Source organism: Narcine bancroftii, chromosome 1 (assembly GCF_036971445.1).
Source record: "Narcine bancroftii isolate sNarBan1 chromosome 1, sNarBan1.hap1, whole genome shotgun sequence".
NCBI lineage: Eukaryota > Metazoa > Chordata > Chondrichthyes > Torpediniformes > Narcinidae > Narcine > Narcine bancroftii.
Window position 1 is genome coordinate 488,579,793 of NC_091469.1, and position 63,709 is coordinate 488,643,501.

At 47.6% G+C, this 63,709-nt stretch overlaps 1 protein-coding gene across 5 annotated transcripts; it reads left to right on the top strand.

Moving 5' to 3' along the window:
* The first annotated feature begins 11,431 nt into the window (after nt 1-11,431).
* slc52a3-2a (solute carrier family 52 member 3-2a) lies at nt 11,432-60,597 on the top strand. 5 transcript variants are annotated; one of them, XR_011350299.1, is made up of 6 exons: nt 15,683-15,868; nt 24,008-24,129; nt 41,706-42,713; nt 55,383-55,506; nt 56,137-56,346; nt 57,787-57,868. XR_011350299.1 is itself a non-coding variant. In XM_069915089.1 (6 exons), exons 4-6 carry the CDS (start codon nt 41,752-41,754, stop codon nt 57,997-57,999), a joined length of 1,299 nt encoding a protein of 432 aa, XP_069771190.1. In that variant the 5' UTR covers nt 15,694-15,868; nt 24,008-24,129; nt 38,685-38,754; nt 41,706-41,751; the 3' UTR covers nt 58,000-60,597. The 5 variants fall into 5 exon arrangements, 4 of the variants coding, with proteins under 4 accessions (XP_069771189.1, XP_069771190.1, XP_069771187.1 ...); XM_069915089.1 differs by lacking the exon at nt 56,137-56,346 and adding an exon at nt 38,685-38,754 and having other exon boundaries at nt 15,694-15,868; nt 57,787-60,597; XM_069915088.1 differs by lacking the exons at nt 15,683-15,868; nt 56,137-56,346 and adding an exon at nt 11,432-11,451 and having other exon boundaries at nt 57,787-60,597.
* Nucleotides 60,598-63,709: the final 3,112 nt, after the last annotated feature.

Here is a 63,709-nt window from a genome sequence, read left to right on the forward strand (position 1 = left end):
GATAACAATTCTTGTGTCTCTAATTTTTTTGTCACTTTCTTCAAATTTTCCTCTTAAGTCGTTTACTTCCATTTCTACAGCTGTTTCCCACTCTTCCACATTCTCTACTCTTTTCCCTATTTCTGTCATGACCAGTTTTAAACTTTGCATTTTATCTTCTGCTCTTTTCATTTTTCTTTTAATTGCACTAAATTCTAATGACGACCATTCTTTTAATGATCTTATTTTTTCTTCAAAAAAAGCTTTATCTATATTTTGTCCATCTGTTTCACCTTCTATTTCTCCGTGAAGATCTTGGTCTTCTTCCTCTTCTTCTGTGTCTGTACCTGTGTTTTTTTTTCTTCTTCTCTTCTTTGTATCTATCTCTTCTGATTTTCCTGATGAGTTGCTTGTATCACTTTGTCGGGCCTCTTTTTGCTGGGCCTCTTGCTGTTGGTCCTTCCTTTCTGGGCTGCTCATCTGTCGGGCCTCCTGCTGCTCCTCTTGCCATTCACCCCGTCGACTTTCTTTCTCACCTGGTACCTCACTCCCTCTCCTGCCGCCTTCCTCATCTTCCAGCTGAGAGCCCTGGTGTCAGGCGGCCCTCAGCTGGTCGCTCCGTGGTTGTCCGCTCCTCGGCTGAGGAGCATCTTGTCGATGTTTTACCTTTGATTGCGCAGTTGCACACTTTTGTTTGGCTCAGAGAACCATTATTGCAGTCCCAGTCGGGGGGTCGCAACTCCACAGGGCCAGCACCAACCTCGGAGAATGGCCGTTCTTCACCACCACAGCTCCCTGTTCCTTCGTGCAGGTAAGGCCTTCTTTCTTTTCCAATTACTTTTCTTTTTTTCCCATTGTTTTTACTTTTTCCTTTTGGGTGCCATCTTCTTTCTCTTCTCTGCAACTTTATCTTCTATTTCTCACATTTTATATTTGTTGAACTTTGTCTTTTCTTGACTTTTTTTCTGGAGAGGGCTGGTTTTACCTGACCGGCCACTACTCCATCACATGGTGGTCCTTGATTAGGGTTGCCCACCATTTGACAAGTGTGACAGGTTCTACAAAAGTTCACAACATCTTTTCTTAATTTCGGCCAATAAAACTGTTTCCTTTTCTTTTCTCCGTCTTCTTCACTCCAAGATGACCTCCTAAAGGTGTACTATGAGCCAACTTTAATATTTCATTCCTGTAAGTTTTAGGAATTACAACTTGCCTTATTACCGTCCAGTTTTCACTGGCAGGTATCACTTGTGGTCTCCACTTTCTCATCAATATTCCATCTTGAACTTAGCAGAGCATGTACCGAAAATGGTAAATTTAGACCAAACTGGATTTATCAAAAAAAGACGCACAACAGACAATATTTGTAAATTTATTAACTTAATTCATGCAGTAGAAGGAAATAAAGCACCGGCAGTAGCAGTTGCTTTAGACGCAGAGAAGGCCTTCGACAGAGTAGAATGGAATTACTTGTTCAAAGTATTGCAAAAATTCAGTTTACCGGAGAAGTATATTAATTGGATTAAAGCATTATATGAGGGACCGTTAGCGAAAGTGACAGTAAATGGACATGTATCAAAGCAATTTAACTTAAGCAGGTCAACGCGGCAGGGATGCCCACTATCACCATTATTGTTTGCGCTAGCTATAGAACCACTAGCAGAATCGATAAGAATAGATAATAATATAAAAGGAATAAAAATAAAAGACAAGGAATATAAAATCAGTCTATTTGCGGATGATGTTATAGTGTACTTAACAGAACCAGAACTATCAATAAAAGAATTATATAAGAAATTGAAGGAATATGGAGAAGTGTCGGGTTACAAGATAAACGTAAATAAAAGTGAAGCAATGCCTATGAATAATGCGGATTTCTCAAAATTTAAGAAGGAATCTCCATTTAGATGCCAATGCGGCAATAAGATACCTAGGTGTACAAATAAACAAAAATCTCGGCCAACTATATAAACTCAATTATTATCCACTAATGAAAAAATTACAGGACGATTTAGAGCATTGGAAAGATTTGCCACTAACACTAATAGGAAGGATAAACTGTATTAAAATGAACATTTTTCCAAGGATATTATACTTATTTCAGGCATTGCCAATACAACTGACAGAAAAATTCTTCAAGGAGTTGAAGAAAATAATAAGGAAATTTTTATGGAGAGGGGGGAAACCGAGGATAGCACTAGATAAATTAACAGAATGGTATAAACAAGGAGGCTTACAACTGCCAAACTTTAAAAATTATTATAGAGCCGCACAATTAAGATACCTATCAGATTTTTATCAAACAAGGGAAAAACCAGACTGGACGAGATTAGAATTAGATAAAATAGGGGAAAAGATACCTGAACACATATTATATAAATGGGATGAAAAATTGGTACAACATAGAGGTTCTCCAGTATTACATCATCTCCTCAATATTTGGAAGAAGATTCATGTAGAAAGAAATAAAAAAAATTATCAATTACCAAAACTAATATTGACGCAAAACAAGTTACTCCCTTTTACAATAGATAACCTTTCCTTTAGAGAATGGGAAAAAAAGGGATTAAAAGAATAGAAAATTGTTTTTCAGGAAATAGATTCTTATCCTTTGAACAAATGAAAGATAAGTACAATATAACTCAAGATACAGCGCTGGCATATTACCAACTGAGATCCTACTTGAAGGATAAATTAGGAAGCAGTTTGAGTTTGCCAGAGGCAAGTAACCTTGAATATGTGATTACAGATACAATGATAATCAAAAGATTTATAACAAATATGTATATTAAACTGCAAGAAAAGGAGAATGAGGAAACAAATGGTAAAACTAAACAAAAATGGGAACAAGATCTAAATATAAAGATAAAAAAGGAAACATGGGAGAAATTATGTTCTGGAACGATGAGAAATACAATAAATACGAGGCTACGTATGATACAATATAACTGGATACACAGACTATACATTACACCTCAAAAGTTAAATAAATGGGACCCAACAGTATCTGATAGATGTTTTCGATGTAAAAAAGAAATGGGAACAACAATTCATGCAATCTGGACATGTGAGAAAGTAGAAAAATTTTGGGAAGATCTCAATCAGATATTAAATAAAATAACAGAAAACAAATTACCAAAGAATCCAGAGATCTTTCTCCTAAGTAACATAAAAAACAAAGAATTTGGAATTGATTTGGAGGATGCACAAAAAAGATTTGTTAAGATAGCTCTAGCCGTAGCAAAAAAATGTATTATGTCAACCTGGAAATTGGAAGATAATTTGAAAATACAACAATGGTATATAGAAATGAATAAATGTATTCCATTAGAAAAAATAACATATAGTTTAAGAAATAATATTGAAATATTCGAACAAATATGGGAGCCTTACATTAAATACAATAGCGAAAACCTACCGGGGACAATCATTACCTAAGTTGATGGAAGGAGAAGGAAAGAAAAGAATGGACTCAGTAGAATTTCTGGTGTATTTTTGTTGAGTAACAACATTGTCTGACTGGTTTAATGTATCCTAGATTGTATACCTTAAATGGATGGGAGGGGGGGTGGGGGGGGTGGGTTGGGAGGAGGGAGGTGGGGGGGAGAAAATGTCACTGTATATGTGTGAAAAGAAAAAAGTGTGTATCATGGCTAATGTGATTTATGGTGTGAAAAATAAAAAAATTAAAAAAATATATTCCATCTTGAACAAAGTTACTTACTGGCACAGTTTCAATTTCCTGGTTAGACAGAATCTTATCTCTTATCCCAGCAAGATCAGAATCATTCTTTTGACTAGCTATTAATTCTTCTCTTGACAACAGCAAAGCTGGATCCTTAGGTTTGTCCTCATTGCTTTCCTCCACTACAGAATCATCACAGACTTTCTCTACCTCTACCTTTTTTCTAGATATGGCTTTAGTAATGGCACACATGGGGTAGATTTCCAAATCCTTTTTGGACTCATAAACCAAAGGCTTACTTGTGAGTTTCACCGCAGGTATGACTTTACCCTCTGCTAAATCATTTTCTAACAAAAGAGAAATTCCATCCACTGGCAGACTTGATCTTATCCCTATCGTAACTGGGCCATTAACTAATCACTATTCTATGCAAAGGTATAGACTCTGCTTAACTACCAATTCCTTTAATTAAATTCACATCTCCAGTATCGGTCTTCTCACCAAAATTCAAAACATTGCTTAAATCAAGCAATTTGTCTGCTCCAGTATCCTGCAGGATTTTAACTGGCTCCTGATTGGATCCTTCTTTAACCGAAATGAAGCCTTCAGTTATGAATGGTTTAAAAATATCCCTAACTTTCTCACTCTGAACACAGGCAGTTGGTCTCCTTTCTCTTTCTTCCTTTTCAGTACAGGACAATTTGCTATTATGTGCCCTGGCATCTTACAATAGTGGCAAATGACATGGGAAAATTTTTTCTTCATCCATTTCTCTTCCTCTCTTCCTTAACCTCACTTCTAGATTTTCTTTTTACTCTACTTGGATTATCAGCAGTATTCCTTTGAAAGGTTTTCCCTGGTGTCCACTTAGACTCATGGGTTAAAGCATATTCCTCTGTGAATTTAACCAATTCTTGCCAAGTATTTATATTTTTTTCTGCCAAGTACACTCGAATATCGTTAGGAACACAATTTTTAATCTCCTCAATCAGAATGATTTCCCTCAATAAATCAAAGTTATTTTCTGCTTTCATTGCGGCACACCACCGATCAAAACACACAATCTTCCTATAAGCAAAATCCAGGTAAGATTGGATTGCTGCCTTTTTTAAACTCCTGAACTTTTGTCTATAAGCCTCTGGGACTAGCTCATAAGATCAGAGTATAGCCTGCTTTACGAATTCGTGATCAGTTGCTTGTTGTACAGTGAGACACAAAAACACCTGTTGGGCTTTCCCTTTAAGAACACTTTGCAGCAGAAGTGACCACTGGTCTGGTGACCATTTTAAATTTACAGCTACTTTCTCAAAATGCTGAAAATACTGTTCTATTTCAGCTTCCTCAAATGGAGGAACTAACCTCTACTGACCAGAAACCTCTCCTCCTGACCAGCATGTGGGTTTTGGGCTTCTCCCTCTCCTTGATTTAGGGTCTGCTTCAATTTAGCTAGTTCTAGCTCATGTTTCCATTCTTTCTCTCTCTCCTCCCTTGCGCTGCCCTTTCCTCCATTTTTGCCTGCCTTACTGCTTCCCGTTCGGCTTTCCTTTCTGCCTCTCTTTTTCCTCTAACTCCAGTTTTCTCAAAGCCAACTTCCTCTAAAGTTTTCTCCTTGGGAAACTGTTCTAATGCAGCTTCTTCAAATACCCCCTTTCCTACATTGTGCTTAACAATCTTTTGAGCAATTTCCTTTTTTTTCATCCCAGTTCTTACTGTAAGAAGTTTCAACTTGCCAACTATAGCCATCAGTTCTGACTTTTTAGCCATTTTTAAATTAACCACTGAAGGGTTCGCTATGAACTGGTCAATAAGCTGGAGCTTGAGTCAAACTCAGACGACTGATAACTAAGCACAAGGCCATCGCCCCTAAAGCTTCCAAATTGGTTTGATCCCAGACGATTCCCCCCAAATTATGTTACAAGATCAAAACGGAGGAAAGGGGGAGATTCAAACTAGAGGACATGGTTTAAGATTGAAGGGGGAAAATTATAAGGGGAACATGAGGGGAAATTTCTTTACTCAGAGGGTGGTGGGGATGTGGAATGAGCTTCCGGCAGACATGGTCGAGGCGGGATCATTGGTTACATTTAAGGAAAGACTGGATCGTTACATGGATATGAGGGGACTAGAGGGATATGGACCGGGTGCTGGTCAGTGGGAGTAGGAGGGTGGGGATTTGCTACGGCATGGACTAGTAGGGCCGAACTGGCCTGTTCTGTCCTGTAAGTGGTTATATGGTTAAACCAGCCACCACAAAGAAGGCAGATCACACAGGGGTAAAGATGAACAATTACTTTATTAACAAAAATTCACCTTCAAACTTTAATTCAAAATCCCTCCCCCTTTATGACAATGGGTACTGGTTAATATACATATTTCTATAACAGTGTAAAACTAATAAATTCCCCAGCCTAAATATAACATATGTAATCAAAGTCTAAGTTATATTTCCAACCAGCCCACAGAAAAACTTAAGACACAAAACATGTAAGACGCACAAAACTTTGATTTCAATTGAAGTAAAGATCGTAAACAAAATTCAGTTTGTTTGATAGACTGAAACCAAAAGATCTTTGAGAGAAAGAGAGCACAAATTTCGAAGTGGTTTTCTTGTGTTGCTTGCCGAGAGAGGAACAAAGGCATGGTCCGGATCCTTCTGGTTGCCTTCGGAATGTTCCTCCCTTCTAAAAAGCCACATTCTCAACTGCCTCCCAGAAAATGACTCTGCTTGGGCCTCCTTCCACTTCACAGCCACAGCCAGTGGTGGTTTGTCTTCCAAGTCCAGAAATTTCTAGATCATCTTCTGCACATGCCCAGTCCGTCTCCCACTCTCTCAGCAGTCCACTTTCACCTTGGCTCTTAAAGTCAAACTGTCACTTTCCAACATAAAACCACACAACACGTAGGCCAATACATAACATAGAACTCTGTAACACCTGTATTTCTTCTGTCATTTCCTTACAGACAGAGTGGGATTTGAACCACGGTCCTGACTGGTGGCAGTGTTACAGCATTGCAATGACCTCTATGCTAACCGTACCCTCCCATTAAAATCAATGGAACAAGTAAAAGTGCACAGTAAATGCTGGAGGAACTCAGCCTATCTTGCAGCATATGAAGGTAAAGATTTATTACCAATATTTCAGGCCTGAGACCACCTTCAAGGTATCAACAAAAAGCAGGCAGGCATCTGAATAAAGACTGAAGTATGGGAGGGGGAGGAGTGCAGACCAACAAAAGGTGTGAATTGGATATGATAAGAGGAGAGGTGAGAATTGATTTTTAGCTCCGTGAAAGGAGATGGAGGGGAATTGGAAGATGAGAGAGACAGAGCTGGGGAAAAGGCAACAGGAGAAGAAGAGGGTGGGGTTTGGGTTTAACAGAAACAGAAGAAGTCAATGTTAATACCATCCCTTAGGAGGGGGCCCAGAAGGAAGATGAGATGTTGTTCCTCCAACTTGTGGGTGGTCTCAGTCTGGCAGTGCATGAGACCATGGACAGACATGTCACCAAGGGAATGGGATGGGTGGCCACTGGGAGATCCACACTATTGTGATGGATAGAGCTGGAATGCTCAACAAAGCAATCTCCCAGTCTGCGTCCAGTCTCTCCAATGCAGAGGAGACTACAATGGGAGCATCAGATGCAGTGGATGACCCCTGCAAATTCACAAGTGAAATATTGCTTCACCTGGAAGGACTGTTTAGGACCCCGAATGGTGCTGAGAGAGGAGGTGTAGGTGGAGCATCTCCTACAGTCACAGGGGTAGATGCCAAGGGGGCTATTGGAGGGGAGTGAGGAGTGCAAAAAGGAGTCATAGAGGAATTGGTCCCTGTTGAAGGTGGAGATGGGAGGAGGGGAATATGTGTCTAGTGGTGGGATCACCTAGTAGGTGGTGGAAATGGTGGAGGAGGATGTGTTGGATGCGGAAGCTGGTGGGCTGGTAGGTGAAGATGAGTAATCCTGTCCTTGTGGGGTTGAGGGGGCCAGGGCAGATGTGTGGGTAATGGCAGATATACAAGATGATGGTGGTAGAGAATGGTGCACTCCCCAGAAGCAATTGAGAGACACATTCATTTAACACAATTTATTAATGAACTAACAATAATAGAATTAACACAATAAACTTAACACCTAAACATAAGCCTTAATGGCAACTCTCTACGAACAACAATTATATTGCGTATGTGGAAATAAATCCAAACCATTACAGTCCAAGCTCACATGCCCCCAAAAATCTATCAAAATTCCCAAAACAAACCTACCCCCAGCAGTCACATTACGTCAGAAGAAACAGCTCACAGATCTGGTTTCCAGGCTTGGGATTATTTGTTTCCTTGCCCACTGATCTTTTAGTTTGAGGTTGTATCCAAATGGCCGTGGTCCCTATAGACTCACAACCCTGTCAGGGAACACGAGACTTGCATGAGTTTCAAATGTGGCCACAACCACCTTTACTTCCTTCACCCCAGAATTTTCACCACACAAGATTCACGCCTCTGAAGCCCTCCTTAGGGTTACCAAGTTAAGTTTATCTGCTTCTTCCGGGTTAATCACTAACGCCTCCAGTGAGGGTTTTATCTCATTAGGAGGCCCCTGCTCGAAATATGGCTTGATCATATTTATGTGACAGACTTGACTCTACCATTTGTGATCTGGTGCTTTAATTACATATATAACCTCACTAATCTTAGACTGAATCTCATATAGTCCAGACAATCTAGCCATAAGTGGATTTGATTGGGTAGGGAACAGTACTAAAACTCTGTCACCAGGCTTGAAACTCCTTACCTTTGCCTTATGATCATACCAAACTTTCATTCTCTGTTGAATGGATTTCACATTTTTTTTGGCATTTCACAGGCTTTCTGTAATTGTTCTTTAAATTTAGAGATGTAATGTTCTTTTAGTAACATTAAAGGATCTCTCACCCTATGTTCGAAAACTAGTTCAAATGGTCTAAAACCAAGTGATTCCTGGACTGATTGTCTTACGGCAAATAAAAGTAAGTGAACCCCTTCATCCCAATCTTTATCATGTTCAAAGCAATAAGATCTCATCATATTCTTTAAGGTTGAATGGAACCTTCCTAATGCTCCCTGACTCTGGGTGGTCAGCTGACAACACGATCTGTTTAACCCTCAACTTATAAATTACTTGTTGAATAAACCTGACATGAAATTGCTCCCCTGGTCTGACTGTATCTCCCTGGGAAGGCCCACTAGAGTGAAAAACCTTAACAAAGTCTTGTCTTCAAAACTCCTGAGGAATGGCCTCTGGAAACCTCGTAGTGGCTCACATAATTGTCAGTAAGATATTGATTTCCAGCCCTTGTTCAAGGAAATGGGACCACACAGTCCACAATTAGCTTGGAAAATGGTTCACTAAAAGCTGAGATTGGCTGTAAGGGTGTCACTGGCTTTGCCAACCATCTGACAGATGTTTCAGACCCTACAAAAATGCTCAATATCTTTCTTTACAGTCAGTGAATAAAATTGATGTTTTCATTAACAGTTTTATTTGCCCCAAGGTGACCTCTAAAAGGGATGCTATGAGCTGAGATCATGATTTTGTTTCTGTAAGCTCTAGGTACCACAACCTGCTGCACCACTGCCCAGTCTTCACTGGCAGGAATATCAGGTGGCCTCCATTTTTTCATGAGCACGCCATCCTTCACATAGTATCCTACCGGCACCTTTTCCAGTTCTTCCTTGTAGAGGGTCTTCTCCTTTACCTCCCCAAGTTCAGGATCATCCTTTTGTTGTATAATCAATTCTTGTCGAGACGATGACAATTCCGGACCCTTCACACTACTATCGGGACTGGGATTGGCTAATGACAATTTCTCAGTTTGAACCAGGTCAGTTTTATTCGATACCGATTCTAAACCACTATCAATTTTGTTTTGGTCCACATTCTTTTCCACCACTTTATCGAGATTCACTACTTTAGACATCCCCAGACAGGGTAAATATCCAAGTCTTTCTCAGACACCTCACTTACTGGTTTAGCAGGCAATTGTGCTGCAGGAACAACCTTTCCTTCTGCCAAGTCATTCCCCAGTAATAGTCTACCGGTAAGGTTGCCCTAACCTCGATGATAACAGGTCCATTACTAAGTCTGCTCCCAGTACCTCGAATTAAGTTGATCTCCCCGTATCAGTTTTTGAGCTGCCGCCAAATCTCTTAAAATCTTCATGGGCACTGGATTTGACCCTTCTCGGATTGACACCGAACTTTTGGCCACAAACAGTTTAAAAATTTCCTTCACTCCGTTAATTAATTAGGTTTTCCCCCGGTCGTTAGATCTCCTTTCACTTTGAATGCAAGCATTTGGGGCCATTTCCTTCTCTCTCTTCAACACAGGGTAACTGGCGATCACATGATGTAGTAGTAACTCAGAGGATCCAAAGGCTTCTATCGATCACCTTCCCTTCACCTTTGGGTCTACTACTGTTCTCATGTTCACTTGCTGCCTTGTTTGGTCTGTCCCTCTGACTTTTGGGAAAGCTTCCACCTAAACGTATGAGTTAAGTCATATTCATCTGCTCTCTTAGCAGCGTCCTGCCAAGTCGTGGTGTCTTTTTCATCGAGATAGACTTTGATGTCATCAGGGACACAACTCTTAATTTCTTCCATTATTATTAATTCCCTTAACTGATTGTAGTCATTATTTATGTTTCTAGAAGTACACAACCTTCTCATATTGCAAAGTCAATATATGATTGAGTTGGGGCCTTCCTTTGTCGGTAGGCCTCCGGAACGAATTCATAGGCCTATAGGTTGATCTCTTTCACCACATCATAATCTACAGCTTGTGCAATTGTCAGGGCAGAGTAAGCCTGTTGAGCTTTTCCCCTAATCACACTCTGCAGCGTAAGGGACCACTGACTTTTTGCCCAGTTCAAATCTGTAGCTCACCTTTTCAAAATGTTGGAAATATTTGTCTATTCCAGCTTCATCGAAAGGTGGAACTAACCCTCCACCAAACCTGCAGATGGGATTTGTGGTGTTCCTTCTCCATTCTAAGCTTCTCCAACTTGTGTAGCCCAGCACTCTCCTCTGCTTCCATCTCTCATTTTTTACGTTCTATTTCCGCATCCAATCTGTTCACTTCCCACTGAATTTTCTCAGCAAAATGTTTCAGGATATCTTCTTCAAAGTGTCCTTCTGCTTGGCAATCTTTCTCCCAATTTCCACCTTTTTCATTGATGGTTTTACTGAAGTAATTTCTAGTTTTTGGGCAATAGCTTTCTAGCCCTCCACAACTCCTCCAGCGACAGGGACTCTACATTTCTGCACATCCATTGCTGTTGATTTTTCCACGTACACAAACCTTTTAATGAGCTTGCACAAGGAATTTAGCCAAGCACTCAAAATTTAGTCGGTCACAAAGTTCCAAATTCTGTGCTCTTTACACAAGTAAGTTCCCAAATTTGGTTACTATCCCGGACAAATCCCCAATTTATGTTAGGCTCCCCAGCATAAATTCAGAGAGACATCAACAAATTGGTTAAATTTAACACAAAATTTATTAACAAACTTAACAATAATAGAATTAACCCAATAAACTTAAACACCTGAACATAAACTTTAATGGCAGCTCTATACGAACAACATGATTAAATGGCGTATGTGGGGGAGAAAACCCAGACCATTACAGACCAAGCTCAAATGTTCCCAAAAAAATCACCAACGTTTCCAAAACATTGACAGGGTCCATAACAAGGGAAAGCCATGATGTTTGAAAAAGGAGGAGATCGTTGATCATTTGGCATGGAAGTCTTCATCGTGAGTACAGATGCGACAGAGGGATTCAGAGAAGGGAATGAAATCCTTACAGGGGACAGGATGGAAAGACTCGAACCACCAGGTTCAGGTACAGCCGCTACATCTCCATCATCAGACAACTCAACGACAAACTCAATCAAGGACTCTTGTAAACACTTTTAGTTTTGTACTTTATACATTTCTTCTCTCTGTATAGCAGTCAATTTCTTTACGTTTCTTCACCTTACATGGAGATTGAGTCTGTTTTTTTTTACATGTCATGCATATACACTGACAGTAAATCTATAATCTTTGCAACTTTATTACTCACCCAATCCCATGGAACAATAACGATATCCCCCACACCCAGACCCTGAGAACAGTCATGTCATCCCCACACCCAGTCCCACAGAACAGTCATGTCATCCCCTCACCCAGACCCTGAGAACAGTCATGTCATCCCCTCACCCAGTCCCACAGAACAGTCATGTCATCCCCCACACCCAGTCCCACAGAACAGTCATGTCATCCCCTCACCCAGTCCCACAGAACAGTCATGTCATCCCCTCACCCAGACCCTGAGAACAGTCATGTCATCCCCACACCCAGACCCTGAGAACAGTCATGTCATCCCCTCACCCAGTCCCACAGAACAGTCATGTCATCCCCTCACCCAGTCCCACAGAACAGTCATGTCATCCCCTCACCCAGTCCCACAGAACAGTCATGTCATCCCCTCACCCAGTCCCACAGAACAGTCACATCTTCCCCCCCCCACCCAGTCCCACAGAACAGTCACATTATCCCCCCACCCAGTCCCCGAGAATAGTAACCTTATCCCCTCACCCAGTCCCCGAGAACAGTCACATCTTCCCCCCCCACCCAGTCCCACAGAACAGTCACATTATCCCCCCACCCAGTCCCCGAGAACAGTCACATTATCCCCCCACCCTTCTCTTCAGTGCAGTTACACCATCTCTCAACATGCAGCATCACTGGCTATTGGTATTTTTGAAATTAATTTTGATTGAGAAATAGGACCAACCAACCCAATATCTCATATCCTCAAACATATTTCACACTTCTTTCACAAGCTTACTGGAAGAAAGGGCCTGGATCTTCTTTGGTAGTTTTAAACACGCCCTCAATGGTGTGATCTGAACACGAATGTCGTCTCTATGAATGATGGTGAAACTTCTGTTACCCCTGCCAGCACTCCATGGTTACAACCAGCAGCTAAAGATTAATCTTTATTAATCCCGGAAGGAATCTGTGTTGATTTTTTACTGAACTTTGGCAATATTGTTGATGGAACAAACAGAGGTTGCTAAATGCAAGGTCTGTTGTGGCAAGATTGCGCAGTTGGTGGTGGGCAGCGTGATCCGTGCCAAGTATAGAGCAGCAGCCCTGTGCAAATATTGGAGGAAGGGGGATAAATCTCGAACTCTTCATAGCGTTTCCTTCCAGACTGTATTTAAAACCCATTCCCAGCCTGAATACGTTCAAAGTTCTACATACATGTCATTACATGCAACCCTGAGAGGAAGGCAGAATTTTGACTCATCAGTAGTACAAAAACCTACTGAAGAAAAAGAGTAGTATTCGTACAGTGTACAAATCGGAGAAATGCAAAGAAAGAAACCTGAAAGAAAGAAAGAATGAAAAAAAGATGTACGATACAGAAAAAAAATCTAACAAATAAAGTGCAAAATTAAGAGTCCTTAACTGAGTCCCTGATTGAGTTTGTTGAGGAGTCTGATGGCGGAGGGGGACCACCTGTTCCTGAACCTAGTGGTGCGAGTCTGGTGGCCCCTACACCTCTTTCCTGATGGCAGCAGTGAGAACAGAGCTTGTGCTGGGTGCTGTGGGTCCTTGATGATCGCTGATGCCTTCCGACGGCAGCGTTCCCCGGAGATGTTCTCGATGGAGGCGAGAGTGATGGCTGGTTGCATCACTGTCTGGCGCAGAGGTGCCAATGCACAGGACAGGAAAAGGCTACAGGGTGTTGTGAGCTCGGCCAGCGCCTCCATGGTCTTCAGCTTCCCCATCATCGAGGACATCCACAAGAGGCGGTGTCTCAAGAAAGTGGCCTCTATCCTCAAGGACCCTCACCAACCAGGCCATGCCCTCTTCTCACTGCTACCATCAGGAAGGGGGTACAGGAGCCTGAAGATGAACACCCTACAGTACAGAAACAGTCACTTCCCCTCCACCATGGGATTTCTGAGCGGATAATGAACCACAAAAACTGCCTCACTTTCTCTCTTCTTTTGCAGTTTGTTTATTTATTTTAGCAATTTTGTACTTGCTGCAAAACACGTGACATGTTCATGACAATAAATTCTGATTCTATATTTCTTGCACGTGTACCTTCTAAATGCCTCCAGCCCCAGCCCTAGCAATGCATTTCCAGGCACCCACCACTCTCAATGTGGGGAAAAACCTTGCCCCTGACATCTTCACTAAACTTTATTCCCCTTACGTTATACAGATGTCCTCTCTCAGATTATTAATACTGTGTAATAGTCAGTTTGGGTCCAGCACTGATCCCTGACGTTTACAGGCTTTTTAACTCAACAACTCGCAAAAAAGATCATAAGACATAGGAACAGAAATAAGCCATTCAGCTCTTCGAGTCTTCCCTGCCATTCAATCATGAGCTGATCCATTTTCCCACAGCCCCACTGCCTGGCCTTCTCCCCTAAAATTCACCCAGAGAGTGGTGGGGGTGTGGAACGAGCTGCCCACTGAGGTGGTGAATGTGGGCTCAATTTTAATATTTGAGGAATTTGGATGGGAGAGGTTTTGGGGGGCAGGTCAGTGGGACTTGGCACAGACTGGAAGGGCTGAAGGGGCTTGTTTCTGTGCTGTGGTATTCTATAGCTCCACTAAAAATGTTTATGAATTATTATTTCGCTGCCTGCTTATTACATTTTGTTACATAAGATATAGGAGCAGGAGTGGCCGTCAATCCTGCTCCGCCAATCAATGAGATCATGGCTCATCCTCCCTGCTTCTTCCCAATATTCCCTAATTCCCCTACAATGTAGAAATCTATCCAACCTTGTTTTAGATATATTTACTGAGGTCACCTCCACTGCTTCACTGGGCAGTGAATTCCAGAGATTCACCACCCTCTGGGAAAAGCACTTCCTCCTCCTCAACTCCGTCCTAAATCTACTAGCCTGAATCTTGAGGCCATGTCCCCCTGGTTCTGGTCTCCCCCACCAATGTGGAACAACTTAACTACCTCTACCTTATCTCTGCCTTACACATGACAATAAAATAATTCAAGTCAATTTAGCACATCCCGCCCCTGCAGACCATGCCAAAACACCTTTTCTGCTTTTTGTGTTCTAATTAGTATAAGGTTATGTACTGCATATAAATCGCTTGTATGTGTGCTACATACATCTGTAGATGTGTTTGCATGGTTTTACACTGACGACTGCAGAGCGCTGTTTCGTCCAGTTGTCTTTTACAATAGTTTGATAAGAACCAACTTGAACTTGTGGCTATTAAAACTTTCATTGTGAAATTTCATTGTGAAACAAAAACATTATGGATGGATTTCAAGTAAACAGATGTATTGATTTGTAGAATGAAGTGCAACAGTTCCATTTTATTTCCTCTGAGAACTTCAAGGAAACTTCAAAGAAACTTCAAGATTCCTTGAATGTCATGTAATAAAGACAGTTCAATATTACAGAATGAGGGGAGATTTGATCGAGGTATTTAAAATGATAAGGGGTCCAGACAGAGTAAATGTAGATTTTTCCACTGAGGGTGGGTGAGATACAAACCAGAGGACATGGGTTAAGGGTGACAGGAGAGAGCGGTGGGAGTGCGGGACGAGCTGCAGCTGAAGTAGTAAAATGCACAGGACATTTCATGTTTTTTTTAACCTTTAAGAAAAATTTGTGCAAGAACATGGATGGGAAGGATATGGTTGAGGTCCCCCCCCCCACCCCCACCCCGGGGGTCACCGAGTGTCTGTGGATTCGCCTCCAGAGTCCAGTCCAGCCCGAGCTCCAGATACGGGCAGGAACCGGTCCGATACCGGGTACCCTTTCAGCCCGTCTCCAGTCTATTTTACAAAAAATCGCATGACAATAATAGAATTTTGAAGGGCCGAACGGCTTCCTCCTGAAAGATTCACGTGTTGCAGGTGGCAGTGAGAGAGGAAAGCTTAAAGTTAATTATAGAGCCCGAAATGTTGTAATACCAGAATGGGCATGAGTATTCACTTCCATCACCCACTGGGGCTCCAACAGAAACGGGCTGAGTCATTCGGGGGTGGGGGAGGTTCCTTTTCAATGTGTTGAGGCCGGCTCCCTGACGGCGGGGAATGTCCCTTTAAATCCGGCCACCTCGCTGAGTCACTGGCGGCTGGGGCGAGCTGCTCGGTCCTTCCTTCTGCCGGAGGCTCAAGGCTGCGGTGAGTGGAGCAAAGAGGGCGAAAGGGAGACGCGAGGGCGTGTTAGAGGAGAGGGCTGGGGAGGAGGAGGGGGCTGGGGAGGAGGGGGCTGGGGAGGAGGGGGCTGGGGAGGGGGGGGCTGGGGAGGGGGGGGCTGGGGAGGGGGGGGCAGGGGAGGGGGGGGCAGGGGAGGGGGGGCAGGGGAGGAGAGGGCTGGGGAGGGGAGGTTAGAAAGGACAGCTCGCATGAGAGGGGCGCACAAGGCTGGGGAAAGTCAGGAGTTCAAAATGAGGAAGGGCTCAAGCCCCACGCGTTGATTATGTGTCTTCATCTTTGCTCCATCAAGTGACCTGCTGAGTTACTCCAGCCTCGTGTTTTTATTTCAACCTCTCTGCAGACTTTCCTGCACGAAAGGCTTTCTAAAACGACCCTGGAGTGAATCCAGTAAGTCTGCAGACGCCGTGCCGGACCTGAGGTCTCGCAGGGCACTTTCACCAGGACTTTTTTTGTAAAACCAACCGGCGGAAATGGAATCGGCCCCTTGTTTGCTTTCAAACTGTTAATTCTAACAGCTGCGTTGTTGGGCCGGTAGGGCGTGGCCGGGCCGAACGGCCTGTTTCTATCTGGGGAGACCTGATTTTTTAAAAAATGTATCAAAAGTGCAAGCGGCAGGTCGCGCAACACTCGTGGGAAGGAGAATCCGCGGGAACGTTCATGTATCCATCGGCAGCGAGGATTCTCGTGGCGGAGGGAGGGAGGGAGGGAGGGAGGGAGGGACTCGGCGGGCTCGCAGCGACCGCAGGAGGTCACGGTGCGTAGCCGACGTCGCAGCTCGTCGCAATGTATGAGCAACACGTTGGGAGGCGTCTGCATAAATAGGGAGGGGGAGGGGGAAGGAGAAAAGAGAAGGGATGGGAGAGGGGGAAGGAGAAAAGAGAAGGGATGGGAGAGGGGGAAGGAGAAAAGAGAAGGGATGGGAGAGGGGGAAGGAGAAAAGAGAAGGGATGGGAGAGGGGGAAGGAGAAAAGAGAAGGGATGGGAGAGGGGGAAGGAGAAAAGAGAAGGGATGGGAGAGGGGGAAGGAGAAAAGAGAAGGGATGGGAGAGGGGGAAGGAGAAAAGAGAAGGGATGGGAGAGGGGGAAGGAGAAAAGAGAAGGGATGGGAGAGGGGGAAGGAGAAAAGAGAAGGGATGGGAGAGGGGGAAGGAGAAAAGAGAAGGGATGGGAGAGGGGGAAGGAGAAAAGAGAAGGGATGGGAGAGGGGGAAGGAGAAAAGAGAAGGGATGGGAGAGGGGGAAGGAGAAAAGAGAAGGGATGGGAGAGGGGGAAGGAGAAAAGAGAAGGGATGGGAGAGGGGGAAGGAGAAAAGAGAAGGGATGGGAGAGGGGGAAGGAGAAAAGAGAAGGGATGGGGAGGGGGAGAAAAGAGAAGGGATGGGGGAGGGGGAGAAAAGAGAAGGGATGGGGGAGGGGGAAGGAGAAAAGAGAAGGGATGGGAGAGGGGGAAGGAGAAAAGAGAAGGGATGGGAGGGGGGAGAAAAGAGAAGGGATGGGAGAGGGGGAGAAAAGAGAAGGGATGGGGAGGGGGAAGGAGAAAATAGAAGGGATGGGAGAGGGGGAGGGGGAAGGAGAAAAGAGAAGGGATGGGAGAGGGGGAAGGAGAAAAGAGAAGGGATGGGAGGGGGGAGAAAAGAAGGGATGGGAGAGGAGGAGAAAAGAGAAGGGATGGGAGAGGGGGAGGGAGGAGGAGAAAAGAGAAGGGATGGGAGAGGGGGAGAAAAGAGAAGGGATGGGGAGGGGGAGGGAGGAGGAGAAAAGTGAAGGGATGGGAGAGGGGGAGAAAAGAGAAGGGATGGGGAGGGGGAAGGAGAAAATAGAAGGGATGGGAGAGGGGGAGGGGGAAGGAGAAAAGAGAAGGGATGGGAGAGGGGGAGGGAGGAGGAGAAAAGAGAAGGGATGGGAGGGGGGAGAAAAGAAGGGATGGGAGAGGGGGAGGGAGGAGGAGAAAAGAGAAGGGATGGGAGAGGGGGAGGGAGGAGGAGAAAAGAGAAGGGATGGGAGAGGGGAGAAAAGAGAAGGGATGGGGGAGGGGGAAGGAGAAAAGAGAAGGGATGGGAGAGGGGGAAGTAGAAAAGAGAAGGGATGGGAGAGGGGGAAGTAGAAAAGAGAAGGGATGGGAGAGGGGGAGAAAAGAGAAGGGATGGGGGAGGGGGAAGGAGAAAAGAGAAGGGATGGGAGAGGGAGAAAAGAGAAGGGATGGGAGAGGGGGAGAAAAGAAAGAGAAGGGATGGGAGAGGGGGAGAAAAGAAAGAAGGGATGGGAGAGGGGGAGAAAAGAAAGAGAAGGGATGGGAGAGGGGGAGAAAAGAAAGAGAAGGGATGGGAGAGGGGGAGAAAAGAAAGAGAAGGGATGGGAGAGGGGGAGAAAAGAAAGAGAAGGGATGGGAGAGGGGGAGAAAAGAAAGAGAAGGGATGGGAGAGGGGGAGAAAAGAAAGAGAAGGGATGGGAGAGGGGGAGAAAAGAGAAGGGATGGGAGAGGGGGAGAAAAGAGAGAGAAGGGATGGGAGAGGGGGAGAAAAGAAAGAGAAGGGATGGGAGAGGGGGAGAAAAGAAAGAGAAGGGATGGGAGAGGGGGAGAAAAGAAAGAGAAGGGATGGGAGAGGGGAGAAAAGAAAGAGAAGGGATGGGAGAGGGGGAGAAAAGAAAGAGAAGGGATGGGAGAGGGGGAGAAAAGAAAGAGAAGGGATGGGAGAGGGGGAGAAAAGAAAGAGAAGGGATGGGAGAGGGGGAGAAAAGAAAGAGAAGGGATGGGAGAACAGGCCAAAAGACCTGATGTGGATGAGAGGACAGGAGAGAAAATCTGTAAATTGATTGGGGTGTGGGGTATCTCTGAATGAAAGGAGACCCGAGTTGAGAGAGAGATGGGAAGTTCGGCAGTCTAACGGAAACTAGATATTGATGTTAATGCCCTCCAGTTGGAGGGTTGCCAGATGGATTGTGATGTTCTTCCTCCAATTTGTGGCTGGTATTAGTTTGGCACTGCATGAGACCGTGGATAGAAATCTCAGCAGGGGAATGGGTCAACTTTCCTGTCCTGCCCTCTGATCCCATTGCCCTGTCCCTTCTTCCCTTCTATCCCTTGTTTCTCCCCCCACCCCACACCACACCTTTTTATTCAGGCACTTCCCTGCTTTTTGCTCTTACCTTGATGAGGGGTGGCACGTTTAGTGTGATGCTGTGACAGCACCAGCTGAATATTGCGGGACCAGCCGGGTTCCAATCCGATGCTCTCTAAGGAGTTTGTATGTTCTCCCCATGTGCGTGCCAGTTTCCACCAATCCTCCAAAACGTGGGTTAATTGTAGGTTAATTTGGGTGCTCAGTTGGTTGTTTTTCCAGACTCTTATACAGAGCTGTTGTCATACCCACACTCCTGTTCGGCTCTGAATCATGGGTCCTCTACCGGCATCACCTACGGCTCCTAGAACGCTTCCACCAGCGTTGTTTCCGCTCCATCCTCAACATTCATTGGAGCGCTTTCATCCCTAACGTCGAAGTACTCGAGATGGCAGAGGTCGACAGCATCGAATCCACGCTGCTGAAGATCCAGCTGCGCTGGGTGGGTCACGTCTCCAGAATGGAGGACCATCGCCTTCCCAAGATCGTGTTATATGGCGAGCTCTCCACTGGCCACCGTGACAGAGGTGCACCAAAGAAAAGGTACAAGGACTGCCTAAAGAAATCTCTTGGTGCCTGCCACATTGACCACCGCCAGTGGGCTGATATCGCCTCAAACCGTGCATCTTGGCGCCTCACAGTTCAGCGGGCAGCAACCTCCTTTGAAAAAGACCGCAGAGCCCACCTCACTGACAAAAGGCAAAGGAGGAAAAACCCAACCCCAACCAACCAATTTTCCCCTGCAACCGCTGCAACCATGTCTGCCTGTCCTGCATCGGACCTGTCAGGCACAAACGAGCCTGCAGCTGACGTGGACATTTACCCCCTCCATAAATCTTCGTCCGCGAAGCCAAGCCAAAGAAGAAAGAAGAATTTGGGTGCAATTGCGTGGCATGGGCTTAAATGGATGGAATTGGCTTCTACCATGCTGTAAATAAAAGGGCAAGAATGGGCAATACCAGAGGATATGTGTACAAAGTGAAGTAAATCATGAAAATCTGTAGACACCGTGGTTGAAACACAGGATGCCGGAGAAGCTCAACAAATCAGTGTTGCAAAGGAAGGTAAAGATACAGAACCAACTTTTCAGATTTGAGCCCTTTGTCAAAGTTTAGCCCTTCACTATGTACAAAGGGGAAGCTTAGGGCAGACGTCAGAGGTTTGTGTTTTTTTTTTACACAGAGAGGTGTTGGGGCCTGGAATGCTTCGCCAGGGATAGTGGTGGAGGCTGGAACATTTGGGGCATTTAAGAAACTCTTAGACAGTCACATGGATGGAAGGAAATTAGAGGGGTACTCTGCAGTGTTTCTCAACCTTATTCTCTCCATTCACATCCCACTTTAAGTAATCCCTGTGCCATCGGTGCAATGTGATTAGTAAGGGATTGCTCAAGGTGGCATGTGAGTGGGAAGGGAAGGTTGAGAATCACTGCTCTTGACCCAATTGTTACTGAAATATTTTGCTTGAGAAAAATTGTCATTGGCCCATTTCCTTTGGAGTTATGAAGTCGTGCACATAACGAGTCAATGAGGGACGTTTAAAATAGAGGTTTTCAACCTTTTTCCTTCCACTCGCATACCGCCTAAAGCTATCCCTTGCTAATTTTAGAGCACCTACGGCAAAGGGATTAGTTTTTTTTAAGGAATATATGGGTTGACACAACATTGTGGGCCTGTACTGTCTATAGAGATCTATGCTCTATAAATAAAACTGAGAAGGCCTGAAATGTCAGTGACATATCTTTGCCTCCTATGTGTGACCGGCTGAGCTCCTCCAGCATTTCTGTGTTTTTTACTACAATCTCAGCATCCGCAGACTTTGTTGTTTCAGTTTGTAGTGGACAGTGCTCCCGGTTGTCTGTGCTTCCATCAGTTAAGGAGTTGGAGCAACAAGTGCCTTGGGGTAAAGTCCAGTGGATCGGCAGTGTCAGTGTGAGGGTTTCCAGTGTCGTTTAACACCAGATTGCAAGATTCACATATTGTTACATAAAACTGTAATGTGCAGAGTTTGCTGCGAGCATTACTCTAACAGTAAGAGAGAAGGCAAATAGAGTTCTTTCAGAGACAGTGAGTGTCCATGGATCAGCATCATGAACTCCAGATCCAAACCTCCAACACGATCAGGATGCCCTTTGGGAGCCCTTCTTGCCCTTTGGGAGCCCTTCTTGCCCTTTGGGAGCCCTTCTTGCCCTTTGGGAGCCCTTCTTGCCCTTTGGGAGCCCTTCTTGCCCTTTGGGAGCCCTTCTTGCCCTTTGGGAGCCCTTCTTGCCCTTTGGGAGCCCTTCTTGCCCTTTGGGAGCCCTTCTTGCCCTTTGGGAGCCCTTCTTGCCCTTTGGGAGCCCTTCTTGCCCTTTGGGAGCCCTTCTTGCCCTTTGGGAGCCCTTCTTTCCATGTCTTTGTGCCATATCAATGGGCATTGTTACATTAATTTCTATTTACACCATTACCACTGCTGTGGTATCTTGTCCTTACTCCCCACTTTGTTGTTCGAGGAACCTCCCATCATGGACTCTAGACTCTGGTCCTTCCCATAATTCCCTTGTGGTGGCTGTACCAAGCCTCAGTGCATCCTTCCTGCAGCCTAGAATGTGCCAGCTGCCAGCATTCCCACACTGATTCGGGCAGACCAAAAGGGCACCTTTCACCAAACTGATGGTCTTCTTGCAGTTCTGGACGTTTATAGGTCTCTATGAGATCCCCTCTCAATCTTCTAAACTCCAGGGAGTACAATCCCAATTTGTGCAATCTTTCCTCATCAGTCATTCCTGGTGAACCGCCTCTGCACTCCTTCCATTGCAAGAACATCCTTCCTTAGATAAGGTGACCAAAACTGCCACAATACTCCAGGTGGGGTCTCACCAAGGCCCTGTACAGCTGCAGTAAGGGATCCTTGTTCCTAGACTCAAACCCTCTTGATAGGAAGGCCAACATACCATTTGCCTTTTTAACGGCCTGCTGTACCTGCATGCTCGCCTTCAGAGACTGGTGCACAAGTACCCCTAGGTCTCTCTGCACTTCCCCATCTCTTAATCGATTGCCATTCAAATAGTAATCTGCCCTCCGGTTTGTATGACCAAAGTGGATAACCTCACATTGATCCACATTTGCCATGGATCTGCCCAGTCCCTCATTTATCCAAATCACACTGGAGCTTCCTGACCCCCTCTTCCGTGCACACAACTCCTCCTAGCTTAGTGTCATCTGCAAATTTGGAGATATTACATCCAATCCCCTCATCCAGATCATTAATGTAAATTGTGAACAGCTGGGGTCCCAGTACAGACCCCTGTGGCCCCCCCAGGCTGCCGACTAGTTCAGTTCAAATCATTGGTAACCTCAGATCTAGATCCAAACCTCGGACATGATGAGGAAGCCCTCAGCGCCCAGGGCCTTTCAGGTGCCCTCCTTGCCCTCAGCATCTCTCAATGCCTGGTTTTTTACGAGCCAGTGTGACAGAATATAGATAGGTTTTTAGGAGATAAATTGGGGCAAGGTTTGTTAGTGAAGGTCACATACAAACACTTTATATTTAAAAAATCTTATTTAAAATACTGGAGCTCTGCTCATGCTAGACATATCGGCCCCTGAACCTTTGCAGAAGCTTTGGAGAGTGCCCAAGAGACTTCACCAATGGATGGTTGTTTACAAAAAGGCAACAGATGAAAGAGCTTGTCAGAACTATGTATTGTCTGGAGGGGAACTTGCTGTTCTAATAGGGTCATGTGGTTTTGCAAGCAGAGAGAGGCAAAGAGGCTTTTCTCTCAGACTGTATGTTCAGTTTTACATGTTCAGCAGCAGCAGCTGGGACTGGAACAGGACAAGCTGGCAAACTGGTGGAAACCCCATTTCGAAGATGGGTTGTGAGTGCTTAGTTCAGCCTGTTCAAAGCCCTTGTGGTTTATGCAAGAGGAGAGGACTGGCTGTCTAATGTTTCACTTGGAATAAGAGAGAGAAAGAAAAAAGAACTCTGTGGTGACCTGAAAGAAAGAGGTTATCATCTGGAGAACCCTGAGGGGGCAAGTTTTGTCAGCAAGACACTGACGTGGCTGATGGAATAAATCAGTTGTGGGTGGTCCTGGAACAATAAACCTCTCTCTGAAAACTGACAAGGACCTTCCTGTGCGGTAACCATTTACCTTTCAAGCACCAAAGCCCGATCAACTTTAGAAATGTTAAATTCTGTGCACAGTATAAGAATTGACTGCAACCAGGTAACCTGGAGGAATGAGAAGTGAGATTGGACTCTGACAAAGAATTTTTCTGAACTTACCCACACATTACGTACACGTGCGCTTAGAATTAGAAGGGGGTTAGGTTGGGTTAGTTAAGTCAATAGTGATAAGTTAAAATGTGATTCTGTTTTCATGTTTAAAGATAATTAAAAGTCAATTTTGTTTAAGTAACCATTTGTCTTTGTGAATATTTATTGCTGCTGGGATTTGGGGTCCTCTGGGCTCGTAACACCAGCAAGCCGGCAGCCTGATGTGAGTCCTTTGACTGCAAGTCGGCAGCAGCCTGTAAGGGTTCCTCACCTGCAAATCACTAACAGCTCGCCGTGTGTGTCCGTGGCCGTCCCCTTCAGCTGCAGACCCCTTCACCAGTCTGTCACCATCCTTGGGATCATCTCTTTTGCTTCTCCTGAATGCTGGGGGGGGGGGGGGTGGGGGTGGGGGTGGGGCATTCTCCCCGTTACTGGTGCCTGCGTTGGTCCACTGCTCCCCTGGAGTCTGCAACCCCTCGAGGCCCCAGACCCTGTAGTCGCAGGATTTTAAATAAAATACCGTCGGCTCCTTCAAATGGCTGTTTACAGACCCATTGCCATTAGGACCAGGAAGAAGGACCCCATGGAGGAGAGCTGTGTCTCCATTTGCTTGAAGTCCACATCAGTGGCAGCGCTGCCAGCGGTTCCGGCAATTCTGCCACCATTTATTCCAGAATGACCTGTTACTGTGTTGCATCTCTAACAAAAACAAATTCCCTTTGCAGATCTGCATCTTCCCTCCTGCGTCTGTTGGTACCAATGTGAACCATGACCCTCTGACTGCTCATCTTCCCATGTCTGAACATCCCGTGCCCACAAGTCTGGTTTAGGGCAAGAAGTTTTACAGGTAAGGCAGACCTGGATTAGTGTCCTGGGTCAATGTGGTCCAGAACAGGCAGCTCAAGGCTCCTCGGTTTAAATGCTTCAGTCGTAACACAGAGGGATGTAAAAAGAGATGGGGAATGTGTACCATCAAAGGGGTGGCCCTTGGAGAGGACACCTTGGAGGACTCATCCAGTGGGGGCATCATGGTGGAGCTCGGAAACAAGAAAGGTGCAATTACTTGGAGGGGCACTAGCAGAGCAACTGAAATGTAGGAACCATAGAACATTGCAGCAGGGAAAACAGTCCTTTCAGCCCTTTTAGTCTGTGCTGCACTATTATTCTGCCTTGTCCCACTGCCCTGCCCCCAGTCCATAGCCCTCCATACCCCTCCCATCCATGTACATGTCCAAATTTTTCTTAAATGTTAAAACTGAGCCTGTGTTCACCACCTCAGCTGGACACCCCCAACACTCTCTGTGTAAAGAAATTCCCCCTAAATTTTTCCCCTTTCACCCTTAACCCATGCCCTCTGGTTTGTATCTCACCCATCCTTAGTGGAAAAAGCCTGTCTGTCTATCCCCCTCATAATTTTAAATACCTCCATCAAATCTCCCCTCATTCTTCTCCGCTCCGGGGAATAGAGTCCGAACCTGTTTAACCTTTCCCTGTCACTCAGTTCCTGAAGTCCCAGCAACATCCGAGTAAAATTTCTCTGCCCTCTTTCTAACTTTCCTGTAGTTAGATATAGTTAGGAAGATGGTGGAAAGATTTTAAAACAATGGCTAAATGTAAAACACAAGACACTGCAGACACTGTGGTTGAGGTAAAAACACAATGCTGGAGGAACTCGGCAGGTCAAACAGTGTCCTTTATATAGCAAAGATAAAGATACAGAACCAATATTCCTTCCTCGGGATAGGGAAAAATGTTGGCAGGTGCCTAAACAAAATGGTGGGGGGGGAGGAGGAGCAGGGTGAGGAGCACAGTCCCAAGGCAGGAGGTAAATGGGTGGATAAGGGAGGGATGGTGCACCAGAAAACAGGGGAGGGGAGGGGACTCGGTGAATGGAGAGAGCAAGGGTGGGGGGGGGGGGTGGAGAGCTGGAGGAAAGAAGACAGAGGGAGGGAGAATGGAGAGTGGGCCAGCAGAGACAGGGGAGGTTGATGTTAATGCCATCTGGTTGGAGAGGGCCCGGACGGATAATCAAGTGTTGATCTCAGCGCTTGCAGAGTTTGGTCTCGAACTCTCCCCAGAGCCTTGTCGTTTATTTCCCTGCCTCAGTTGAAGGCTCCTTCAAATGAGAGGCACTATCTTGCCTTTGTGTCTCTCACAACGGTGACATTTATTTACCTCCAAGCAGTTATTTCCAGCCAACCACCTGGCCTGGATCCAGATTAAAGTCCCAGTCTATCTTCGGCCTTGAACTCGATTGACTGAATTCAGACAGCGGGACTGTGCTGTGCTCTAGTAAGGGTCTCTCTGCAGATCCACTCCCAGGGTGAGGGGTAGGGGTTCTGTCCGGGGAACTACACAATGAGTGGTGGGGGAGGGGGTCTATCTGTGGGACTATACCATGCTGGGGTGGTGTGGGGGGAATGGTCTATCTGTGGAACCACATCAAGAGTGGGGGTCTATCTGTGGGACCACATCATGAATATGGGGGAGGGTCTGTCCATGGGGTCCACAGTGCAAATGGGAGGGAGGGGGTCTATCTAAGACCATCCTAACCCTATCCAAGGGATTTTTTTTTGAGGTTGACAAGTTGTTTCCATTGTTTTTTTTTATTTTTATTTTTCACACTGTGAACCATATTAACCAAAATACACAAACATTTCCCTTTTGAATATACACAGTGTCATTTTCTCCTCTTTTTTTCCCCCCTCCCTTCCCTCCCTCCCTCCCACCCCCCTCCCTACCCACTAAACGTTCAACATATACAATACTATAAACCCATTAAACAATGTTATCACACAATGAAAATAAACAAGAAATTTGTGTCATCTACTTTTACACACTGGCTCAGTTCATTTCGTCTTCTTCTCATTCTGTCATTTTAGGGGGTGGAGGTCCATGGTAGGCCCTCTCAGCTATGTTCCATGTACAGTTCACAAATTTGTTCGAATACTGTGATGTTAATTCTTAAATTATATGTTATTTTTTCCAATGGAATACATTTATTCATTTCTATGTACCATTGCTGTACTCTCAGGCTCTTCCGATTTCCAGGTTGACATTATACATTTTTTTGCTACAGCTAAGGCTATCATAATAAATCTTTTTTGTGCTTCATCCAGTTTAAAGCCTAATTCTTTACTTAGAAGAAAAATCTCTGGATTTTTTGGGATGTTGCTTTGTGTGATTTTATTTAATATTTTATTTAGATCTTCCCAAAACGTTTCCACTTTCTCACATGCCCAAATTGCATGAACTGTTGTTCCCGTTTCCTTCTTACAGCGAAAACATCTGTCTGATACAGTTGGGTCTCATTTATTTAACTTTTGGGGTGTGGTGAATAACCTGTGTAACCAATTATATTGTATCATGCATAACCTCGTGTTTATTGTATTTCTCATAGTTCCGAGGCATAGCTTTTCCCATGTTTCATTCTTTATCTTTATGTTTAAATCTTGTTCCCACTTTTGTTTGGGTTTACAGCTTGTTTCCTCATACTCTTTCTCTTGCAGCTTGATGTACATGTTTGTTATAAATCTTTTAATTATCATTGTGTCTGTAATTACATATTCAAAGCTGCTTCCTTTTGGTAACCTCAGTCTTCTTCCCAATTTGTCCTTTAAGTAGGTTTTCAGTTGGTGGTATGCAAACATTGTACCATGAGTTATTCCATATTTGCACTTCATTTGTTTAAAAGATAATAATTTATTTCCCAAAAAACAATTTTCTATTCTTTTGATCCCCTTTCGCTCCCATTCTCTGAAGGAAAGGTTATCTATTGTGAAAGGGATTAGCTGATTTTGCGTCAATATTAATTTTGGTATTTGGTAATTTGTTTTATTCCTTTCTACATGAATCTTCTTCCAAATGTTGAGCAGATGGTGCAGTACTGGTGAATTCCTATGTTGCACCAGCTTTTCATCCCACTTATAAAGTATATGTTCTGGTACCTTCTCCCCTATTTTATCTAGTTCTATCTTGGTCCAATCTGGTTTTTCCCTTGTTTGATAAAAATCTGATAGATACCTTAATTGTGCTGCTCTATAATAATTCTTAAAGTTTGGTAGCTGCAAACCACCTTGTTTGTACCTCTCTGTTAATTTATCTAACGCTATCCTCGGTTTCTCCCCTTTCCATAAGAATTTCCTTATTATTCTCTTTAGTTCATTGAAGAATTTCTCTGTTAAGGGAATTGGTAACGATTGAAATAGATATTGCATCCTTGGGAAGATATTCATTTTAATGCAATTTACCCTCCCTATCAACATTAGCGGTAATTCTTTCCAATGTTCTAAGTCATCCTGTAATTTCTTCATTAATGGCTGACAATTTAATTTGTATAGATGGCCTAGATTATTATCTAGTCTAATACCTAGGTATCGGATTGCTTGTGTTTGGCATTTAAATGGTGATTCTTTCTTAAACTTTGTGAAATCCGCATTATTCATTGGCATCGCTTCACTTTTATTTAGGTTGATCTCGTACCCCGATATTTCTCCATATTCCTTCAATTTCTTATGTAGTTCTTTTATTGATCTTTCTGTTTCTGTTAAGTATATTATGATGTTGATGTTGTATATTTGGATTTCCAGAAAGCGTTTGATAAGGTGCCGCACAAGAGACTTCTCAGTAAGTTACAGGAAAGTGGAGTCTGGGGAAGTCTATTGGCCTGGATTGAAAATTGATTGTCTGACAGGAGGCAGAGAGTCGGGATAAATGGGAGTTTTTCAGGTTGGCAGAGAGTGATAAGTGGGGTGCCGCAGGGGTCAGTGTTAGGCCCACAACTGTTCATTATTTACATTGATGACTTGGAGGAGGCGACAAAATGTGGTGGAGCCAAGTTTGCGGATGACACCAAATTGAGTGGAAGAGCAAATTGTAATGAGGATGTGGAGAGTCTGCAGAGGGATATAGTTAAGGTGGATGAGTGGGCAAAGGTCTGGCAGATGGAGTACAATGTTAGTAAGTGTGAGGTGATCCACTTTGGCAAGAAAAATGAAAGAGCTGAATATTATTTAAAGGGTGAAAAACTACAGCATGCTGTTGTGCAGAGGGACTTGGGAGGGCTTGTGCATGAATCACAAAAAGTTGGGTTGCAGGTGCAGCAGGTTATTAAGAAGGCAAATGGAATGTTGGCCTTCATCGCTAGAGGAATTGAATTCAGGAGTAGGGAGGTCATGTTGCAACTGTATAAGGTACTGGTGAGACCGCACCTGGAGTACTGTGTCCAGTTCTGGTCTCCATATTTGAGGAAGGACATACTGGCTTTGGAGACGGTCCAGAGGAGGTTTACTAGGTTGATCCCTGGGATGAAGGGGTTGACTTATGATGAAAGATTAAATCGTCTAGGATTGTATTCGCTCTAGTTCAGAAGAATGAGAGGAGATCTTATAGAAACATAGAGGATTATGAAGGGTATGGATAGGATAGATGTAGGAAGGTTTTTTGAGCGGGCCGGGGAAACTAAAATGGGAGGACACAGTCTCAAGATTCGGGGGAGTAGATTTAGGACAGAGATGAGGAAAAATAGCTTTTCCCAGAGAGTAGTGAATGTTTGGAATTCTCTAACCAGGGAAGTGGTTGAAGCTGCCTCATTAAACATATTTAAAATTCGGTTAGATAAATTTTTACATGATAGAGGAATTAGGGGATATGGGGAGAAGGCAGGTAGGTGGAGTTAGGTCATAAATTAGATCAGCTATGATCGTATTGAATGGCGGAGCAGGCTCGATGGGCCATTTTTGGCCTACGCCTGTTCCTACTTCCTATGTCATCTGCAAATAGACTGATTTTATACTCCTTCTCCTTTATTTTTAATCCCTCTTATTTTATTTTCTGTTTTTATCAGTTCTGCCAATGGTTCTATTGCTCAAGCGAACAGTGAGAGAGATAGTGGACATCCCTGCATAGTTGACCTACTTTATTTAAATTGGTTCGATTATATATCCATTTACTGTCACCTTCGCCAATGGACCCTTATATAATGCTTTAATCCAATTAATATATTTCTCTGGTAGGTTGAACCCATGGGATCATTTCTTGATGTCAGGTATATTCCCTGAAACAGGCAAGAGCCGACTCCAGGAAAGATGAACAGCATTCTGGAACCACGTCATTGACAACAGAAACGCCCCATTGTGTCTGCAACCAAGAAATAGGCCCTTCAGCCCATCGTATCACCCCCTACCAGCAACCACCGATTTACACTAATCCAGCAGAATTGATTTTACTCTGTCCTCATCCCTGCAGATTCCAACATCTACCGACTTTCCTGTTTTAGCCCACTATTTTAAGATCTTTCCACCATCTTCCTAACTAACTGCAGGAAAGATATCAATTAAACTGAGAGTTCAGAGAAGATTTACTAGAATGTTGCTGGGACTTTGGGGAAAGGGGAGCAGACAGAGTGGGCAAACATCACACCAGAAGTGCCACAGGGCAGGTTTGAAGCCCCACGCCCCATGCCCCCCCCCAACCCCAGCTAGTCTCCATCGCCATGAGGCAGCAGCTCCCCTACAAGTCCCATCAAGTGGTCAGAAGATTCCAGACCGATGAGCCAGCTTTTACTCAATCCAATGGGTTCAGTTCCAGCCACCTCATGGCAGGAAGGACGTGGATGTGATAGAGAGGGTGCAGAGGAGACTTACAAGGACGCTGCCTGGATCAGAGAGCATGCTTTGTAGGTTGAGTGAACTCGGTCTTTTCTCCTTGGAACGAGGGAGGACGATGAGGGGCATTGATCATGTGGATGGCCAGAGGCTTTTTCCCGGGGCTGAAATGGCTAACACAGTGGGGGTGTTGTTTTAAGGTGTTTGGAAGTAAGTACAAGGGGGAATGTAAGAGGCGAGTTCTGCACATAGAGAGGGTTGGGTGTATGGAATATGCTGTCGGCATCGGTGGTGGAAGCAGATAGAAAAGGGTCTTTTAAGACGTCAGTTTTATTGTACAGTACTTCCTGACAAAATAGCATTCTCCGGTCCCCGGTGCAAAGCACATGGACACACAACCAGACATAACACGTATACAAACAATACATATGCAGGCCAAGGGTTCATCTACGCCAGGGGCTGGCAAACTTGACCTCTTCATGGAATCTTTCATCGGACCCCCCCCCCCCCCCCCCCCCCACAAGCATGTAAAATAAATAAATCGATGATAAACTTCTCCATAGCCTGGACATTTATCAACCCCTTGGATATTGACCCCCAGGGGTCAATATAGACCACTTTTCCGGCCCCTGATCTATACAAATATTGTTTGGTGCATATGAGTCTCATATGGTCTTTAAGAGACTATTAGATAGGTTCACAGAAGTCTGAAAAATCAAGGGTTATGCAGTGATGGAATTCTAAGCAGTCATTGTAGAAATGCTGGATGAACTCAACCAGTCTCGAAGCTTCCGTAGGAGGTAAGGATATATTACCAATGTTTCAGGCCTGAGCCCTTCTGCAAGGAATAGGTTATTAGGTCGGCAAAACACTATGGGCCATGTTCTCCCTGCGCTATGGAGTTCTATGTTCTTTGGCAGTACAGGCTAGGGGGGCTGAATGGCCTCTTCCTGCTTCCATGAGATGGTTAATAGATTGGACTTTATGCAAATTGGAATGAATGATTCCTCTTTATTAACTTCAAGGCCCAAAGAAAAGTAAATGAATCACAAGAATGTTAAACCCCTTGGTATTCCTGTAAGAACACAGCTCAGAGAGGGAGATCTTTGTCAGAGAAGGTGACGAGGCCAGGAGGGACCCTCGTTCGAGGTGATGTGTAAGGCGGAGTGTGGGGACTGGTGGGTGTGGGCAGGCGTGAAGTGGAGCTGGGGTGGTGGGTGGTGACGGAGGGGAAATGGAGCCATTCGGGCTTGAGGTGTAATTGTGTGGATGATGGCTTCAGAACTCTTGAGTTTGTAGGAGATGAAGGGGAAAAAAAGTCTCCCCTCTCTGCGCACCCCGCACAGGCAGAGGGTCAAACAGGCTCTTCGGCCCAACCCATCACTGCTGACCAAGTTCCCAATCTGCACAATTCCCACTTCCCTGCGTTTTGCCCGTAAAACGATGGAGCAGAAACAGTCCATCAACTCTGCCCCTCCATTTAATCACGAGCTGATCGATTTTCCCGCTCAGCCCCACTGCGCCTTTGACCTTTGATGCCCTGGTTAATCTGTCTCTTAAATGCACCCAGTGACTTGGCCTCCACAACCGCCTGTGGCATCAAATTCCACAGATTCACCAAATTCTGACAGAAGAAATTCCTCCTCGTCTCTGTTCTATGTGGACGCCCTTCAATCCTGAAGTTGTGCCCCCTTATCCTAGACTCTCCCATCATGGGAAACAACCTTTCTACATCTACGAGAGAAAACATGAAAGTCTGATTTTAAAAAAAATTTTAAATAAAAACACAATGCTTGAGGAACTCAATGGGTTGAACAGTTCTGTTTATCTTGCCTGGAGTCAGAACATGAGAAATAGGAGCAGGAATCCGGCCTATCGAGCCTGTTCTGCCAATCTGATCTGATGATCAGTTCATCTCCACCTACCTGCCTTTTCCCATATCCCTTAATTCCCCTACTATATAAAAATCTATCCAACCTTCTCATAAATAAGGGAGTCCCTGGGTCACTAGATCCGTTCCTACGTCTGACTTTAGTCGAATTTGTAGGTAAGTCCGAACGGGTACACATGGTTCTTATTTAGCATCAGTCAATCAAATGTTTGTCTTAGTATTGTTACAAAAAACATTAAGGACACACTTTTTCCCATCTAAACTGTTTTCAAAACAGATCATGATTGAAAGTTAGCACTTACTCTCGTTCCATCGATGTCTTGCATACCGGAAGGTAACATTATGTGCATGCGCGAATTGGGGGCGCAATTTATTCGTAAGTACAAGTCGTCCATAAGTTGGACGTTCGTAACCTGGTAATTTTCTGTATTTACTGAGGTCGCCTCCGCTGCTTCAATGGGCAGCGAATTCCACAGATTCACTGCCCTCTAGAGCCTTGACTGAAAAGTTGGTTCTGTTTCTTAATCTTTGCTACGTAAAAAGTGCCCTGTTTGACCAGCTGAATTTCTCCAGCGTTGTGCTCTTAGACTCTGTCAACGCCTTTCAATTCTACATCTGGTCTGTCCATGCCCACGTCTATCTAATTCTGTATCCTGTCCAAATATCTTTTAAATGTTGCAATTGTACCTACCTTCGGAATTTCCTCTGACAGCTTGTTCCACCCACCCACGCTCTGGTCAGGTTACAACGGAATCAAGATGCCCAGGGCAAGTGGACCAAGGAAGGGCAGTTGGAGTTTATTTTGGATGGGAGCGAGGTGCTTCACTTTGGGAGGTTAAACCGGTGGAGGCCTTGCATGGTGAACGATAGGGCTCTGAAAAGTGTTGCATATCAGAGAGACTTGGGGGGGAAATAGGTTAAAATTTCCCTGAAAATGACAGTATAAAAAGATGGAGAAGAAGGGATTTGGACCATAGAACACTACAACACAGTACAAGCCATTCAGGCCTTGATGTTGTGCCGACCCATATATTCCTTAAAAAAAGTACTAACCCCTCCCTCTCTGATAACCCTCTATTTTTCTTCCATCCATGTGCCTGTCTAAGAGTCTCTTCAATGCCCCCAATGTTTCAGCCTCCACTACCATCCCTGGCGAGGCATTCCAGGCACCCACAACTTTTGTGTTTTTTTTAAAAGTATTTTACCCATGATGTCTACCCTTCACTTTGTGCAGATGTCCTCTGGTGTTTGTTACTCCCACCCTGGGGAAAAAGGTGCTGGCTGTCCACCTTAATTCATTGGCTCTTATAATCTTGTAGACCTGTAATTAAGTCTCCTCTCATCCTTCTTCAATCCAAAGAGAAAAGTCCCAGCTCTGCTATCCTTGCCTCATAAGACTTGTTTCCCCAATCCAGCCAACATCCTGGTCAATCTCCTCTGCCTCCTCTCCACAGCTTCCACATCCTTCTTGCAATGAGGTGACCAGAACTGAACACAACACTCTAAGTGTGGTCTCACCAGAGATTTGTGGAGTTGCAACATGACCTCGCAATTCTTGAACTCTATCCCCTCCATTACGAAGCTGAGCATTTCATAGGCCTTCTCAACTTTCCTAACAATTTGGCATGCTTGCTTTCATCACTTGGGGCCCTGAGAGAGGAGAGGCTTTAAAAAAGGCAGCACTGCACCGGTTAAGGACCTGTGAAGAGATGGGAGAGGAGACACAGCACTGCCATGGGGTCCAACTGCCTGTTTCTGATGACAGCAGCTCCATTTAGGCATTAAATGGCGTGTTAAAGGAGCTGACTGTTTTTTCTTATTTCAAATCCTGCAACCATGGAGGTTTGTGCCTGAGATGGTTGTAGTGTACCACGAGGGGCTGCAGACACTGGGGGGAGCAGTGGACCAGCGCAGAACTGGGGAGTGAAAGAGGAAGGTCTGCAAATGGCCGTCATTGTGGTAAAAATGCGTAGTAAATGCTGGAGGAACTCAGCTGGTCTCGCAGCGTCCAATGGAAGTAAATGTATAATACTGAGGTTTTGGGCCTGAGCCCTTGTGCAAAAAGCCCCCCCCCTGCCCTGCTGCCTGGCAGACGCCTCCCCCCTGTCCCGCTGCCTGGCAGACGCCCCCCCCCCCCCGTCCCGCTGCCTGGCAGACGCCCTCTCCCCGTCCCGCTGCCTGGCAGACGCCCCCCCCCCCCCCGTCCCGCTGCCTGGCAGACGCCCCCCCCCCGTCCCGCTGCCTGGCAGACGCCCTCTCCCCGTCCCGCTGCCTGGCAGACGCCCTCTCCCCGTCCCGCTGCCTGGCAGACGCCCTCTCCCCGTCCCGCTGCCTGGCAGACGCCCTCTCCCCGTCCCGCTGCCTGGCAGACGCCCTCTCCCCGTCCCGCTGCCTGGCAGACGCCCTCTCCCCGTCCCGCTGCCTGGCAGACGCCCTCTCCCCGTCCCGCTGCCTGGCAGACGCCCTCTCCCCGTCCCGCTGCCTGGCAGACGCCCTCTCCCCGTCCCGCTGCCTGGCAGACGCCCTCTCCCCTTCCCGCTGCCTGGCAGACGCCCTCTCCCCGTCCCGCTGCCTGGCAGACGCCCTCTCCCCGTCCCGCTGCCTGGCAGACGCCCTCTCCCCGTCCCGCTGCCTGGCAGACGCCCCCCCCCCCCCCGTCCCGCTGCCTGGCAGACGCCCCCCCCCCCCCGTCCCGCTGCCTGGCAGACGCCCCCCCCCCCCCGTCCCGCTGCCTGGCAGACGCCCCCCCCCCCCCGTCCCGCTGCCTGGCAGACGCCCCCCCCCCCCGTCCCGCTGCCTGGCAGACGCCCTCTCCCCGTCCCGCTGCCTGGCAGACGCCCTCTCCCCGTCCCGCTGCCTGGCAGACGCCCCCCCCCCCCCGTCCCGCTGCCTGGCAGACGCCCCCCCCCCCCGTCCCGCTGCCTGGCAGACGCCCCCCCCCCCCCGTCCCGCTGCCTGGCAGACGCCCCCCCCCTCCCGTCCCGCTGCCTGGCAGACGCCCCCCCCCCCGTCCCGCTGCCTGGCAGACGCCCCCCCCCCGTCCCGCTGCCTGGCAGACGCCCCCCCCCCGTCCCGCTGCCTGGCAGATGCCCCCCCCGTCCCGCTGCCTGGCAGATGCCCCCCCCGTCCCGCTGCCTGGCAGATGCCCCCCCGTCCCGCTGCCTGGCAGATGCCCCCCCGTCCCGCTGCCTGGCAGATGCCCCCCCCGTCCCGCTGCCTGGCAGATGCCCCCCCCGTCCCGCTGCCTGGCAGATGCCCCCCCGTCCCGCTGCCTGGCAGATGCCCCCCGTCCCGCTGCCTGGCAGATGCCCCCCCCGTCCCGCTGCCTGGCAGATGCCCCCCCCGTCCCGCTGCCTGGCAGATGCCCCCCCCGTCCCGCTGCCTGGCAGATGCCCCCCCCGTCCCGCTGCCTGGCAGATGCCCCCCCCGTCCCGCTGCCTGGCAGATGCCCCCCCCGTCCCGCTGCCTGGCAGATGCCCCCCCGTCCCGCTGCCTGGCAGATGCCCCCCCGTCCCGCTGCCTGGCAGATGCCCCCCCGTCCCGCTGCCTGGCAGATGCCCCCCCGTCCCGCTGCCTGGCAGATGCCCCCCCGTCCCGCTGCCTGGCAGATGCCCCCCCGTCCCGCTGCCTGGCAGATGCCCCCCCCCCCGCTGCCTGGCAGACGCCCCCCCCCCCACCGTCCCGCTCCCCGCTAGGGAGGGGAGTTCAGCAGGGATCTTCAGGGAAGGGGCGGCCGGCAAGAGATGTCAAGGCAGGGGCGGCCGGCGGGGGATGTCAGGCAGGGGTAACCAGTGGGGGATGTCACAGCCCAGCTGTCTGCTCCTGCACCTGGGCCACTCTCTGCGGTTCAATATGCAGCAATGGCCGTCTTCCCTGCCCATATTCCCCCATGCAACTGGAACTGTTGTGTGAAACACAGTGTGGGGGATTCTGGGTAGGGAAGTCGGCCATTGTTATGCCACATGTTTATGATGGGCTGCTATGATACCCATCACCCCGCCTTAGGGCTGCCAACTGAAAGGTGAGTCCACAGGCTAAGATCTGCTCCTGCCGCCACCCTCAAGGGCCTTGAGAGAGAAAGAGGGAAGAATGGGAGGGGTGAGGTGTCCGGACCAAAAGGTGCTAATTGGGTGTGACGAGAGTAAAGGTGACAATTGGTTTTGGCTGTGAAAAGGAGGGAGAGAACTGAGAGGAAAGGAGATGGGGATTAAGATGTGAGGGGAGGTGGGGGGGATAGTTTAGTGGAAGCTGGAGAAGCCGATGTTTATGCCCAGATGGCAGATGAGACATTGTTCCTCCAATTTCAATTCATACCTTGAGGAAGGGCTCAGGCCCGAAACATTGGTAATATATCTTTCCCTCCTATGGACGCAGCGAGACCAGCTGAGTTCCTCCAGCGTTCCTTTGCTTGGACTACAGTCACAGCATCTGCAGACTTTCGTGCTTTTATTCACTCCCATGTGTGTCCTGTTACTAAACATGTGGAAAGAGTCACGAGAATGTTACTGGTAAGGTTGAATAATTATAAGGAAAGGCTGGGGCTTTGCTCTCAATAGCACAGGAGGCCGGGGGGTATAGGGGTTTATAAAATCAATTGAGAGGCAGGGATAAGATAGATAGTTACGGTCTTTTTTCCAGGTTAGCGGAGGGTAAAGCTAGACCACAGGATGGAGGTGAGAAGGGAAGGATTTAAAAGTAATCTCACGGGAAAAGGCCATTGGGCCTAACTTGTCCATGCCAATCAGATGACTTACCCAAGTTCATCCCATTTGCCTATGTTCTTTCTGGTTCCTGTTTAGATTTCTAATGTTTGTTTTAAAATGTAGACATGCAGCATGGTAATCGGTCCATTCAGCCCACGAGCCCATGCTACCCGATTATCCTACAATTCCCCTGCATTTCCTAGGGTGAAGAGGAGGGTCAAGGCTTTGGTTCATAAGGTGAAAGGTCCATGGGAATGGCACCCAGGGAAGTAGGATGCAGGAAACAAGAGACCCCCACCCCCACCACTGTCCCTGTGGAGTGGTGGGGGTGGGGGTGGGGGGGGAAACAACCCAACAGGGAAAAGCAGCAAAATCTTTGCCACAGAGTCTGGCTCAGAAGGGGAGGAGAGGACTAGCGATAGGGTCCTCCTTGGTTAGGGGACCAGACAGGATTTTTTAATTTAGAAATCCAGCACTGCAACAGACCCTTCCAGTCTGTGAACCCGTGCCACCAAAATACTCCAATTAAACTACAACACTGTACATTTCAGTCATCCATTGCATCCCATTGCAGCCTTCTTTACATCGAAGAGACTGCGCTTGCCCAGACGTCAGGAACTGAGTTACAAGGAAAGGTTAAACAGATTAGGACTTTACTCCCTGGAGTGTAGAAGAATGAGGGGAGGTATTTAAAATTATGAGGGGGGGCGGCAGGCAGAGCAAATGTCGGTTGGCTTTTTCCACTGAGGGTAGGTGAGATACAAACCAGAGGACATGGGTTAAGGGTGAAAGGGGAAAGTTTATGGGGAACATGAGGGGGAACGTCTTCATGCAGACAGAGGTGGGAGTGTGGAACCAGCTGAAGTGGTGAATGCAGTCTCAGTTTTAATAATTAAGAGGAATTTGGACAGGCATATGGATGGGAGGGGTATGAAGGGCTATGAACTGGGTGCAGGTCAGGGAGACTAGACAAAAAAAGGGTTTTGCACGGTCTAGAAGGGCCAAAGGATCCTGAGCTGTAATTGTTCTATGGGCGATCCCTTCACTGAGCACCTTCACTCTCTCCACATCAGTGACAGGGACCTCCAAGTGGCCAACCATTTAAATTCTGTGCCCCACCTCCATGCCACCATGTACCGTCAAACCAAGCCTACCCGTAAATTGTCGGAGCAACACCTAATTATCCACCTGGGCCCTCTCCAACCAGATGGCACGAACGAACATTGATTCCTCTGGTTTCTGCCAGCCCACTCCCCATTCTTCCCCATCCCTCTGTCTCCATTCCTCCAGCTCTCCACCCCTTTCCCTGTCCATTCACAGAGCCATTCCTCCCCCCCCCCAGCTCGCTGCTGTGCCCTCCCTCATCCACCTATAACCTCCTGCGTGTGGGACTGTGCTCCTCCCCCTGCCTCTCCCTCCCCCCCACCATTTTATTCAGACGCCTGCCTTCAATTTGATGAAGGGCTTAAGCCCGGAATGTTGGTTCTGTATCTTTGTCTGCAGCCATCCGTGTTTTACCCTTGTATGTTTTTAAAGGAATCTGGAGGAAAGCCCCACGGATACAGACAGAATGTGCAAACTTGGAGGGCTCCAGCGATAGGGACCGGGGATTGAATCCAACGCTGTCTATAAGGAGTTTGTACGTTTTCCCCGAGTCTGCATGGGGGCTCTGGTTTCCTCCCACCGTTTGAAACGTACTGGAGGGGGGGGTTGTAGGTAAATTGGGCGGCACGCACTCCTGGGATGCAATGGATGACAGAAACGTACAGGGTGTTGGAGTTTAATTGGAGTATTTTGGTGGCACGGGTTCACAGACTGGAAGGGCCTGTTACCATGCTGCATGTCTAAATTTTAAAAAGAAATTCCTCTCAGACATTGTTGGATTCAAACCAGGGTCACCAGCGCTGTGATAGAAGTTGTTATCCTATCTACTGCTTCCATGGGCACCCTCCACCCTCTGTGTGAGGAAGGTGCTTAAAGGTGAAATGCCCTGACCATCCATCTTCTCTGTGGCCTAAAGGATGGGGTGACAAGTGTTCTCAAGGACTTCAGCAGCATGTGTGTTGGGACAAGGCTTTCTCCTATCAGTACCTGTCCTTGTAACTGCTGCTTATCGCAGCCGTGGGTACAGCTTGTCTGCACAGCTCGACCTCGGCCGTCGGGAGATTAACTCGTGCTGACGTTTCCCCCCCCCCACCCCAAGGCAGGAGTCGGCTCCCCAGCTGTCCACTCGACGCCCGAGGCCAGGAGCCATCGCTCTGTCTTCGGAGCCGGTGAGTGGGTGGGTTTCACCTGGGCAAGGGAGTGGCCAATCTGCCGCTCCCTCTCGGCTGTGGGAGGGTGAGTGGGGAGGCAGATTCATGGGGGAGGCAGACGTGATGAGGGGATCAGACCCCCCCCCCCCCCCGGATAGTGGCAGAGTCGTGAGGGGGGCTCAACTGCGGGGAGAGTGGGGAGTGGAGAGGGCTGTAGGGAGGGAGTGGGGGTGGAGAGGGCTGTGGTAGGAGAAAGTGGGGTAGTGGAGAGGGTTATGGGGAGGGAGAGAGAGTGGGGGAGTGAAGAGGGCTGTGGGGAGGGAGAGGGTGGGGGAGTGGAAAGGGCTGTGGGGAGGGAGAGAGTGGGGGAGTGGACAGGGCTGTGGCAGGAGAAACTGGAGCAGGGAGAGTGGGGGAGTGGAGAGGGTTATGGGAAGGGAGAGAGTGGGGGAGTGGAGAGGGCTGTGGCAGGAGAAAGTAGGTGAGTGGAGAGGGCTGAGGGAGGAGGGGAGGGGAAGTGGAGAGGGCTGTGGGGAGAGAAAGTGAGGGAGTGGAGGACTGGGGGGAGAGAGTGAGGAGTGGAGAGCATTGTGGGGGGGAGCGGAGAGGGCTGTGGGTGGGGAGCGGAGAGGGCTGTGGGGGGGGGACGGAGAAGGCTGTGGGGGGGGCCGGAGAGGGCTGTGGGGGGGGCGGAGAGGGCTGTGGGGGGGGCGGAGAGGGCTGTGGGGGGGGGGCGGAGAGGGCTGTGGGGGGGGGGGGGGGCGGAGAGGGAGAGTTGACTTAGTTGTGGAGAGTGGAGACAGAAGGGCTGCCGGGAGAGACACTGGATAGGAGAGAGCAGGGTCTGGAGATGGCAAGTTGGAGATTAGAGCAACTGGAAGGGCTCGTTCAGAGTTCTGGTTGGTCTTTCCTCTCAAAGCCAGAGGAAAGGAGGTCCTGGATGGAGATCAGTGTTCTTACAACAGATGAACAAAATTGGAGTATAACTGGAATGTGGGAAAGAATGGTAATGTAAAATAGAAAAGGAAGGGATTCACTGAGCAAAATAAACTGAAAGATCATTGTACATTAAGAGTTTGGTCTTGTTCCAAAAAGGCATTCAATACAAAATATTCAGTCTGGCAGGAAGGGAGATGAAAAGAGACTTTGTCCCTGGGAAAATAAATTCATTGAATATGGCTGTGGTCTACAGTTTGTGAATGGGATAAAAGGTTAACCGAGTTACGAGGTGTTTTCTTAATAGCAAAAAACATAGGAACAGAAACAGGCCGTTCAGCCCATCGAGTCTGCCCCACTATTTAATCATGAGCTGATCCATTTCCCCACTCAGCCTCACTGCCCGGCCTTCTCCCCCGAACCTTTGATGCCCTGGCTAATCGCGAACTTATCAATCTCTGCCTTAAGTACACCCAATGACCCAGCCTCCACAACCGCCTGTGGCAAAGATTCATAGCCCTCTGGCTGAAGAAATTCTTCCGCAACTCTGTTCTAAGTGGACGTCCTTCAATCCTGAAGATATGCCCTCTTGTCCTAGACTCTCCCACCATGGAATGCAGAGTTTTTTTTTAAATGACGGGGAATTACAAGGTGCTGGTAATCCGAGGGAGCTGGGTCTCCCTGAACCAGAGACCAGAAATTAGAATGCAGGCACATCCAGTGGAAAGTACGTCATTCTTTATTGCAAGAGGATTTGGGTGATGGAGCTCAAATCTTGCTCTTGTATTTGTATCATTGTTAATATGTTAAAAGACCCATCTCAGCCCAGCCAGACACCCTTTACCCCCACTCCTCCCACTAGAAAGAAGATTTGCAAACATAATGATGCATAATCAGATTCTTTCCAGCCCTGAACAAAGCTCATGAATAAAATGTCAGGTCAAGTTTGTTGTCATTTGATTGCCCAAGTACAACCCGACGAAACGGTGTTCTCTGGTCCTCAGTGCAAAACCAGCAGACATAACACAGAACAAGAGTTTCATCTATACAATTAAATATTGTTTCATGAATATAAGTCTCAGGCGGTCGGGCAGTTCGCTTGATCGTTCAGCATTCTCACCTCCCGTGGGAAGAAGCTGTTCCTCAGCCTGGTGGTGCTGGCTCTGATCCTCCTGGATCTCTTCCCCGACGGGAGCAGCTGAAAGATGCTATGTGCGGGGTGGAAGAGGGTCCTCCATGATTTTGCACACCCTCTTCGGTCAATCACGTCGATGGTGAGTGGCGGGGGGGGGAGGAAGGGAGAAATGATATTACAATAAGGCAGTGGTCTCAACCTTTTTAATGCCCACTCACATACCACTTTAAGTATTCCCTATGCCATTGGTGCTCTGTGATTAGTAAGGGATTGCTTAAGGTGGATGTGAGTGGGAAGGGAAGGTTGAGAACCACTGCTCTAGACCCAATTGTTACGGAAATATTTTGCTTGAGAAAAATTGTCATTGGCCCATTTCCTTTGGAGTTCTGAAACCATACACATAACGAGTCAATGAGGAACAATTCAAACAGTGGTTTTCAAACTTTTTTTTCCCACCCACATCCCACCTTAAGCAATCCCTTACTAATCACAGAACACCGATGGCACAGGGATTACTTAAAGTGGAATGTGAGTGGAAAGAAAAAGGTTGAGAACCACCGTGGAATTGAGGAACTTGAGCAGACAAAGTGTTGGTGGAGGAGCTCAGCAGATCAGGCAGTATTCATGGGTAGAAATGGTCCGTCTGCACTTCCAGTTTGAGCCCCAAGATAGAATAGGTGAGATTTTGTCTATAAATGGGTAAGAAACTGGGGAAGGACCCCAGAGGTCAGACAAGTTGTAAAAGGTGGAGAGAATCAGAGTTTCTTGTCACGAACATGTCACGAAATTCGTTGTTTTGCAATAGCGTCACAGCTAACCGTGCCGCCTGACTTGACTACATGCAGCTCACCGAGCATGGACGCTTTTGTAATGCTACCCTCCCTCCTTCTGTTTGCAGGTGTGAGGTGTCCGGCACCAGGAAAAGGCAGCGTAGAGTTGGCACCATGGCCCTGGCAGTCCACGGGTTGGCCGCCCTCTTCGGCATGGGCTCCTGGATTGCCATCAACGGCCTGTGGGTAGAGCTGCCTCTCATCGTGCCCAAGGTCCCCGAGGGCTGGTACCTCCCGTCGTACCTCACCGTCATCATCCAGCTTGCCAATGTGGGGCCGCTGCTGGTCACGCTGGCCCACAGGTTCCGGCCCAGCCGCCGGGCGGAGACCGTCATCATCTATGCCATCGTGGGCACAGGCATTGTGGCCTCCTTCCTCCTGCCCTTCTTCTGGAATGAGACCAGCCTCTTTGCTGGCACCCGTCGCAGCTTGGCCCTGCTAATCCTGACCTTCTTCCTCTCCGTGGTGGACTGCACTTCATCCGTCACCTTCCTCCCCTTCATGGCTCGCCTTCGGCCTAAGTTCCTGACCACCTACTTTGTCGGAGAGGGGCTCAGCGGGCTGGTCCCGGGATTGGTGGCCCTGGCTCAGGGCGTCGGGGTGGTCAGTTGTGTCAACACCACGGACAACAGCTCCGGCACCCACGGCTGGACCATGGTGGCCCGGTACCAGCCGGCCAACTTCCCCCCAGAGGTCTTCTTCTTCTTCCTCAGTGGTGTTATGGCCCTGTGTCTGCTGGCTTTCATCCTGCTCAACCATCTCCCGCTAGCCCGCAGGCAGCGAGAACGCTCCGTGGAGCCGGGGTCCATGGAGATGCGTGGCAAGGAAGGGCCGGAGCAGGCACCCATGATCAACTGGCCAAAAACCGGGGAGAAGGCTGGGAGGTACTCCCGCTCCCAGATGCTGCTCATCTTCCTCCTCCTGGCCTGGGTCAACGGGCTGACCAATGCAGTGCTGCCATCCGTCCAGTCCTACTCCTGCCTCCCCTATGGAAACCTGGCCTACCACCTCGCCTCTGCCTTGGCAGCCTTGGCTAATCCACTGGCCTGCTTCGTGGCAATGTTCTACCCCAACCGGTGAGCAGCGCTGACCCCTGCCCGCTCTGGCCCTGCGATGAGGTCGTGGGGGGAGGGCTGGGTTTGGGAGGAGGGTGGGCTCAGGGTGGGGGTCATGGGCAGAATGAGGGTGAGGGGTGGGTTGTGGACAGGAATGATGATGGGGGATGGAGGAGAGACAGAGAAAGTGGGTGATGGGGACAAGGTCAGGGTGGGGGTGGTGTCTGGATGGGGTAGGGTGAAGGGTCAGGGAAGGGGTGTGGGTGGGAGTTGGGTGAAGATGCCTAGTCCCACTGACCTGCATCCAATCCACATCCCTCCAGACCTCTCCCATTCATGTACCTGACCAACTTGCTCTTAAATGTTTACATTGAGCCCGCATTCACAAAGTCAGCTGGCAGCTCGTTCCATACCCCCACTCCCTGTGTGAAGTTCCCACTCGTGTTCCCCCTAAACATTTCCCCTTTCACTCTCAATTCTCTGGTTTGTCTGTCACCACCCTCTACATTTACTCTGTCTACCCGCTCATAATTTTAAATACCTCGAACAAATCTCCCCTCATTCAGATTTATTGTCAGAGAACATACATGACATCATATACAACCCTGAGATTGCTTTTTCCTGCAGGCACGGCAGAATCACCACTAATTGGTAGTGGAAAAAATAAACTACACAGTGTAAAACATGTAGAGAATTGTAAACATTCTTCTACGCTCCAGGGGATAAAGTCCCGACCTGTTTAACATTTCCATATAACTCAGTTCCTGAGGTTCCAGTAACAACCTGGTAAATCTTCTCTGCTCTCTTTCTACCTTACTGCTATCTTTCCTGTAGTTCGGTGACCAAAACTGCACACAATGCTCCAAATTTGGCCTCACCAATGTCTTCTACAACTTACCATCTCAACTTCCCATACTCAGTACTTTGATTTATGAAGGCCAATATGCCAAATGCTCTAATCTTAGTGTCATCTGGAAACTTGCTGTTCCAATTTATCACATTATTATCCAGACCATTGATATTGATGACAAACAACAATGGTCCCAGCCCCCGATCCCTGAGGCACCACCACTCATCACAGGCCTCCAGTCTGAGAAGCAACCATCAACTAACACTCTCTGGCTTCTCCCATCCAACCGTTGTTGAATCCAATTAACTGAACCTTCCTGATTAACTTCCCATGTGGGACCTTGTCAAAGGCCACGTGGACAACATCTGCAGCCTTTCCTTCATCAACTTTCCGGGTAACCTCCTGAAAAATCTAAATAAGACCCCCCCCCCCCATCCACAAAACCATGTTGATTATCCCTAATCAGTTTCTGGCTATCCAAATAATTCCACACCTGATCCCTAAGAACACCTTCCAATAATTTACCTACTTCTGACATCAGGCTCACCAGACTATAATTTCCAGGGTTACTTTTGGAGCCTTTTTTAAACAACATGGCCTCCCCTCCAATCCCCCGGCACCTCACCCATGGCTGACATTTTAAATATTTCTACCAGAGCCCCTGCGATTTCTACACTAGCTTCCCTCGAGGTCCGAGGGAATATCTTGTCAGGCCCTGGAGATTTATCCCTACTTATTTGCTTTAAGACAGCAAGCACCTCCTCCTCTTTAATCTGTGTAGGTTCCATAACCTCACTGAGTGATTGTCCTTACTTCCCACTGATGGGAAAACCCCATTGCAGATCTCCCCCATATCTTCTGGCTCCATACATAGCTGACCACACTGAGGACCAATTTTGTCCCTTACCATCTACTTGCTCTTAATATACCTGTAGAGTCCCAGGGCAGCATGGTAGGTGCAGCGCTGTTGCTGCGCCAGCGATCAGGACCGGGATTCGAATCCGCCGCTGTCTGCAAGGAGTTTATACGTTCTCCCCATATCTGCGTGGATTTTCTCCCAGGGACTCTGGTTTCCTCGCACTGTTGGAAACAAACCAGGGGTTGTAGTTCACTTGGGTGTAATGGGCGGAACGGATTTGTGGACCGAAAGGACCTGCTACCGGGCTGTATGTCTAAAAAAAGAAATTTCTCCACCTTGACTTTTAGCCCTCCTGATTTACCTTGCCTGATAGGTCAGTGCAGGATTGATGCAGTCTCCGCCTCCCATTGCTGGAGGTCCTAGTCCAATCCTCACTTCTGCCACTGTCCGTGTGGAGTTTGCACATCTGTATTTCCCCTGGGGGTGCTCCAGTTTCCTCCCGTGTGTCAATTGGTTGATTAGTCTCTAAATGACTGTGTTTCAGTGGCATCAGAATCCCAAGGGGATGGGCAAGTGCGAGGCAGAAGATATTGTGTGTCTGAAGAGAGACGAGAGGGTAACGGGATTTCCCCCTGGGATTGGGTGATTGGCTGAATGTCCTGCTGGATCACAGATTTGTCCTGGATTATCCCATCAGTGGATAGCTCAGGCAACCAGAGACAACCTGTGATCAAAATGACAAGAGGGGGGGAAGATTGAACGGAACCTTACAGAACTGGGTGGCATGGTTAGCAACGGCAGCGACGTGGGTTCAGATCCGACACTGTCTGTGAGGAGTAAAACAGGAAAATCTGCGGACCACCGCAGTTGAAGTAAAAACACAACGCTGGAGAAACTCAACAAGTCAAACCGTGTCCTTTATATGACAAAGATGTATGGCTGGAGAGCGCCCAGATGGAAAATTAGGTGTCGCTCCTCCAATTTGCATCTGACCGACATGTCAGCAGGGGGATGGGGCACGGAATTGAAGTGGTTGGCCACTGGGAGATCCCCGTCACTGGCGCAGACAGAGCGAAGGTGCTCAGCGAAGCCATTTCCCTGCAACTGTAACTAACCTGTTATAACCGTTGATACCCCTCTCTACACCAGTAGTTTTCAATCTTTTTCGTTCCGCTCACAGACGACTTAAAGTAATCCCTATGCAGTAGGTGCTCTGTGATTAGTAAGGGATTGCTTAAGGTGGTTTGTGAGTGAAAAGAAAAAGTTTGGAGAACCACTGTTTTAATCGTCCCTCATTGACTCGTTATGTGCATGATTTCAGAACTCCAAAGGAATTGGGCCAATGACAAGCAAAATATTTCAGTAACAATTGGGTCCAGAGCAGTGATTCTCACCCTTCCCTTCCCACCCACATCCCACCGTAAGCAATCCCTTACTAATCACAGGGCACCTTGTGGTAAACCACTGTATGTATATATTTATCTGTTGGACACACCCTTTGGCCAACTGTAACTGTGGTCCCTCCCACAGGCTCCTGAGTAAAGGTGACTGTTCCACAGCCCTTCCCCAGTACAGGATAGTTGGGCAGCTTGGACAGGCCTCTGTTCTAATTATTGCAAATAACAGCCTGTCAGTTTGCACAACCTCAGTCTTTTGGGGTTATTGATGCCACATCACACCTGCAACCCGGGAGTGGAAAACCTCTGCTCTGCACTGTCTGCAACTCTACTGTATTCCAGCGCACCTGCTGTGGTCTTCTCTACATCAGAGAGGCTGAACATAGAATGAGAGATTGCTTCGCTGAGCACCTCGGCTCTGGGCGCATCAGTGACAGGGACGTCCCGGGGCGGCCAACCATTTCACTCTCGGCATTAATGCCGACCTCCGGTTTCTGCCAGTCCTCTTTCCTCTCTATTCACCCAGCCATCCCCCCCCTCCCCATTTGCTGCTGTACCCTCCCTCCTTATCTACCAATTACCTCCTGCCTTTGCAACTGTGCTCCTCCCCCACCACTATTTTGTTCGGGCACTTGCCTACATTTTGTTTGATGAAGGGCTCAAGCCCGAAATGTTGGCTATGAATTGTTATCTTTGCTATATAAAGTACAGTTATACCTGCTGAGTTTTTCCAGCATTTTACTGTCTTTACATTCTCCCTGTATCCTCTGGGGGCTCCGGTTTATTCCCACTGGGGAGGGTGTAGGTCAATTGGACAGCATGGACTTATGGGCCGGAAGGGCCTGTTACCATGCTGTATATCTAAATTTAAACCCAGAATGGCGATGGGCAATGTCAGCAAGAGTGAGGAGGATCTTTCAAAAGAGAGAAGCACTTGGAAGAAAAATAAGGTTCAAGGCAACAGGGAGAGCAAGGGAATGGGATTGTTTGGATTCCCCTTCCAGCAGCCATGGGGTCTGGATGGGCCAAATGGCCATCAGGTCAGCTGTAATCATGGCGTGCTTCCCCCACTAGAGGGCAGCAGCAAGTGTGGAACATGATGGCTGCGCCTGTCGCCAATGTGTGGTAGGGGAGCAGAACTGCAGGAGGCTCAGTCAGAATCAGAATTTATTTTCATGAACGTGTCACGAAATGCATTGTTTTGCGGCATTTATATAAACCACCTGACAAAATAAATAAAAATAGTGCAAGAAAAATATAAAGGTCAAAGTAAGGGGGGCACGGTTGGCATAGCGGTTAGCGCAACGCTGTTACAGCACTAGTGATCGAGACTGGGATTCGAATCCTGTACTGTCTGTAAGGAGTTTGTGTCTGTGTGGATTTTCCCCAGGGGCTCTGGTTTCCTCCCACTATTGGAAATAATAGCATCTTTGGTTCGTTGATCATTCAGGAATCTGATGGCCCTGGGGGAGAACCTGTCCTTGTGCCGCTGAGTGCTCATCTTTAGGCTCCTGTACCTTTTCCCTGATGGTAGCAGGGTGAAGAGGGCATGGCCTGGATGGTGGGGGGACTTTGAGGATAGAGGCTGCTTTTTTAAAACACCATCTCATGTTGATGTCCTCGATGGAGTGAAGTCTGGTGCCCGTGATGTCGCAGGCTGAGTTAATAACCCTCTGGAGTTTATTCTTGTCCTGAGAGTTGGCATTGATGCAACCAGCCTGAATGCTCTCCATGGTACACTTGTAGAAGTTTACGAGAATATTCGGTGACCTTCCAAATCTCCACAAACTCCTCACAAAGTATAACCGCTGGCAAGCATTCTTCATGATTGCATTGACGTGGACTGATCCTCAGAGATGTTGACACCCAGCAAGCTGATCCATCTCCCTCCTGCACACTCCCTCTCCCTCTGTGGAACTGGCTTTTGTCCAAACCTGGGCCTGGACAGGTTAAAAAAATATCGTTCTGGTGCTCATCAGACTGAGTTCAGCCTCATGGGGAGCACATTTAAAATGAAAGGGGAGAAGCGTCTTTTGTGTATATGACACTGAATGGAATAGGACTGCAGAGTGCAGGCCCTTTGGCCCACAATGTTGTGCTGACCTATATGAACCTACCCTACATCAATCTAACCCTACCCCTCCGTCATTTCTATCTACCACACTTTTTTTTGCACTAGGTATTTTTTGAATCATGTATTTGCAAAATCGTAATTTGTAGTAATTTTTGCACCTTTTTCTGGTCCTGTTGCAACTCTACAAATCTCTGGTGAGACCACACTTGGAAACTGTGTTCAGTCTGGTCACCTCATTATAGGAAGGACATAGAAGCTGCAGAGAGGGTGAAGAGGAGATTCACCAGGATGTGGCTGGGATTGGGGAAACAAGTCTTAGGAGGCCATGTTAGCAGAGCTGGACTTTCTGGAGTGTAGAAGGATGAGAGAAGACTGAATAGAGGTCTACTTGATTATGAGAGGCATCATTAGGGCGGATGGCCAGCACCTGTTTCCCAAGGCAGGATCAGCAAACACCAGAGGACACGTGTACACAGTGAAGGGAGGGAAGTTTAGGGGAAATGTCAGGGGTACATTTTTTACGTAGTGTTGTGGGAGCCTGGAATGCCTTGTCAGGGATGGAGGCTGGAACATTAGGAGCATTTAAGAGACTCTTAGACAGGCATGTGGATGGAAGAAAAATAAAGGGTTACAGTGTTGGGAGGGTTGAGTACTTTTTTTATGGAATATATGGATCGGCACAACGTCGAGGACCAAAGGACCTATCATGTTCTATGTTCTAATGCTGCGGTAAAACAATATATTTCATAACATAGAAACATAGAAGATAGGAGCAGGAGTAGGTCATTCGACCCTTCGAGCCTGCTCCGCCATTCAACGAGATCATGGCTGATCTTAAAGTTCAGTACCCAGTCCCCGCCTTCTCTCCGTAACCTTTAATACCCTCATACTGAAGAAATAGATCTAATTCCCTCTTAAATATATTTAATGAACCTGCCTCTACTGCCCTCTGTGGCAATGAATTCCACAGATTCACCACCCTCTGGGTCAAGAAATTCCTCCTCATCTCGGTCCTAAATAGTTTGCCTATTATCCTCAAACCATGGCCCCAGGTTCTGGATTTTCCCATTCTTGGAAACATCCCATCTGCATCCATTCTGTCCAGTCCTGCCAGAATTTTATAGGTCTCTATGAGATCCCCTCTCAATCTTCTAAACTCCAGGGAGTTTCCTCATAAGTCATTCCTGCCATTCCAGGTATCAGCCTGGTGAATCGCCTCTGCACTCCCTCCATTGCAACAACATCCTTCCTTAGATAAGGTGACCAAAACTGCACACAATACTCCAGGTGGGGTCTCACCAAGGCCCTGTACAGCTGCGGTAAGGTATCCTTGTTCCTAGACTCAAACCCTCTTGATATGAAGGCCAACATACCATTTGCCTTTTTAACCGCCTGCTGTACCTGCATGCTCGCCTTCAGAGACTGGTGTACAAGTACCCCTAGGTCTCTCTGCACTTCCCCATCTCTTAATCGATTGCCATTCAAATAGTAATCTGCCCTCCGGTTTGTATTACCAAAGTGGATAACCTCCCATTGATCCACATTGTAGTGCATTTGCCATGGATCTGCCCAGTCCCTCAATTTATCCAAATCACACTGGAGCTTCCTGACCCCCTCTTCCGTGCACACAACCCCTCCTAGCTTAGTGTCATCTGCAAATTTGGAGATATTTCATCCAATCCCCTCATCCAGATCATTAATGTAAATTGTGAACAGCTGGGGTCCCAGTACAGATCCCTGTGGTACCCCACTGGTCACCGCCTGCCACTCAGAAAACGAGCCATTTATCCCAACTCTCTGTCTTCTACCTGCCAGCCAGTTCTCAATCCACATCAATACTTTGCCCCCAATCCCATGAGCCTTGATTTTGGAAGCCAGTCGTTTATGCGGGACCTTATCGAAGGCCTTTTGGAAGTCCAGGTACACCACATCCACTGGCTCTCCCCCATCTATTTTACCTGTCACCATCTGAAAGAATTCCAATAGATTTGTCAAGCACGATTTACCTTTTGTAAATCCATGTTGACTCCGTCCGATCCCTTCTCTGCTAGTCACATGCTCCGCTATTACATCCTTAACAATGGATTCCACCATTTTGCTGATGTAAGGCTCACCGGCCGATAATTCCCCGCTTTTTCTCCACCCCCCTTTTTAAATAGTGGGGTAACATTAGCTACCCTCCAATCCATGGGTACTGATCCTGAGTCTATCGAGTTCTGGAAAATAATTCTTAAAGCATCTGCTATCTGAATGGCCACTTCCTTGAGTACCCTAGGATGTAGATTATCAGGTCCTTGGGATTTATTGGCCTTCAATCCCATCAATTTCCCCAAGACCATGTCCTTAGAGATACTGATTTCTTTCAGTTCCTCCCTTGCATTAGTCTCTATGTTTCCCAACATCCTTGGGAGGTTATTTGTATCCTCTCTTGTTAAATAATAAACATGCACCCTTTCCTCTGTGTTTGACCCACTGAGTTTCTCAAGCATTGCGTTTTTACTTCAACCACGGTGTCTGCAGACTTTTTTTTCTTCATGACAATAAATTTGATTCTGATTTTTCTTACGGCTTTGCGCCTCAGAATCTTTTAAATGTCACCACCCCCAGCAATGCCTTCCAGGTGCCTGCCATTCTCTGTGTAAAACCAAAATACCTTGCCTCTGACGTCTTCCCTCAAACTTTCCTCCCCTCAGCTTAAACAGACGTCCTCTGGTATTTGCTACTCCCACCCTAGGTAAAAGGTGCTGGCTGTGCACCTTATTTATGCCTCTCATTATCTTCTACACCTCTACTAAGTGTGAATATTGTTTTGATTTTGGAAGGTTAAACTTAAACCCAGAGTAATGGCAGGATCCTTAACCATGTGAAAGAACAGAGAGGTCTTGGAATCGCAATCCTTGGATCCCTCAAGATCGCCAGGCAGGTTGATAGGGTAGTTAAGAAGGCTTATGGTGTGCTGACCGTTATTAGTCAGGGGATAGAGTTCAAGAGCTGTGAGCCGTGCAGAATCTCTATAAAACTCTGGTTCGACTCCATTTGGAATATTGTGTTCAGTTCTGGTCGCCTCATTACAGGCAGGATAGGGTTGTAAAGAGAGCTTTTGGCACGTTGGCCTTCATAAATCAAAGTATTGAGTCCAGGAGTTGAGATGTTACGGTAAAGTTATACAAGACATTGGTGAGGCCAAATTTGGAGCATTGTGTGCAGTTTTGGTTACCGAACTACAGGAAAGTTATCAATTAGATGGAAAGAGGGCAAGAGAAGGTTTACTAGGATGTTGCCCGGACTTCAGGGACTGAGTTACGGGGAAAGGTTCAACAAGTTAGGACTTTATTCCCTAGAGTGTAAAATTAGGGGAGATAACATAACATAACAATTACAGCACGGAAACAGGCCGTTAGGCCCTTCTAGTCCGCACCGAACCAAACACCCCTTTCTAGTCCCACCTCCCTGCACAATGCCCATAACCCTCCATCTTCTTCTCATCCATATACCTGTCCAACCTTTTCTTAAATAATACAATTGACTCCGCCGCCACTATTTCTCCCGGAAGATCATTCCACACAGCTACCACTCTCTGAGTAAAGAAGTTCCCCCTCATGTTACCTCTAAACCTCTGCCCCTTAATTCTTAACTCATGTCCTCTTGTTTTAATCTTTCCTCCTCTTAACGGAAATAGTCTATCCACATCCACTCTGTCTATCCCTTTCATAATCTTAAATACTTCTATCAAATCCCCTCTCAACCTTCTACGGTCCAAAGAATAAAGACCTAATCTGTCCAATCTCTCCCTATACTCTAGATGCTTAAACCCAGGTAACATTCTGGTAAACCTTCTCTGCACTCTCTCCACTCTGTTTATATCCTTCCTATAATTAGGCGACCAGAACTGCACACAGAACTCCAAATTAGGCCGCACCAACGTCTTATACAATCTCAACATCACCTCCCAACTCCTATATTCCATGCAATGATTGATAAAGGCCAGCATACTAAAAGCCTTCTTCACCACCTTATTCACGTGAGTTTCTACCTTCAGGGAACGATGTACCGTTACTCCTAAATCTTTCTGCTCTTCTGTATTCCTCAATGCTCTCCCATTTACCACGTATGTCCTGTTCTGATTCTTCTGACCAAAATGAAGCACCTCACACTTATAAGCATTAAATTCCATCTGCCATTTTTCAGCCCACTTTTCTAAGCAGCCCAAATCCCTCTGCAATCCTTGAAAACCTTCTTCATTATCCACTATTCCACCTATCTTAGTATCGTCTGCATATTTACTAATCCAATTCACCACCCCATCATCTAGATCATTAATGTATATAACGAACAACAATGGGCCCAATACAGATCCTTGAGGCACACCACTGGTCACCGGCCTCCAACCTAACAGACAATTATCCACTACCACTCTCTGGCCTCTCCCTTTCAGCCAATGTTCAATCCATTTGACTATCTTAAAATTTATACCTAAAGACTGCACCTTCCTAACTAACCTTCCATGTGGTACCTTATCGAAGGCCTTATCGTTGTCCATATAGACAACATCCACTGCGCTACCCTCATCCACATTCCTAGTCACCTCTTCAAAAAATTCAATCAGATTGGTCAAACATGACCTTCCTCCCACAAATCCATGTTGAGTGCTCCTGATCAGACCCTGTCTATCCAGATGTTTATAAGTACTATCTCTAAGAATTTTCTCCATTAATTTACCTACCACAGACGTCAAACTTACAGGCCGATAGTTGCCAGGCTTCCTCCTTGAACCCTTTTTAAATAACGGAACCACATGCGCAATGCGCCAATCCTCCGGCACTATCCCCATATCTAATGACATTTGGAAAATTACCGCCAGAGCCTCTGCTATTTCCTCCTTCACTTCTCTCAATGTCCTGGGGAAGATCCCGTCTGGTCCCGAAGACTTATCCACCTTTATATTCTTCAAAAGCCTTAAAACTACACCTTTTGTAATCTCTATATTCCCCATATTTACCCAATTTGCTTTTTTTATCTCACATCTCCCAATATTCTTCTCCTTAGTGAATACCGAAGAAAAGAAACTGTTCAATATCTCCCCCATTTCTGTAGGCTCCACACACAGTTTTCCGCTCTGATTTTCTAAGGGACCAATTTTGTCTCTAGCTTTCCTCTTACCATTAACATATTTGTAGAACTCTTGGATTAGTTTTCACCCTGCTTGCCATAGTTTTCTCATACCTTCTTTTAGCTTTCCTAATTCCTCTCTTAAGATTCCTCTTACATTCAATGTATCTTTCAAACATCTCCTTAACTCCATGCTTCTTATATCTAATGTACTCCTCCCTTTTTCTTCGAACCAAGTTTCCAATATTCCTTGAAAACCACGGCTCTCTCAAACCTTTTGCCCCTCCTTTTAACCTAACAGGAACATAAAGCTTTTGCACTCTCAAAATCTGATCTTTAAAAGACTTCCATCTCTCTACTACATCCTGCCCATAAAACAAATTGTCCCAATGCACACCCTGTAAGTCCTTTCGCATCTCCTCAAATCTAGCTTTTCCCCAATCAAAAACCTCAATCCTTGGCCCTGATTTCTCTCTTTCCATAATGACATTGAAGCTGATGGCATTATGATCACTGGACCCGAAGTGCTCGCCAACACTAACCTCCGTCACTTGACCCATCCCATTTGCCAACAGTAGATCTAACACTGCTCCTTCTCTGGTCGGCACCTCTACATATTGTTGTAAAAAACTATCTTGCACACATTTCACAAACTCTAACCCATCCAGTCCTTTCACAGAATGTGTTTCCCAATCTATATGTGGAAAATTAAAATCTCCCATAATTACAACCCTGTGCTTATCACAAATATCTACTATCTCCCTACAGATTTGCTCCTCTAGGTCTCGGTCCCCTCCGGGTGGTCTATAATACACCCCTACAAGTGTAACCTCTCCTTTCCTACTCCTCAGTTCCACCCAAATAGCCTCCGTGGATGTGCCCTCTAATCTCTCCTTCCTAGGCACCGCTGTAATATTTTCCCTGACAAGCAATGCAAACCCACCTCCTCTTGCCCCTCCGATTCTATCACACCTAAAGCAACGAAACCCAGGGATATTCAGTTGCCAATCACATCCCTCCTGCAACCATGTCTCACTAATCGCTACCACATCATACTTCCAAGTATCAATCCACACCTTCAGCTCATCCACCTTTTTTACAATACTCCTGGCATTAAAATAGATGAATTTCAGAGATTTCCCAATTTTTAATCCCTGTTTTCCCTCATCTTTAAGAACAACATTATTTATTTTTCCTGCCAATTGCCCTTCATCTTCTTCCAGAGCATTTCCCTTCTCTATCACCTGCCCATCCATATTCAAATACTTACTACAAACTTTCTTTGTTTGCATTCTAACCTTCTCCTTACTGCTCTGTACTATTTTGTTCCCTCCCCCCAACCATTCTAGTTTAAAGGATCCTGAGTAGCCCTAGCAAATACCCCTGCCAGGATTCTGGTCCCCCTGGGATTTAAGTGTAACCCGTCCTTACTGTACAGGTCACATCTCCCCCAAAAAAGGTCCCAGTTATCCAGAAACTTAAAACCCTGCCCCTTACTCCACCCCTTCAGCCACATGTTAATCCTCCACCTCATTCTATTTCTATTCACACTGTCACGTGGCACAGGGAGTAATCCAGAGATTACCCCCTTTGCGGTCCTTCTTTTTAACTCCCTACCTAACTGCCTGTACTCACTTTTTAGGACCTCTTCTCTAAGATTTGATAGAGGTATTTAAAATTATGAGGGGGACAGACAGAGTAAATGTACATCAGCTTTTTCCACTGAGGGGAGGCGAGATACAAACCAGAGGACACGGGTTAAGAGTAAAAGGGGAAAAACTTTGGAGAAACCTCTTCACACAGAGAGTAGGGGGGGTGTGAAAGGAGCTGAAGTGGTGAATGCGGGCTCAATTTTAACTGAAGAAGAATTTGGACAGGAACATGGATGGGAGGGGTACAGAGGGGCTGTGGACTGGGTGCAGGTCAGGGGACTAGGCAAGAAAAAAAGGTTTGGCACAGGCTAGAAGGGCTGAAGGGGCCAGTTTCTGGGCTGTAATGTTCCATGGTTCTAAGCAAGCTAAGGAGAGGGTGCAGAGGTGACTTACAATCAGAATTTATTGTCATGAACATGGACGGCAGCATCACAGACACAGAGTTATTATAAATTACATATTAAAAATAAATATATTAGTGCCAAAGTAAAGGAAAAGTGAAGCAGGGCCTGTGGTTCATTGCCCATTCAGAAATGCATTTGCAGTGGAGTGAAATCCATGTCACCGTCTTCCCCCAACACCCCACCCCTGGAGCTTGTGAGATGGCTGCCCTGGAGTGCCCAAGGCGGTGGGGGGGGAGGGGGGAGGCAACCACACGGGGCCGCAGGATGAGCTGCGTGGTAGTTCCCTTGTTGGGGTCCGGGCCACTCGGTAGTTTAACCATTGACCTCCCATCCTTGTCATCCCAGGTCTCTGCCACTGATGGGGTTCCTGGCACTCGCTGGCACTGCCATGGGATCGTATATCATGGGCATGGCCGTCCTGAGCCCGTGCCCCTGGCTGGTCCATGCCAGGGCAGGCATCGCACTCATTGTAAGTAACCTTGCCCCCGCGCTGAAACCACGACTAACCTGCAGTGTAAAGGAGTGTGTGATATTTAGGCATACATAACATCCCAAAATGTACGGGGCTGTAGGTTAATTGGTTGGAAATGGGTTTCAATGGCTGGAATCGTCTTCTACCGTGTTGTATAAAAATATTTAACTGCAGCAGGTATGCAATAGTACAAAAAGCTGCAGGATGTAGCGTGACAGCAAGTCAAGGATTCAAGATTCTTTTCATTGATAAGGCCCCTAACAGTAAGAGAAGGAAAGGAGTCCCTTCAGAGTCCCTGAGTGTCCGTGGATTCCCGCGGGCTCTGCAGCCGCACAGACTCCTGTTCGATCCATCGGCCGCCCCGGGCTCCAGATCCGAACCTCCAACGCGATCAGGAAGCCTTTCAGCCCTTCGGGAGCCCTTCTTGCCTTTGGTGCCCTCTTGAGTCCTGGCTCCGACACCTGGTTCCCAAGAGCCAGTCTCCAGCCGTCCCCCTGACTGCGTCGCCCACAGGCTGAGTGGGCTCCCCAGCCGCTGAGTCCCTTGTTGGTGGACCACGGTGGCCACCGACCCCGTCGGGACATCTCTGCTTTTCCTTCTCAACGGGGGTGTTCTCTCCATTTCCAGTGCCCTGCCGCTGTTCTGCTGGTTCCCCGGAGTCCGCAACTCCTTGCGGTCCATTGCCCAGCACAGGCGATGCCATCTTGGGCACAGACCAGAGGGATGCTACAGGGAAACGTGCGGGTAAAAGGGTGAAAGACTATCGACTTTTACCAGTGAGTGGTCCAATCCAGAGACTGATGACAGGAGGGAAAAAAACTGTCCTTCAACCTGGAGGTTCGTGTTCTAAAGATCAGGTATCTTCTCCCTGACAGAGGGGGGAGAGTGGTGCGTGACAGGGGTTGGATGGGTCCTTTAATGGAGTCAGCAGGCTTTCCTGAGACGTGGGAAGTGTAGACGGGGTCGATGGAAGGGGAGGTTGGTCTGTGTCATGTGCAGGGCCACAATGGTAACTCACTGAACCAGGATCGAGTTTATTGCCCTGAACGTGTGCAGTGGAATCTGTTGTATTGTGCAGATTTACAATAAATAACAATTCCATAGAAAGCATACAACATCACAGCACAGAAACAGGTCCTTTCAGCCCCTCTAGTCTGTGCCAAACCATTTTTTTCTTGCCTCGCCCCACTGTCCTGCACTCAGCCCGTAGCTCTCCATATCCCCCTCATCCACATACTTATCCAAATTTCCCTTAAATGCGAAAACCAAGCCCACATTCACCAACTCAGCCGATAGCTTGCTCCACACCCCCACCACTCTCTGTGTGAAGAAGTTCCCCCTAAACCTTTTCCCTTTCACCCTTAACCCATGTCCTCTGGTTTGTATCTCACTGACCCTCAGTGGAAAAAGCCTGTCTGTCTGTCCCCCTCATAATTTTAAAAACCTCTATCAAATCTCCCCTCACTCTTCTACCCTCCAGGGAATAAAGTCCTGACCTGTTACCTTTCCCTGTAACTCAGTCCCTGAAGTCCAGGCAACAACCTAGTAAATCTTCTCTGCACTCTTTCTATCTTATTGATAGCTTTCCTGTAGTTAGGCGTCTAAAATAAAAGATTTTTTAAAAAATAAATAACCCATCCAAAATAAAAGAGAGAAAGTGGGGCAGTGTCTGTGATTCATTGTCCATTCAGGAATCTGATGGCGGAGGGGAAGGAGGTGTCCTTGTGCCGCTGGGTGTTCGTCTTCAGGCTCCTGTAACCCCCTTCCTGATGGTAGCAGTGAGAGGAGGGCACGACCTGGGTGGTGAGGGGTCCTGGAGGATAGAGGCTGCTTTCTCAAGGCACCGCCTCTTCCAGATGTCCTCGATGGAGTGGAGACTGATGCTGAGTTCTCTGTGGTCCATTCCTGCCCTGTGCATTGGCAACTCCCTACCAAGACGTCTGCGAGTGTCTTCGGCGGTGTACCGCATCTCCTCAAACCCCACACAAAGCTGGCGAGCCTTCTTCATAATCGTATCGGCACGGAGGCCCCAGGACCGATACTCAAGAGATGTTGACACCCGGGAACTTGGAAGTTCCACTGCTTCCACTGATGGCACTGGCCAAGTTTGCACCCCTCTGTAGCCGATTCCTGTCCTGTGCATTGGCACCACCAGTTATGGACAGAATGGGAGCATGCTTCTTGTTTCGGTGTTGTGGGTATGGAGGAAGCTTTGCCCATTGGAATTGGTGGTGAGCAAAGTCTAATTGTGCCCGTCTCTCTCTCTCTTCCCGCCAGGTCCTGTCCTGGGTCCTGTTTGTGGGGACCCTGTCCTACGTGAAGGTGATGATCGGAGTTATCCTGCGGGATGAGGGCCACAGCGCCCTCGTGTGGTGTGGAGCAGTGGTGCAGCTGGGCTCCATGCTGGGTGCCCTCACCATGTTCCCTTTGGTCAGCGTCTACGACCTCTTCCGCTCCGGCGACCCCTGCAACACCGAGTGCCCAGTGTGATGAGGCCCCGCCAGCTGCCAACTCGAGGGTCCTCCCCCTCCCCCCCCCCCCCCAAGATGAGTGATGTTCCTGGGCTTATTTCCCGAGATTGTCGGGGAGGGTGGAGATGGGTGGGACATCCATGGAGGGTGGGAAGGATTGGATGGGTTGGGAGTCTGCTCGATCCACGCAGAAGTTGGCATCTGTGCCCATTCTCCCACATATGATAATGGATGCGGAGGGAAACCACCCCATGATCCTCAGAGACGGCTCCTCTCCATGCTGTGGGGACCACAAACCTCCGGAGACCCTGTCCGAATAGTCACGGCTGGGAAGGGTGCGTGTGGAGGGCAGGGTCTGTGCGGAAATGGCATCATTAATCTGCGTCGAGCATGCCTCCTTTCCCACAGTTCCTAGAAGGGCCGAAGGGGCCGGTTTCAATGCTGTAACGTTCTATGGATCTACATAGCACCTTAAATGGTCCCTTACTAGCCACAGAGCACCTATGGCATAGAATGGTTGGTAAGGGATTACTTAAGGTGGTATGTGAGTGGAAAAGGAAGGTTGAGAGCCCCTGCACTGGAGGAGAAGTTGGAGGTTGTGGAAGATCGGTGCCGATCCTCGATTCAGGTTCTGGGATGAGATCCAAATCGGCTGGATCACTCCTGACGAGTGAAGGACTCAGATTATTCTTCAACCAATCACCTTTAATCGTTACACGGGCCTGATGGAGGTCCATCATCTTCGTGGGGGATCCAGGAGCTCTCTGAGCATCAGTTTGTATAACCCACCACTATCTGACTGGACCAATCCAAAAATGCTTTGTCTCTCTCCCATGTGACCAGCGTTACCCTAATCAGCATTAAGCTACTCTCATTCAACTGCAAATAAAACCATAGAACATTTCAACACTGAAACAGGCCCCTTCAGCCCCTCAAGTCTGTGCAAAGATATTTTTTTCCTAGTCCTACTGATCTGCCCCACGTCCACAGCCCTCCTTACCCCTCCCCACCACATACCTGTCTAAATTCTTCCTAAATGTTAACATTGAGCCCGCATTCACCACTTCAGCTGGCAGCTCGTCCCACACCCCCACCACTCTCTGTGTGAAGACGTTTCCCCTTTCACCTTTAACCCACGTCCTCTGGTCTGCAACTCACCCTCCCTCAGTGGAAAAAGCCTGTCTGCATTTACTCCATCTACCCCCGTTATAAGGGTGGCACGGTTTGTGTAGCGGTTAGCACCACACCTTTACTGCACCAGCGATCAGGACTTGGGTTTTAATCCCACACTGTCCGTGAGGAGTTTGTACATTCTCTCTGTGTCTCTGTGGGTTTTCCCCAGGGTTCCGGTGTCCTCCCACCGTTCGAAATGTACCAGGGTTTGTAGGTAAATTGGGGGTAAATTGGGCAACACGGACTCGTGGGCCGAAATGGCCTGTTGCCGTGCTGCATGTCTGAATTTTAAAAATAATTATTTTTTAAATACCTCCATCAAATCTCCCCTCATTCTTCTACCCTCCAGGGAATAAAGTCCTAGCCTGTTTGACCTTTCCAAGTAACTCAGATCCTGAAGTCCGGGCAACATAGTAAATCCTCTCTGCTTGATGTGAACCCTTCACCAGGTTCACTTTAACTCAAGACATTGTTCTTGCACATCACCTGAATGGGGAAACTCCAAGCTGGCTGGGCAGGGGTTGTCCAGCAGCCAACGTCAAACCTATTACCACCCAAACATTGGAGGAATCACACCTCATCTCCTGACTGGACACCCTCCGAGCCCAATGATATTGACTTCCCTGGGTTTCATTAAACACCCCCACCACTTATTTCCTCCCCTGTGGCTCTGCCGCTCCCTTCCGTCTCCTTTCGCACAAGCATGATGAATTCTTACCTCATCCCCGTATCCTATCCAATGAACACCTTTGGTGGGACTGGATTCCTCCCCCGGCCGGCGCTGTCTAGGTGCTGAGATTTCCCACTTCTGGCTCGTTCTGCTTATTCCTTGAAGAGGGGCTCAGGCCCGAAATGTCAGCAATAGGTCTTTGTCTCCTATGGACGCTGAAAGATCAGCTGAGTCCCTCCAACATCTCGGTGTGTTTTCAGTCAAACCATTAGCACATTGCTCAGATCACATTATTGATTATATTACACTGTTCAGGGTCTTGGTTCTCAACAAGGTTCAGATCAGGCCCACGGTATCAAAGATTATGGGAAGAGGGCAGGGGAGTGGGGCTGAGTGGGAGAATTTATTTTAAAAAATAATAATTTAGACTTAGAGCACAGTAACAGGCCCTCTGGCCCACAAGCCCGTGCATCCCGAGTGCACCCGATTAACCCACAATCCTCGAGGGTGGAAAGAAACAGGAGCACACAGATACGGGGAGAATGTGCAACCCTTAAGAGCGAAGTATCAGTAAAACCCGACCCTTGACAGGGAAGTCTCAGCCCCCCCACCAAGTATAAAATATGATCCTTAACAGGGAATTCTCAGCACTCCCCCATGGGGTCCCATGAGCCCAGTCCAACCGGGGTTGGCTCTGTACAGGCTTTAAATGGAGTTGAAGGAGCTGATGGTAGTTTATTTTAAAATAAGCTCAGAATAAATTTTAAAACTTCACGGAGTAATTTGCTTTTATAATATTGTGAAGTTTTACATGAACCGTACCTCACAGCATCACTCCACTGGTCACGGTCAGTGCCAGACCGTGGTCTTCTACAGAGTGTATACCACTCATTTTAGGTGGAAATGCTTCTACAGAGCCGTCTTGTACATCGGCATTTATGGTACTATAAATTACAATTCCATAAATACAAGATTTTTGAAAAATAAATAACTCATGAAAAAAGAGATAAAGTGAGGTTCATTGACCATTCAGGATCTGAAGACGGAGGGGAAAAAGCTGTCCTTGTGCCGCTGGGTGTTCGTCTTCAGGCTCCTGTACCTCCTTCCTGATGGTAGCAGTGAGAAGAGGGTGGACACTGAGGGCAGAGGCTGCTTTCTGGAGACACCGCCGCCTCTTAAAGATGTCCTGAACGGAGGGAAGACTCATGCCCACAGTGGCGTTGGCCGAGTTCACAACCCTTCGTAACCTGAAGTAAAATCTGAAACTCTGCAGATGCCCGCGGTTGAGGTAAAAACACGACGCTGGAGAAACTCAGCAGGTCAAACAGTGTACTTTATATTAGGTAGGGTGAAGATACAGAACTGACATTTGGGCTTCATCAAGGTAGGTAGCTTGTCTAGGCATCACCCGGTCGATGACCCCATGGTTTATTCACCACCATTCTTCGCGGGAGGTAATTCACCTGCTTGGAGATTAGAGTCACACACCATCCAATATGGTTTATTCTTAACTGCTCCCTCAGGGCAGAGGCTATTGAGGCTGGACAATAAAGGCCAGTGTGGCAGCTAATATACAGAGAAGATGAGAATAAACTCCTCTGCCCATTATTGAATAACTGGCGCCATGGTTACCGTGATACAGCGACCCATGTTCAAAGGCGGTGCTGTCCCTAAGGAGTTTGTACATTCTCCCCGTGACCTGCGTGGGGTTCCTCCCTCCCTTCAAGAACGTGTGGGGTTCAACTTCAAGTTTATTGTCACCTGATTGTACATGTTACAACCCGGTGAAACGGTAGGCCCTTTCAAAAGCGGGGTTAACCAGGCAATTTTCCCCAGCTATGTGGCAGATAGAAAGTCACCGACCGGGCCAACCCTGTCGGAACCCGACTGGGTCACCGTCCTACCTCAGAGGTAGTCAGGGAACCCAGTTAAACTTACCCAGGTCGTGTCCACAGGCGATCTGAACAGGAAAATGGCCGACCTGCTTCTTCCGGTGACGTCAACGCACGCACGGGTGCGTCCCCGGGCAGCCAGCATCCAAACATCCAACAGTGAGTACATGACGCATAATTGCGGGGGGCGGGATCCCCCTTAAATCGCTGTGTTGGTGATTTAATGGGTCGGTTTTCCCCCTGCAGTTTAAAAGGTGCTTCCAGTACCTTTGCCCCCATAATAGCACCCAGGTCCCAGGAGGGCTGCCCAGGTGCTGTAGTTTTAAAAGGGGGTAGTGTATCTCTGGACCATAGTCCACGCACAGTACACCCCAAACACAGTCGACATTCATCCTAAATAAATATATATAAAAATAATCTGCGGGTTTCGAGGATTGTTCAACAGCCCGCAGGAAGAAACTGTTTTTCAGCCGGGTGGTCCTGGTTTATAAGCTCTTGTACCTTCCTTGAAGGTAGTGCATCAAAGGTACTGTGGGGTGGACAGTAAGGGTCCTCAATGATACTCTCAACCTCCTTTACGCACCATTCCCTGTAGCTAGAGGGAAGGGAGACCCCCAGCGATCTTCTCAGCAGTTTTAATCATCTGACCTCCTTCCTGATGGATCTACAGCTAACATTCCACACTGTGATGTAGCCAGCGAAGACACTATCGTGCTCCTGTAGAACGTTGTTGAGAAGGGGGCCGGTAGCCTTGCCCTCCTGAACCTCCTGAGGGTGTGTAGGCACTTCTGCACCTTCCTGACTAATGAGGAGGTGTGGGTCCAGGATAGGACATCCTTTAAATGGATGCCAAGGAGTTTTGAGCTCCACCCCGTCACGCTCTCCACGATGGAGCCATTGATACACAGGCTAAATGGGTGAAACTGGGAGGCATGGGTTCCATGGACCAGAATCAGCTTCTACCATGTTGTAAGTAAGTAAATCAATAAATAGAAAGCCAGTCCTAAGACAGATCAGCCCCTGATCTTTTGGAAGTAAAACACGAAAATCTGCAGACACTGTGGTTGAAGTAAAAACACAATATTGGTGAAACTCAGCAGGTCAAACAGTGTCCTTTATATAGCAAAGGTAAAGATTAAGAACAGAAGTTTGGGCTCAAGGAATGCAAAAGGCAGGAGGTGATAGGCGGAGAAGGGAGGGAGGGGACAACAGAGATCAGGGGGAAGAGGGATGGCTGGGTGAAGGAAGGGGGAAGGGGGTGGAGAGCTGACAGGGGGAAGGGAAGGGAGGGGTAAGGGAGAGCAGGTTAGCAGAAACCAGAGTAGTCGACGTTAATGCCGTCCAGGTGGAGGGCGCCCAGATGAAAATCTGGTGGTGTTCCTCCAATTTGCGGGTGGTCTTGGTGGGATAGAACACAAGGCCATGGACGGACGTGGGAGTGGGACACAGAACTGAAATGGTTGGCCACTGGGAGGTCCCTGTCCCTAGTGCGGACAGAGCGAAGGTGCTCAGCGAAGCGATCTCCCAGTCTGCGCCCAGTCTCTCCAATGTAGAGAAGGTCACACAGAAGAAGGTGCAGTAAATCAGTCTTGCGGATACACAAATGAAGTGTTAGTTCCCTTGAAAGACCTGTTTGGGGTCTCTGCGGTGAGGGAGGAGATGTGGGCGCAGGTGTGACACCTCCTGTGACCACAGGGGCAGGTGCGGGGAGTGGGAGCGATTGGTGAGGAGGGGATGAGCACATGAGTGGGTCATGGAGGGCAGAGAGGGGAGGGGAGGAGAGGGGAAGATATGTCTGGTGGTGGGATCCTGTCTGGAAATTCCGGAGGATAGCGTGTTGGATGGGGTGGTCGGAAAGGGCAAGGGGAATCCTGTGTTTTTTTGCATCTGGGGGAAGATGGGGCCAGGGCAAATGAGCAGGAACTAGACACATCTTCCCCTCTCCTCCCCTCTCTGCCTTCCGTAAGGACCGGTCCCTCCATGACTCCCTCATT

Coding starts and splice junctions, on each gene's coding strand:
- slc52a3-2a (XM_069915088.1), top strand. CDS start 41,752: ATGGCCCTGGCAGTCCACGGGTTGGCCGCCCTCTTCGGCATGGGCTCC. Junction 42,714..55,382: donor GCAATGTTCTACCCCAACCG/GTGAGCAGCGCT, acceptor TTGTCATCCCAG/GTCTCTGCCACTGATGGGGT. Junction 55,507..57,786: donor GGGCAGGCATCGCACTCATT/GTAAGTAACCTT, acceptor TCTTCCCGCCAG/GTCCTGTCCTGGGTCCTGTT.